This window comes from Nannobrachium achirus (assembly GCF_963921795.1).
Source record: "Nannobrachium achirus genome assembly, chromosome: 6".
Lineage (NCBI taxonomy): Eukaryota > Metazoa > Chordata > Actinopteri > Myctophiformes > Myctophidae > Nannobrachium > Nannobrachium achirus.
Window position 1 is genome coordinate 40,736,667 of NC_137815.1, and position 72,089 is coordinate 40,808,755.

The following is a 72,089-nucleotide window of genomic DNA, read 5'->3' on the forward strand; positions in this document are numbered from 1 at the left end:
ACTCATGGAAGTGTGTTACAATTACAAAATCATAAATGTCCAAAATACGACCATCATTTGCAGCCCTCACTTGCAGCCCTCTGACTTTTTGTATTTTGCTGAGTGGCCCCTGAGCCATCTTAAGTTGAGTAGCCTTGATCTACAAGATCACAACTCGCCACGTGCACAATATTGTGGGCTCGTAGATCTGCTATTTTGAGTACGCGAGACCGCCGTACGACGGAGCATAAATCAGGCATGATTCTAAAATTAGAGACTGATTAGCACCATCACACCACCAAGGAGAATAAAATACATCACAGAGAGCTGTGTCCCCAAGTGTTTTCTGCCATCAGGGTTTTTTATTGACACATAAATCTCTTTCAAAATCTGAGTTTGGAGAGAGAATAAAACATAATAGGACATAATTACAGTAATGTACAAAATAGCAAGAGTCTGAAATATTGAATCATTTAAGCGTATTGCGAGTAATAAGACACCAGATTTGCCCTAAAAGCCTTTTTCTCTTATGCCGTGGAATGGAAATGTGCACTCTCACATTGTGGGGAATGGGACACAGGACTGTCAAGAGGAAATAAAATAAACAAGGACGAGGTTTTGAAAATAATCTGAGAAATTGTACAACTACTGTAACTAGCTTTGGACTAAAATGTACACATTGACTCTGATACCAGAGTCAATCACACAAGTCAAATAAACAACAGTGTGGTTCTTTATTTAGGCAGAAAAATTATATTACTGTGGCAATCAAACATAAAAGAATGACCCTGGAAATGAACAGAAACAGAAACACACAATGGAATAAAAAAGAAAAGAAAAAGGAATCTCCAATTATGAAACCCTCAAAGGACTCTACATTAATCAATTATACATTCCTGACACCATCATCTTGGACGGTCTACCTCCCTGTGCTCTAAGGGACCTGCAATGATACGAAATATAAACATAAATAAATATAACTAATAAAACTCCCCAAATCCATGCTCACTTTTTACTCTCTGCTTTTTTCTTCTTCTTGTCTTTTGCCAAAACCACAGTCAATATAAAATTACCAAAGCCACAGAGAGCGAGAGAGAACAAGAGGGAGAGAGAGAGAGAGAGTAGTTTGGGGGAAATCCACATTTTTTAAACATATGCATTTCCAGTTTCTTCTTTTGTTCTGTTATTAAAAGCAGTGTTTGTACCAATCACCAGGGATGTCTCCACCCGCTGAGTCCCCCGGGCCTGCATACCTCCACACTTCTACTATCTCTCACGCAACCCATCGCTCAGCAGACTTCAACCCACCAACCACACCCTGACAAGTATCACATACAAATGCCCGGTTCAATCACTTCACGGTTTTTATTGCGGGAAAAATGAACAAACAGGCCCTTTGATTTCAAAGCAATTGTGTCGTTCAGAGTTTGGCTTCCAGTGTACATCACCTATCTGTTTAGGTTACACGCCATACGCAAAGTACTGCGAGTTGACAAAGACGGTATTTCACATATTTACAACATAAGAACATGTTTAAGTTAATCAGCACGGTTTACATTATTAAAAATGGATGACAAATCCATTGTTATACAACAAGGGAAATGGTCTGCACACTATTTGGTACAAGGGGATACTGCCACCATGTTGGCATAGGAACTCTTTCAGTTTAATCAAGTAAGTGATCAATTCCCTGAGGAACTTTCATATCACTCTCCACCATCCTCAGTTGACTCTGAAGGTCCTTATACACCGTTAAGGTGTTATTTTAATGTGATTGATCACATGAACCCTAGCGTCCTTATTCTGGGGTGAACGTTCTGTGAAAATAGCAGATCTACAAGCTCACAGCGCATTGTGTTGCGTGTAGATCTGCTATTTTTGACGAAGAGTTTGGTGTAGGGGGGGGAAAAAGGAGCGGACCAAGTATACAGCTAAGGGACCCCGGTCAACTAACTACATAGACAATATGATTTTTTGAACTGTTATTATTGTCATAAGTACATCCCAACTTTATTAAAGTGATGCAAATTTCATTCGGAACATGGTTGATATCTCACTGTGAATAAAGGCATCAATCTGTATGAATGTGGCATCAACTATGAACAGATTTGATGCAAAAGACTTGCCTTCGTCACAGCCCTGGTGTGGTGTGTAATAACCTCTGTAGATAAATGGCTTTTTTTGTACACACATAGATTCCTTCCTATATGTTTGCATGATTTATATCCATGCAAATTCTGCAGTGGGGATCTGTCTGTCTTTGTTGCATAGAACAAAATGCTCCCATCGCCCTTCATGTGTTCGTTTCCCTGCTGGTGTGTTTCACAGTGCAATGGTTCTGTTAACGTGATGGGGGAGCTCGAATGATCTTAAGAACACATCCATCCCCCCGTTCTCTTGAGATAATTACTGATTAATACATGCCAGACTGGTTGAAGTATTTATAGTCATATATTTCAAACCATTTTATGATTTGCTTATGTCCTGTCCAGTTTGATCAGTGAGAACTTCAAGGAGAGTCGAGAAGCATGGATTATTCCTATAAGTTTCAACACAGAGCCATCTCTCTTACGTACATGTGCAGAGGAAGGCATGCATATTTAGCCAGTGGACAAAACGTGACCTTTTTTTACTTGTCTTTGTCTTTGTTTTAACCACATTAAACCTGACATCTCTATTTTGGTCATGTACTTATATCATTTTTCAAAAGGTTTTCAAACATTTAAAAAACAAGTGAAGACATTTTAAAATGTTGAAAAATAGCTAAAATGGCCGATCTACACGCTCGCGATGCAATGTGTTGTGATCTTGCAGATTGGCTATTCAAACGAAGTATATAGGCCAGGGCTTAAGTGGTAAATGGTTGTTTGACGTGGCGGCCAACTAGGAATCATGACTGAAACCTCTCAATCTCAGTTGGCACAACAAATGAAGCTGGAAACTGGAACTCGCTTGACGAAAATCAGTAACAATGCGTAAATTAGGCTTTAGTCCATTGTCTCAATAATACTTGAACTTTCGACGGATCTAGAGGAACACCGTCCCCCCCGTCAGAGAATTGTGGAGGAGCTGCTGGTCCCGAAGACGTAGTCGAACTCGGTGAGGATGAGCTCCACGGCCTGGTTCTGGTAGACCATGTTGATAGCCATGTTCGCGTTGTCCCGCTCCGAACGCATCAGAGTTGGCCCAAACACGATGCCAATGTTCTGGGTGGTCATCCTGTTCGAATCCGAGCGTTCCATCACTCTACGGAGAGACAAGAAAGACGGGAGGAAGAATGAGAGAGAGACCGAAAGGGGGAGATGGGTAGAGCCAGAGAGAGAGATTTTGATTGAAATGAGAGAGAAATGACAAGGGAGACATAGATGCTTCCGCCTTCACATGAGAGCACACAGCATGACGTCCTTCTGTCAAGACCTCAACACAAAGAGCACAGTTTCACAGCAGGCTGACAGGCTTTTGAACTTCGGTTTTCTGAATCCGACTGACTTCATCTTTGTAAGTGCAGTCACGGAGCTGACCACTAATGGTGCACAGAGCTTTATGACCATGGTCACTATGTGACATCTTTATTATTCTTACCCATTTGCAGAATGCCATGACAGCTAAGAGGATCCCCCCACTCGCTGGGTGGAATAAGACATGGGTGGGTTGCAAATTGAGCATTCACAGAAAGTGTACGTGTGTATACGTCTTCCACCTACGGTACATCCGCCTGCTTGTGCACGTTTGTGTATGCATGTGTGAGTGTTTATGGACATTCTGCTGTGTTTGTATTTGTGTATCCTCATCCATATGCATGTGTGTACATTAGCGGTCAACATCCACCTACCTCTGTGTGTGTGTGTGTGTGTGTGTGTGTGTGTGTGTGTGTGTGTGTGTGTGTGTGTGTGTGTGTGTGCGTGCGTGCGTGCGTGCGTGCGTGCGTGCGTGCGTGTGCACGCGCACGTGTGTCTGATGGAGACTCAGGAATGGGTTAAAGCCACAGCATGAGGCATTCTTCTAAAAATGCCATTCCCACCAAGCCACAGAGTCAGCCAGCAATTGCTCAAAACTTCCACATTAAAAAGAGAGGAGGAAAAAAGAGAGAGAGAGGAAAGCAAAGAAAAAAGGAGTGAGGGAGAGGGAGAGAGAGAGAGGTTCCAGTGGTGGCGGCGGTGGTGTTGGTATGCCTTCCAGCAGACGAACCACAACGCTCCCATGGGGCTGAGAGGAGGAGGAGGAGGAGGAGAAGGGAGAGGAAGAAAAGAGAGAGGGGGGGGGGGTTAAACTAGGGGGAAGAAGAGAGGAACAGGAGGGAATGGGGGGGCAGGGGTGTACTGTAAGGAGAGGGGGGACAGTGAGGGAGAGACAGAGAGAGAGAGAACGAATGGGTTGATGGAGGAGGGAGATAATAAATGAGAAACAGAGTGAGGGGAGAAAGGAATGACAGACAGTGTTGGGAGAGAAAGAGAAAGATAGAGAAACGAGGGAGGGAGCGAGAGAGAAAAAGAGAAAGACACAAAGTTGACAAATTCATGGGGCCCACCACACCCTGGCACAAACATCACCCTCAGAACACGAAGCGTCCGTCCGTCCCTCCGTCCCCCCCCAGGCAGGGAGGGGAAACCATAAGCGGTGAAAACACACACATTTTATGTACTGAACTGGCTCGCAGAAAAGAGAGGAAAAAAAACTGCAAACTATTCATCTCCCTCAAACCTTTTCATCTTCAGAGGACCTAAAGTTAACAACAGCGTGGCGCTGGTACGGTACGGTCTCGGCACACGATGTGATTCATAAGTGTCTCGCGGTGGTCAGAAAAAAAATTGATGGAAAACGAGGGCACTCTGCCCCCTCTTGTGGTGTTTTTCTTTTTTAAACGTTAAGGCGGAAGAGGAAGGAATCGAATTTCTTTTGAGGGCATCTGGTTCGTTCCTTCATGCCGAGTGTGAGTACCTCAAAGGAAATTAGGGGAGGGTGATATTTCTGCACAGGGAAATGCGTCGGTTTTCACAGCACGACTGAACATGGCGCTGACACGCACATGCTGTGTGATATGATAAGGCAGACGACGAGGGAGGCAAAAAGGTGGCAGACATAAAGGCAACAAACCAGACAGGCAAATAGATCAACAGGAAGATGTTCAGAAGCATTCAGTCACAGGTTAACCACTTCGACCAGGGTTGGGCAACCTTTTAGGCCGGGCACATGATCACCTAACTGTTGTCTGAGGCTGGCGGGCTCACCTTTGCAGTGAATACCACCAAGTTTACATCTTATTATAGGCTGCTAATTAGAATAATACAGGATAGAATCATTTTATAATACACAGCAATAGCCACTATTATTGTTATTGGTTGTGTTCTGTTAGACTTTGCCACACTAACATTTCACTGCTTGTATATGTCTGAGTAGAGACAAATACACCTGGATTCTTGATTCTAATAAAACTTAAGTCAATCATTTAATATTGATAATAATTAATAATAAATGTATCTGGGTAGAAACCTTTTTCCTTTCTCACTTCATACAAAAATGTTTAATAATGGTTGTTTTTGATCAACTCATATGATCGCGTCAATAGCCCAATCTGATCACCTTGTAGATCAAAAAGTGGTGGTTGCCCACCGCTGACTTAAACACTATTATGTACTTAACTGACTTAGTTAAGATGTCCCCCATGGGTCTATAGTTGGCCCCCTTCTTTTCTACACCAAATCCCTTGACGGAATGTTCACCTATTATGACATGCCCAGTAGGGACACTGTCTGGGGTTAAAGCTGAGCTTGTGCTCTCACCGTCTGAGATGTTGGAAAATGAACTGCATGGTGTTGTGGTTGGGGGGAGGCATGTTCAGCACCAGACACTTCAGGCGGTCCACCTTGTCCTGGTAGTCGGACATCTCTGGAAAAAACAGAAGGACTTAGTTAGTTCAGTGGTCCTCAACCTTTTCAGGCCGCGACCCCCAAAAGAATCATATTTGAACTGGGGACCCCCCCACCCTGACGAGCAATAAGAGTTGAGGCATAACATTTTAACATGGTTCTATTGTGAAAATAGCAGATCTACATGCTCACAACGCCTCGCAACGCGAGGCGTTGTGAGCATGTAGATTGGCTATTTTTCACAATTTCAGCCTCTAATATTTGACAATTTGGCCAATGTTAAATTTGTCATTTTAGATATCTTAAAAAGCCCTTAAATTGTCACTTTAGAAATGTGCAGATACTGCACTTAAAAGTTATGTTGGTACGTTTATTGTTGAGTGAGAAAACAATGTTGCACATTAAATTAATCATCTGGGGACCCCATCATCCCGACCCCCAGGTTGAGAACCACTGCACTACATGATCTTCAGTGCCTCCGTCCCTGATCTGTTGGTGTGCTGTATATGAAGTAATTATTAATAACTGCCCTGGCCACTGCGACTCATTTGTGTGATGTCCAGTTTCCCCAAAAAGTTAGAATGAATATAACGTATGGGGCATCAAGCTAATGATAATCAAAAGCAAGGACAGTTAATGTGCCCCCATCCCCTGCTCCCACAAGCTTACAGTGCACGCACACACGTGCACACGCACGCGCGCGCACACACACACACACACACACACACACACACACACACACACACACACACACACACACACACACACACACCCGCATAAATATAAGCCCACAGTACACTTGCTTTATTTATTTATTTATTACGAATATTGAACATATATTAACCCTTTTTCTAATTTAATGGAAAGGTGGTGGGTGGATTCAAATGAAATAATTGATTACTAAACATCATTTTATTTGCTTACTTTGTAATCAAGAACATCTTTAATAAACATTAAACATTAAATGCCCTATTTTCTACTTTGTCGTTTGATGGTGTTGAGTGATAAAAATAGCTGAGTTTGTAGATCTGGTATTTTTAATTTCTTTTTATCCACAAGTTTCCGCGGGAGTTTACTGGAGACTATCGGGACCAAACTTCCGGGTTTAACAGCAGACATACAAGCTCACGTCGCGTCGCAGATGCAACCCGTTGTGAGCTTGTAAATCGGCGCCGGAAGCTCGGTGCAGACGTCTGCGCAATGAACTATGGGGCGTTGGAAACTCGTGGATATATGCCCAGAATAGGGACGCCAAGTTGAAATTAGGCCAAGTTAAGTACAATTTTATAAGGAAAGATAAAATGAAAAAAGGTAAAATAAGTAAATGATATAAAAATAAATAAGAAACCTAAGCCTAATGCACTGGTGTACTTTCCTCTCACATTTAGTTAGTTTGGACTGTCACACGGGTGGAGATAATCGCGCGTCGCCTTTTTGAGACAAAGGGGTTTTCAAGCCGGCTTAGAAATTTGGGATGCTTCCTTTATATGAGTCTCATGAATAGCGGGCTAAGTGAATGGAGGAGAGTGGAAGCGTTCGTTCACTCACTGACTGTCTCCACAATGTCTGTGAAGAAGCCGTAGGGTACCAGGGGCTCAGGAAGCTCACGGAAGAAGAGTTTTAGAGCACCGGTGATGACGTGAACATCCTCCCACTCACTCTGGTCCAAGTTCAGCTTCTCCTCTGGGAAAGGGAGGGAGAGGGAGAGAGAGAGAGAGAGAGAGAGAGGGAGAGAGAGGGAGAGTGGAATAGAGCGGGAGACAATGACAGATACAGATAGAGAGGAGAAAGAGAGAGAGAGAGAGATAGAGGGGGGGGGGGGGGGTTGATGAAGAAAAGGAAAACAGTGTAAACGGTGAGAAAGAAGCGGGGGTATGTAATAGCATCAGGGAGTGGAACATACAGGACGAGGAGCAAATCCCCATCAGCGCTAAGCTTTAGCTTAAAGGCTTGTTGCTGTACAAGAGAGATACAAGTTGTCAGTGAAACAGTCATAACAGCAGCTGCACACAACCTCGCACGCACATGCACAAACGCATGCACGCATGCACGCACGCACACACACACACACACACACACATATAAGCGGAGAAATTGGCAAAGAGAAAATCTCTTATTCACTCCTTTGCAGTGTTTCTCAAATCCACATTGGAGAGCAGTAACATGACATTTTACTGTTCCATGTCCCCCTTTGAGGGTCTGCGATGAATGTCACTTAATTCAAGATCTATGGTGCAAAACAAGCAGCACTGTACCATGGTGTTTTGAGAAGCCAGAAACCATAATGGGCCCAGAGAGTGTCTCTGGCACTGATGCAAAAACACATCTCTGTTTTGGCCACTAGGTGGCACCCATGGACCGTGAGAGAAACTCACTGTACACCCATCTATACATTATTACATCAGAAAACTTCAAGCAGACAGAGCGCTTAAGGGACACACGTACATTAAGCACATGGTAATACAATCAGCACACTGTTTCAGCACAACAGCGTTAGCGCGGTGTATATACGTGTGCAGTCAACAGTCACTGTGAATGTGAAAGCACACGCATTATGCGTTTTTTTTTTGTTTTTGTAAAGACGTGTGCGTCGGCACACTTATGCAACGCACGCATACATACAGTAACATTACAGAAGCACATTGAATATCAATTTTTTTTTTTAAAGCTGCGAGGCGGAAGGAAGGCTTGCCGCCGGCTCTTCTGGTCTCCATTTGAATCTACCTTGTACCAATTCCTCTGGGAACATGAAGCGGCCATCGGTAGTCACCGCTCGCTCTGCAAAAACCAACAGTCATTCAATGGGGTGCCTGCTTGTGAAATGATTTACAGTAAATGACACAACATCACATTGTGTCCTACATACTTCAGTGACTGGAGTCCCCCCATGTGTCTATAGTAGGCCGCCCTCCATTTTTCACTCTACACCAAATCCCTTAGCTGAAAACAGCCGATGTACAAGCTCACAACGAGTTGCGTTGCAATGAGTTGTGAGCTTGTAGATCGGCTATTTTCACCAAATGTTTGCCACAGAATAGGAATTCTAGGTTGCATGTATATAAGAAATAAATCTGTGTGTGTATCTGTGTGTGTGTGTGCGTGCGTGCGTGCGTGCGTGCGTGCGTGCGTGCGTGCGTGTGTGTGAGACTTTGCTCTGTCTCAGCTTTTATTGTTGGACGCCATATATGAAGAAGATGCTGATAGTGGGAGTCTTGCTGTAGTAACTGTATATTCGTGTGGATATAAATAAATAATTTAAGAGGCATGCATGTGTGTGTGAGTGAGTGCACTGTGAGTGTGAGTGTCTTTCATCCTCCTCCTCTCACCGTGGTCAACCATGAAGCGGAGTTTCTGAATGACAGCCAGGTTTCCAGACACCCTGTAGATGCCGTCGGTCTCCAGCCCTGAAACGAAACACACACGTACAGCCAGGTGAGCGTGTGAAAACGCAACACAACACACACACACAGACACATCCAGGTGTGTGCAGATACACTGTGGATTGAAATCTTGCTTAACATTGAAAGAAGTCGATATATTACAACATATCTTGATTAAAATCAGACACTGTAAAATCCTTGTTGCTTTAAATCTGAGACTGAATGAACGAATATATGAATGAATGAATGAATGAATGAATGAATGATTTGATGTAATTGTACATATTATTCTGAGAGTATACAAATACCCATAAGGTTCCATTTGGTTATATTTGGACACAAGCCTAAAGGATTTTTATTGTGCAGTTCTGTAATGAACCTCCCTGGTTATTGTCTCACGCTGGTCATTAAAGTGCCATTCCCATGCAATCAATAATTGAGCGTGCCTTGACATTTTTTGTTTTGTTGCAGCGGTGAGCGGTATCCAATCCTCCAAGACATAAGACATACATAAACACAACATGGCACACAAAAGCATAATGCTGTACAAAAAATAACCAACCGCCGGAATAAACGGCCCCACATTTCAACAGCTAGTCGTGGAAACAAACTTTGAAGGTTTAGTTCCCGTGTAATTGCTACAGGGGGAAAAAGGAATTACTACAAACTTCCCCTTCACGTTTGATGGCGTGACGCTGCATTCAGCCCCCATAAAGGCTTTGTTTATTGTGATAACAAAGCTATGTTCCTGCTTCACCTCCCACCACCCCCCCACACACGCACATGCACACAGGTTTGGTTGGCCAAGTATGGGCTTTACATTTAAGCCAATTCCATGGCCATTTCCTTCTGCTCAAGAAACAAAATTCCCATTCAATCTTCTTCCGCCATCACTTGGAATGCTGCTTTGCAACTGTCTCCAGGGTTCTGTCGCTGCCTTCATAACCTGCAAGTGTCTATATTTGTAACTGTGTGGATTCAAGTTACGGTACAAAACTAACAGAAGGATTGTGTTTTATTAAGCCCTCCAAGGTCAGTATAGTACCTTTTTTTTCCCCCCATGAATAAAATATTCATACACGCCTCAATTTTACCCCATTTGGGTCTATCTTAATATGGCACCTGCCATACGTACTCTGTGAGCGTGCACGTTCAAATCCCCTTTCCTGCGTGGAATATAGACATAGCGCGCTTTCTTAGCCGATTCCTGCCATGCCTCTAAACTACGTCGTTAACATCGTCGCTGCAGAACTGTCAAGGGACCGTCGCTTAAAATAGGATTCAGGCCTCTTCTCCAAACTGGCTTCGCTGTGGCTTTTTTTTTTTTTTTTTTTACAATTATAGTTGAGCGCCATCTGTATTCTTCAAAGTTCAGCAAAGTAAACGGTACCTCTCCTCTCCACGGCTTCTGTACACAGCCTGACGAAACGCGGCACCGTGTTCCTCTCTCTCTCGCACAGCATCTCCAGACGACAGCCAAAAACTTGATCTGCATGGGGACATCAACGACAAGACAGAGACGCACGCGCGCACACACGCACACACACACACACACACACACGCGCACACACGCACAAACGAACGAACACACACAGACACACAATCTGTTCAGAAGAAGTATTCCACAGATCATTATGGATTCCACAGGCACTTCCTGACAACACTGATAATAGCACATAATATGGAATCTACAAGCACGTTTAAGCGTTATCTAAGTTTACAGTTCAAAAGGCCTTTCTCTAAGAGAAAAAAAAAACCCTCGAGCCGATTTCAGCTGCCATCCTCTGCTCAGTTCCCAGCAGAGAACTAAAGCTCCCCCTTGATGATGCAATGGCATTCATGTACAGTATATACAGTGTGTCTCCGTGGTGCTACATCTGAGAGGCTCTACACTAGACTATGTATGCCACTGTGACATTGCTGCATGATCATTTTTATTCCCATTGCGCTGCAAAGCACGTTTGTGATGAACCCACTTGTGTAAAGCGCTTCATAAAAAAAACATGGATACAGTAAGTCAGTGTGCTCATCACTTTAACTTTTCCCTTATTTGACCACAGAAGCTGCTTAATTGCACATTTATATTTAGAGCGATGGCGTGGGAGGGAGGGGGGAAATGTTACCCACACATCAATACTTTTACACCAGGGGCCAGCACAGCACAGCAGTCTTGTAAGTACAGTACTGTCGACTGAGCAACTCCACCACCAGATCAGATAATGGTTGAGTGCCTAAATTGGGGTTGTTTAAAGGACACGGCTGGTGTTTTCATTTCACATTTAGTTCCATAGACGTATCAATGGCAGTGGTGTAAAGTAACAACAGTAGGTACATTTGCTCAAGTACTGTACTCAAGTACAACGTTGAGGTGTCTCTTTACCGGAGTGTTTCCAATTTCCAATTTTTTTTTACTCCACTACATCTTGGATCCAAATATTGTACTTTTACTCCACTACATTTATTTGGAACCTTTAGTTACAAGATACTTTGCAGATATAAATGATTATGTCATAAAACATAAATGAATGCACTTTAGCCCTATTTTATACCTAGGCTATGATGCGACGCGTCGTGAGCTTGTAGATCTGCTATTTTCAAAGTACATTTTGATGCCAATGCTTTTATACTTTTACTAAAGTAAATTCTGAATACTAGACTTCTACTTGTAATAGAGTATTTCTGCATTGTAGTATTTGATACTTTTACTAAATTAACAAATGTGATTACTTTTTCCACCACTGATCAATGGCAAAATGTGGATAAGTAGAAAAAGTAATATTGCCCTGGAGTAAAGCAGACGTAGTTCTGTGTTGTCAGATTAGAATCACTACCGCATTTTTGCTATTGCCCTCCTGGAACTGTACACTACACTATTTAGAAGCAGCGTTATCTTTAACGCACGATTACACCTTGGTAAAGGTTTGGGTTGTATAGTTACCTTGCCATGAGATCTCCAAATAGTGTGAATAGATAAAAAATGGATAATCCAAAATATACTCCCCATTGACTTACAGTCAACTAACATGAACGAAACGGATATGGGGCAAAATAAAAAACCTTTTTTATAAGAAGATCCAGTTGGTAATTTTCTAAGAATCACTGTATTTGTTATTTCACATGTAAGAAACGACAATAGTACCTTTAGGAATTATTTTGGTTTACAAGCCTGCACGCACGCACGCACGCACGCACGCACGCACGCACGCACGCACGCACGCGCACACACACACACACACACACACACACACACACACACACACACACACACACACACACACACACAGTCCAGAGTTTTCTAATATGTTTGTTACTTTGAAATATTAAAAATAAAAATATGAAAATATAGAAATATTAATTTCATAATGGAAGTCAATGGGGATGGGTCCTGGGATCAAACTGAAACCTTGCCCACATTTTAAGTACATAACAGATGACTGACATCACAGGCTGGCCATATGAAGTCCATGATCTATATTGGAGCCACGCCATTCCAATTTGGATTCCGAGATACACACGATTAGATTTTCTTTTCCTCATCTCTTCTCCAGAGACAGCTGATCTCTAGAGGCTCACAAAGCATCGCAATTATTTGGAATGTAGCCTATTTTTGCCAAATGTTTAGCTATTATGACATGCCTAGTATAGGGACGCTGGAGTTTCATGTCATTTTAATAAGGCACAGACATGTGACGCGTCCAATCTCACCTTTGATGAGGCCCTTCTCCTGCAGGGCCTGCAGGGGCGGTCTCTTCAGGATCAGCTTCTTCAGACGAGTCTTCACCCTCTTCCTCTCCGTGTTCTCCAGGTTGGACGCAGAGCGTGGCACTGTTAAAGGCGGAGAAGAAGGAGTAGTCAGAGCAGGAGGTGATGAGGGGAGGACAGGAGATGAGCAGGGAGGATGGTCACAATGAAGAGCAGGTGGACAGAGTGATGCTGAAGGTGATGAGGGCAGATGATCTGCCACGGAGGATGTGAGTGGATGTAAGTGGGCTCGATGGAGGTGAGAATAGAGGACAGGACAGAAGGGTGAAAAAGCCCTGAATGGATTAGGGGTGCAACAATAAAGTAATCAATGTCAAATATAAAAAAGTATACATTTAATGTAATAATATATTTCCCCAAAAAGCAGATCTACAGGCTCACAATGTATCGCGATTTGCGATGTAACACGTTAAGAGGTTGTAGATCAGCTATTTTTGAGCAAGACTTACATGGTTAATTAACAGTAATTGATTATTTAAAAAAAAATCATGTTGATTCGTTGATTAATATTTGTATTATAAAAAAAAGGGGCTTCTCGTTTGTTCGGTTAATTGTAAAGTACTGATAGAATAATTGATAGTTGCAGAGAGTGAGTGAGTGAGTGAGTGAGTGAGTGAGTGAGTGAGTGAGTGAGTGAGTGAGTGAGGTGGTGAAGATGGCCGGGGCAGCAGGGCTTACGTGCTGTCGTCCTGTATCTGTCATCCTCGTCCTCGTCCAACATCTCCACGCTGCCTGCTCTCCTCAGAGAATACAGGAGAACATTGTCTAGAGGGTTATCACGGTCCTGAAACACAGGTGAAAGTTTGCCTTATAAATGACTTACATCGCCTTGGTTATTATCTGATTATCTTGAGTGAATGTGTGACTTGTAGCGTGACAGGAAAGAGCGTGAGAAGAAATGAATGCTGGGAGTGAGAAATACATTGAAACTGTGGTCATGATATGTTGCTCAACGTGTGGGAGGGGAAAAGGTATTGTTTGTAACCACTAAACCATATACTTAGTTGAGTGGTGCCCCAGGGCTCTATATACTAGGTCTGTTAGCATTTCCCACTATACACCAAATGTCTTTGCAGAAATTGCAGATCTACAAGAGAATGGCTATTTTTGCCATTTTGAGTTTTTATCATATATTCTAAAGTGTTTTTATCCAGTCAGTGGTTGTACATATAGTTAGTGGTTATAACAACATAGCACAAAGATATCATTGTGTGCGTGAGTGCACAGATGCTTCCCATGTGTTTGTGTGAGACGGTCTCACCAGTTTGTCGATGACACTCTGAATGGTGTTATACCACTCTCTGATCATGGAGTCTGTCTCCGACTGTAGAAGGAACTCGTTGCCCGTCACCGTCCTCAGCTGAAACAATGCGCAGTGCAACGCAGTATTAAAACCTCCTCCCCTGAAGTACGGAGCGCGCTAGACGGCGCTCCCACATGCATCCCACACTGCCATCTTTCATAGTGTAGCACTGCTGTCACACCAGCGCTGCTGCGCTAAGCTCTGGAGACGATCACACAACTCCCCAGTGAGCTTTTTAACAATGTGTTTTTCCCCCTCCTCTCCTCTATTCACACTTCTCTGACTACACATTGTGTAAATCTCCTTTAAAGCAGTGTAACGAAGTGTGGAGTAGAAAGATCTGGGTAGCGACTAGCGAGACTTAAGTAAAAAAAGTTGGCTTGTGTAAAGTTTCACCCAACATGACACTGTAGGTCAGATATTCTGCCACGAGCGTGGGCTGAGTTTGCGTTTACGGTGCGGATGGGGTTTAAGTTGCAGAGCCGGACACACACAATCTGCAGCGGAGGTGTTAAAGAAAGTTTTTTTTTGCTCAATAATACTTCCTGTGATACTCGACTTCCTTTAAGCAGAATTCGAGCACGAAAACACATTCTTGCCCTAGGACGGTTGAATTTAAGTTCAAATGAAGATTCCTGAAGAATATTGTGCCGAATAAATCCTTAACCACTTAAACCCTAATTGACCACTCAACTTAATCTCTACTAGTCCCCCTCCATTCTTCCTTCCACTGTGAGCTTGTAGATCTGTTACTTTTGGCAAACAGAATAGAGAACGCAAGACTGCATATGGTTAAACGATATACCCATGTCATTTAAATATCTCAGTTCCTACACCGACTGTTTGTAGAAAGAAACAGCCACTGCCTCTTCTCCTCTCCTCTCCCTCGCTCCTTCCTTCCCTCCTTGAGTCCTCACCTCCTCTCCCTCACTCCTTCCCTCCTTGTGACTCCTTCCCTCCTCGTGCTCTTACCTCCTCTCCCACACACCTTCCCTCCTCCATCCTCGTTCCCCTCTTCTGCCTCTTCTCCCCTCGCTCACTCCTATCCCTCCTCGTGTCCATAACTCACCTTCAGGACCCAGCGACCATTTTTAAATTTACTGGATAGGATCGTGGAACACTGGGTGTTTGAAGAGTGCACTTTGTGTACTGTTTACCTCTGCCTCATTATAAAACATTAGTTTCTCATCTTAAAGACGAGGTGAAATGTGAGCATGAGCATATTGTGATTCTTTCATAGGTAAACAGGGGCTGGGGGTGTCTCAGCCAATCAGCGATGAGAGCTACCAACCTCCGTATACATCTGTCTTTTAACCCAGTTATGAGGTCTGATTTGGCAAGTATCAGTCAGTATTGGCAAAGATGTCACTTTGGTCCCTGTAAATCCCTACATGTTTTTTCCTATATATAAAAAATGGAAACAGCACCAAAGCAAGCATGGCTGCCCTTAAAATTCAATGAAACTTTGTTGACAGGTGCATGTCATGATATCATTGGTTACCTTTTACATTTTAGTTTGACAGAAAGTAATCAAGATTTGACTTTTGCTAACTGTTATTATGACATTTTGACCACCTAGATCCTGAATTGTTGGTGAAAATATAAGGTAGGCCTAATTGGTGTCATCCTAGAAGCCCAATTCACACTGTGTTGTATGACAGGTATTGTCTTGTAGGTCAGCAATTTTTGTGAGATGGAGCATATATTAGGCTTAAACCTGTAATTTGTAATTTGCGCCATCAAGCTATGAAGTGTAAATCAAGCTGTCAGCTAGTTTGAATTAGCTTCTGAGCCAGTGGTTGATGTTCTGTTTGTCACCTTGAAGACGTTCTTCTTGCTGGACAGTTCATTGGCCCACTGGATCCGGGCTCCCCTCAGGTCCACACTGCTCTCTGGACGACTGTTCCCTGGTTTCTGTGAAGAACAAACGCATACGGTTACATACAGTACTAATCCAGGGGTCATTGCCATGCTGGCTTGTGGTGGACATTTTTGTCTTTTTTTTTTACCACTGACATACAAAATGAGTGGGAAATATTACCAGAAACACAGAGTTAAGCAAATAAAGCATTTGTTAACCACAAGTACTAGTTGGACTCTTAAGCCCCTATCAGAGTCTGCGGTGAAGAGCCTACCACCGCAAATTTTAGGTGTAAAGCTATCCACCTAAAGTGAGAAAATAAGTGGAGGCCATCAGTCAGTTACGGTGAAGTCCTATTCACAGTGACTGACTGGTCTAAATCGACCAATCAGTGAACGGGGTGAAGAGCCTATCTGTCTGAAAGTAAAAACAGAGAGATGTGTCGGGACTCGCGGTGGAAAGCTCTTCACCGCAAGTAATAACGTAACGTTGTAGTTTTATGACTCAAAAAGACTACACCGCGGTGGATAGCTCTTCACCGCGGTACCGACTCTGATAGGGGCTTTAATGTGCCATAGACGTCGTAGCAAATAAGTGTTATACATACAGTATTCTGAAGAAGACCTGCAATTCAGCAATTGGGTCTCTTGATAATAATGGTGTTTAAAAAATTAAATCTAAAACCTTTCACAGACAAGACCAAGTCTTGCCATGGACACATTTGTCTGTGTACTAATCTCATCTGCCTCAATAAACTCTGACAGACCGTTCCCACCGAAAAATAAAATAATATCGACACTTGAAACGCTTCACTTTGATCGCGCTGGTCTGCGTTGGTGGGGGGGAATTGAACGTTTTCTGAGTTGAGATTTTCCATCTGGAGCGAAGATATCGAGGCGACGGATGACTTTGTTCACGTCACCCTGTTCGCCTCATTCTTGCTCTTCAATGTTGCGCCAAGTCTCGTCTTTGCATTGATTTTGTGTGTAATGGCGCAGTTCGAACAAATACCAGTATTTTATCTCTTGGTGGGAACGCATCTTGAGAGTGTAAAAGGGGAGTGGGAGTATTATTTGCTGAGGGGATGGGAAATTACATTTTACTCTCTTAATGTATGTGTATCTCTTAATGCACAATGGGGATATTTGTTGTTGATAGACTGAGGCCATATGGTCAGGTTTTGCAAAGTGGAACTGCAATTATCATAAGGAATGGAATGCATTTCATTTTTATTTCTCAACATTACAAAACAATAGTGCAAAGTACATGGCCTGTAGTACCAGTCCAACGCATGTTCCAGGTAAATGGGGGAAATTAATTGCTAATGGTTAAGTTTAGCTTGCAGCCAACAGAAAACAAATGAGGCTATCATGGCCCAAAAGGAAAGAAAATAGTTCTGTAAATGAGGTGAGAAAACCCTGGTCATGAAAATGCTTGCAGAAATATGCACATGCATTATTTTTCATCAGAAAAGCGGATATAATATGCATAACACTAGTTGGGGTGCTGGGTTCAGATAGGATCATAAAAAATAATAGGAAAAGTTATAGAACCCACCCACTCACTCACATGCTCCAATACATTTTGATGGCATTTCGAGCCTCTGCTCTATACTGAGTTTGACCTCATGAAGAGCCGAGGCTCAAAACAGCGTAAATGTCTCTTCATTTTCATTTTGTCAGATTTGTAAATCGGCACATTGGGCTGATTCTGGTTTTATATATCTCAATCATTGTGGAACTGGCCATTATGAGTGAGTCAGCGTGACCATTATGCATGGCTGTGAATATTTATAGATTCTGTACCGGTCATTGTATCTGCCATATTGTAATTCTATAGGAGCACCATGCATAAGCTGCAAAAAGGGACTCTCTTTGGCTTGGGTTAATTGCATCTCTGACATCCCTTTAGAAAGGCACGGACGTTGTAGTATTCTGTAACTTTTTTTAAGCAATTCGTTGAGACGATGAATAGACTGGACAATTAAAACATAGAATGGGCAAACCAAGGGTGGAACCCCCCAGACGGCCTCTCTACCCATTCAGCTACAGCTGCCCACCAGGGGCTTCACAAGGGGGGGAGGGGGGTGGGACTGAGTTACTAGGGCCCAAGGTGGAGGGGCCTTAACTATTTCATACTTTCGCTAATGAAAAATAGCAGATATACAAGCTCACAGCACGGCACTGAGTGCCGCGCTGCAAGCTTGTAGATCTGCTATTTTTGAAAAGTCGTGAAAATGTGTGCAAATCTTTGAATATATGTAATTTTAAGCGAACATTTGTAACTCAAATTTTGCTTCTGGGGGGTCCCTGGATCGAAATATTTTGAGATGGGGGTCTGCGGCCAAATACATATCATTTTGGGGGTCCTTGACCTTCACATGAAAAGGTTTGAGCACCACTGACATAGAAACAGGATTTGAAATATTCAAAGACTTGCACACATTTTCAAGGTTTTTCAAAAATAGCAGATCTGCAAGCTTGTATATCTGCTATTATTCAATAGTTAAAGCACAAAATAATGCGTTCCCAGTCTAAATGGGTTAAACCCCCTCCCTCTATGAAGAACATTCATGGGGGGGACCGCAGTGAATCCTTGTACCCAGGGCCCAGAATTTGGTGCGACACCCCTGCTGCCCACTAAAGATGGGTCCCATAAGGGTCCATACTTTGATATTGGCAGAGTATTGTCTTTTGACAGCATGTGGCATTGTGCAGCAGAAAGGCAACATGCCATGGATTGGACACAGGGGTGGAATATGTTGGGCAAGTGAACATTTGGTGAAAATAGGAAAAAAATAAGAAATCTACATGCTCACGTCGTGTTGCAACACTGGTTGCGACATGATGTGAGCATGTAGATTCCGGTTATTTTCTGAGAAGATATTAGGTGGAAAGGAAAAATGAAAAGGACAAAGTACAGACAGAGCCCTTGGGGACCATGGTCAACGACGTATAGGGTGTAAATATTACCATACTCTCTTTTTAAAACCGAAAAATTACATTCAGCATTTAGAATTATCAATTGGTTTTTTAACAACGGTTTCTGAATCAAGTTAGCTTGGCTCAAAGTCGTACAGGGAAGTGCAGAGAATCATAGAGAATGTGGTTGTGTGTTATAGTATAGCTCTTACCCAGCTGGAAGGAGTCTGTGATTTGGGATCTTTGAAGAAAACCAAGCTGTTCCCTACTAACACCACCCAGGATGGATTCCAGCTTTTCCTTCAATCCAACAAACAAAAGAACACCTTCAGGAATTCAGCCCAATAACACCAAACCCCATTAAAAACTGCAATTTACAACAAATATAAGAAATGTCATCATGAAACACTGACACTGGCAACACATCATTTCAATGATGTCTTACCTTAGTTTCCTGCCACCTTCAGCGATCTTGGTCTTATTCAAGAGTCCAGCCTTCTCCAGCTCCTGAGAGAGTGTGGTGGCAAGGTAGGTATGGTTAACACGGCACCAACTAAACTGTCACATTTTCATTGTTAGCACACTCCGGATGCCCACGATGCGCCCACGCGTCAAACTCGTCAATGTCTCCCAGTGCCGTCGGCGCGTTTGACGCGTCTGATAGGGTTTTGTATTGGACTGTAGCTTTCTGTATGGGGCAGCCGCGACTGAAGAGAAACACTACAATTCCCAGAATGCAACGGGAGATAACGTGGTCAGGAAGTCCGGTTTCCCTATACAGGCCAGTGTTATGAGATTCACAAAACTGGATTTATCTCGTAATCTAACACCAGATCACGTTCATGTTTAAAACAAGCCCTTCTCTACCGGCCGTTACAAAAGCACTGATAACCGCGATTGTAATTTTTCTGTTCTGAGTGAGAGAAAATACTATCGCACGGAAATTCCGGAAATACTCAAATTACATTTACTCAGATTACTTTTACTCCGAGCCTCCGAAATAAGGAAAAATCTATAAAATACCGTGGCACAATATACCACAATATATCACATTTTGTATCGTATTAATAAAAAAAGTGCATAACTGCATATTGAATGATACAGGTGTGTGAATGCAACTGCAAAGTTGCATTCACTGCATAGATACAACTGCATAGATACAATTCTTTTAAGATTTCATTTTGGGCTTTTAAGCTTTTATTGGTATAGGGCAGTAGACTGATAGGAAATGTGGAGAGAGATGGGGAGTGACACACAGTAAAGGTCGTCGGGATCGGGATTCGAACCCGCAACACGCTGTCAGGCTGGCATACACTTACTGCCGCGCTGCAAGCTTATACATTTGCTATTTTTGAAAAAATAATATAAACTCTTGAAAGTATCTGAACATTTTGAATATTTTGAAAACACTAATGTTCTCTTCTGGTGGTCGCTGGCACAAAACATGTTCAGATGGGGATCCACGGCCAAATACATCAATGTCATGGTTGGACCCCCAAATCAATGTTGGGGTCCTTGAACATTTGGGAACCACTGATGTATTGTAGGCTATACATTATCTCTCACTCTATTGACAGTAAAATGCAATGAAACAGCAGCAGGTAGAGGCAGAGTCTCACCGGTGTGCAGCCCTCACTGTCTGGGGAGCTGTGAGCAGGAGAAGGAGGCTCCACTATGATGTCCGTCACATAGGAGCAGTCCCTGCACTGCTGGACCAGCTGCATGTACAACACACTCATTTAGGATACATGCAACATGCAATACAAATGTTTGAAAAGGAATACAAATCTTTACAAAATAGAAGATCTATAAACTCACAATGCGTTGCATTGCGACGCATTGTGAGCTTGTAGAACGGCTATTTTCAAATAGCCAAAGTATATATAGAGCTGAACGCACAATCAGGCACATGAACAAACTGTCAAGAATGAGAAGGATCCAAGGCAAAAGGAATCGCTAGCCAAAGTAACTAGTAACTCAAATTTTCAAATACATTTTCAAATAATTGTAGTGTTGTAAAAAATACAATATTTGCCTCTGAGATGTAGTGGAGTGGAAGTAAAAGTATTGGAAATTGGAAATACTCAAGTAAAGTAAAAAATACCTAAAAAGTGTACTTAAGTACAGTACTTGAATAAATGTACTTGGTTACTTTCCACCATTGCGTGTGTGTGCATGTGTGCATGTGCGTGCGCGTGTGATATGTGCACACGTCAAGGGAAATAATGAAGAGTTCTAGGCTAGCTAACCATTGAAAACACTATTGCTGAGCAAAAGGAAATAGTTGAAAGACACTGTTGAGTGAAATAAACAGTTTATAGACACATGCTAAAAGTTGAAAGATACTGGCGACCAGCTGAAAGACATCGATGAGTGAAATGAGCTTTTGATAAGACACTGGCTAACAGTTGAAAGGTACTGTTGAGTGAAATAAACATTTGATAGATGCTGGCTAACAGTTGAAATATACAGTTGATACAAATAATCAAGGACATGTTTAACTACTAGATATACTGTAACAGACACTAGTTTTCTTCATAAAATGTGTTTTTTTAAATCTTTTTCATTTTCCCCCCAAAGTAGTTGTAATGCCAATTCAAATTCCCCCTTGTGTAAAGTGACAGTCACTGCTAAACACCTCCTGTTTGTCTTGGGGAGGGTGTGTAGACAACAAGAGTCGAGCGAACTTTGCCTGCCTTATTCTCACAATGGGTGGAAACAATAGCAAAGTACATAGGACCATCATCATCTGTGTGAGTGATTAAAGACAACTATGGTGATGGATCAATCCCATTGTGTTTGTTTGTGTTATTATAGAATAAAGTGACTAAATGTTCATGTACCCTTCTATTTCCTATAAGTTAGGTTTATCTTTGAAACAGTCGACACCAGCGCCCTCACTTCTCACAGCTAACACTGACAGACTCATGGGAGACAATGTGGGGTTCAGTGACTTGTCCAAGGACACTTCGGTGGGTGGGCAGGAGGAGCCGAGATTCGAACCGCAATATACAATGCAAACGGATCATTGGACGACCCGCTCTACCTCCTGAGAAATAACCACCCCATACACTATTTTTACACTATTTTTATGAATGAATAGCTTTATGAATAGTGATAAAAATGTATGCAGCTGCATATACTGTATTTGTTTATGCAATTATATAGTGTATATATACTGTACCTTGCCATTCCCAGGCAGGAACATGGATTGGGAGTGGCTGAGTTGCTGCCTGTTGCCACAGTGCTGGCCGTCGTTCAGTGTGTCAGAAGATACAGCACGCATCATGCTCTGTGCAAGCGTAAAACATCACAGTCAAACATTAGGGTCAGCTGTCAAAGGTTAGGGACAAACATTTACAGTGCACTAGATATAATGTGTGCACTATAGATTAGAGAGCTGATGCATCTTGTTTTATTTCTGGTTTAATATAAACCTGAATTATTTAATTGACTAGAATCCCCCAGGGGTGTACACTAGGCCCCTTTTCCCCCCTAAATCAAATAAATTCTGCAAAAACAGCAGATCTACAAGCTCACAAAGAGTTGCGTTGCAGTGTTGTGAGGATGCTAGGTTTCATGTGGTTATAAGATTAAATGTCCTTTATTATTTTTCAAGGATGAAACGAATGTTCATCAACACGGAAATATGTTCCACTACTGTATTGCCATGGTCTTCTGCTGCACTATGACTATGAGTCACAGATTCAGCATGAATTTCTGAAGTGTCTTTTTTCTTTCTCTCATTTCCTCTACAGCCAGCCTGTAGTAGTGGGTGACATGATTAACTATGGTTGTCCCTCACTACGCACCAGAACAGAATATGTAATTTTTTGCCATGCAACACTTGCAAAACTAGTCACGTGATAACATATATATTAGCCTCGAGCATGGCTATAGTAGCCCTGATTCCACCAACAGTTTGATTCTGGCTCTTGCTTCACTACAGTTTCACAAAATGAATATTGCATTGGAGCAGCAACAGTACTACTCTACTCGCTCTATAAAAGCGATGTACATTATGAAGGAATTGTGAAATCTAATAACATGAGGTGACGCCACTGTGTGGCACTGTCACGTCACTGAACTGGCATGCCATCATGCAATGCATGCATATCCTTCGACATGAGTGGACAGATACAGATTATTGTCACGTTCAGCTTGTTTTCATTTCATTCACATGAATATAAAGAATAGTGGAAAAGCAACAAAAATAGATATATTTCTAACCATAACATGCATTTAAAAAATAAGATTACATTGAGGAACGAAAACAGTCTTAAGAAAGACCAGAACAATATTCAACAGGTGTCTCAGGACCAAGCAGTCTCAACTCCAAATAAAACACCCATCCCAGTTATGTGTGTGCTCCCATAGGGGTCTACATTTAGTCCCTTCCCTTTTCTCTCTACTACACAAATCTCTTTCTCAAAAATAGCCGATCTACAAGCTCACAACCTGCTATTTTTGCTAAATGTTCTAAAAAGATGGACTGTTTTGCCATGCTTGATAGGCTGTTGACATACTGCAGTAGAAGCTGCTCTTCTGTTGTGAAGTTAAAATCATTGTGCTCCAATTCCCAGTAACGGTTGATTTGTAGAGAAACAGGTCGGCACAGGTGCACGTACTGCCTATGTACGTACATGCAAGCATGCAAACGCACATTATGCCATGCACAATATGCACGCAGAATTTCATCCGTCGTCCCTACGACACATTCACAGGACATGATATAGTGCGTTTCCAAATCCCTGTAACCTACTTTCAATAAATACCCCTCCTAATGTTTCATGCCAGGAGGATTAGCATTAAGTGCCAAATCTGCTCCTTCGTTAACCTTTTAAAACCGGCAAAGCAGCTGTGTCATTTTAGATTTTCAACGTTGGCTATTCAAAAATAGCAGACATACAAGCTCACAGCACGTCACTTCAATTTGGTTCAATTCGGTTCAGGGAGTCACACAATCTCGGCACAGTCGGCAGCACCGAGTAGACAAATTAATGATGGTATCCGCCCCCGAACCGCTGAATGACGTCATATAGTGGTTTAGACAGAGTCGGAACGAAATAAATTAATCTCTAAAAGTGGAGTATGCATCAGCCGTTAGGCTGTACTGATACATATTGAGTCGACAGACATGTGGACACTGGACAGACACACTCGGTCAAATGTTGGAGCAGTAGGCACCGCTCAAAAAACATTAAAACATCTTGAAAGTGTAACTACTGGTTTAGAAGGCATTTGTAGAATTGACATAAGCTCTTAATGGGTTCTAAGAGGAGGCTGTTAAAAGGGCTTTACAACAAACTACACCCGCACCCCACTGTCTGTGATGCAACATGTTGCAGTAACAACTGCCTGGACAAGCACCTTTACCTTGCACCATGAGTTGCTATTTCACCACCTCAACACTGGCATACACGCTGATCTCACAGTCTATGTGCTGTCCTTGCTTTAAAACATGTTACAGTAATGCAGAGCAGATCTAACATCGAGTTAGATAGTTAGACACTAATTAGGAAATTGCCCTCCAGCAAAAAAAAAAATGTTGCTCTTCCCTAAAGGTATGCAAGGATGGGCGAGGTAAAGCAATTATCTCTAGGATAATTTACATCATCAAACAAATAAACAATATCATATGAGGAAGAGAGGAGACAGACAGTTACAATAAAGTATAGGCAGGCCAAGTCCACTGTGAGTGTAATTATCATTAACCAGAGAGCACAGTGTGACCAAATGGACCCGTAAGGGTCCTATTGGTTCTACTTGTATACTCTCAGAGATGACTTAATGCTGAAGCTATCACAGTTCAGAAGAATCTGTTATCCAGAGCGACAACAACTGCAACTGTAGAAAAAGCTTTTCCTTGTTCTGCAGTGCACCACAAACAAACGGACATCAAGAAGTGATACTGAAGGTCATACAGAGTGCTCACCTCAGAGAAGTGTTTTTGTATTTTCTTCAACCACCTGAACCCTAGCATCCCTCCTATTCTGGGCATGTCATAACTCATAATAGGCAAACATTCGAATGCGCGAGAATAGGTGAACACAACTCGTCGCGACCCACCGCGTTGTGAGCTTGTAGATCGGCAAAAATGTTAGCCTATTATCACCCAAATGACTGTAGGATTGGAGTGGTTACAGTATGTGTAGATACTGTAAAAACTGTGTGGCATACTGTAGAGAGAGGGATTCTCAGTTTCTCACCTGGTTCGTCTGCCACCCACTGTCAACATTCCTTGAATGGCTTCCAATGAGGAAATCAGGAGACAGCTGCAAAGGGTCAGAGACAGAGAGGGACATAGAGAGACAGAGATAGACAGACAGAGAGACAGGCAGACAGAGAGAGACCCACAGAAAGACAAAGACACAAAGAATGTGAGAACGAGACATACAATGGCAGGAGAGGAAACAATTTCCTCATCACTAGATTCTAATCCCCTTCATGTCTCTATTAAATCCACAGAATGTTGAAAGACTTGCGTATCACCGTGACAATGCACCTCTTCTCGTGGCAACTGCCGTTCTATGCGAGTAGAAAGCAACTTAACAGAGATTTTCTTTTTTAGATTATTATTGTTATCATCACCAATCGGAGCAGTCTGGATGGTGACTGTGAAATGCAAATATCAAAACAGGATGCAGAGAAGTGTGCTGAGTAAAGATCAACCACAGGGACTGGGCCAACACCCACAGTAACATCCGAAAAAGCCCTATCTGCCCGGCCATACACCCACCCCGATAAACATGCACCCAGACTACTCTACATTCTGCCAGCTCAGATGGGTTTATTCTGGGGAGGAAAATGTTGGTTAATGTACCTCCCCCACACAGTACATGGGGACCACTGACAAACACAGGCCATCTCATCTATTGATGCTGAATGAAAATGTAACAGTTCCCACTGAATGCTATAGTTTCTCATTGCTCAGTAAATGTGAAACATGGATGATGTCATCATGTGCATGTCATTTCTGGCTAATTAATTGCTCGTTCAGATGCATCCAATACGTTATGTTTGAGTGATCGAACAGTCAAGTCAGCTCATAGTGAGAATCACTATGAAAATTGATAATACTATATGACAGTGACAAGCCCATGTAAAAACGTGCCAGCAGTCAGTTCAAGCATACTGGTAATATTCTTAAAAAATGTGAAGACATCAGACATTCCCAACAAAGTAGAAACTTACAGCAGTGGGGCCCATCATCGTTTATTCACCAGCGTTGTAAAATCCAAGCCAAAAAAACTGACTGAACGTGGTTGATATTCTGCTGGGTAAAAGTCCTCTGTAGCTTTGAGTCATCTGAAAGTCTGTGTGTTCCTTCCATCTCTCTGTAAGCTCTCTGCGTGCACAGCTAACGTACTTCCCCATTCTAGAGGGAAGTTGGCTCTATCAGCACCTACCATCATTGTCACAAAACCAGGAAGTTGTGACCAGCCAAATTATGAAATTAACTTGCATGCATTCTATTGCGATTATAGTCAAACTACTTTACTGTAGACTTTTGGTTTAAGGGTGCATACAGCTGCATCCTTGTTTGCAAATGGCGAGGAATTAATAATTGTGAAATTGGCATCCGTATTTTGGGTATATCATCATTATAGGAGATAATTTGATAATTGTCGAAAATTGTAAAAGAAAAAAATTAAACTAGCAAAAATATGTGACGTGTTGTGAGCTTGTAATTTGGCTATTATTGCTATTAATTGGCTCAACAAAGTATATGGGGCATCACGCTCAGAAGGTATAATGCTGGCCACCTTGGAATTGTGGTTTCTTGCTCCGCCCCCCGGCTCCTCCTGGGTGCATGTCGATGTGTCCTTGAGCAAGACACCTAACCCCAGATCCACCACAGAACTTTGCATGGTTTCCTCTGCCGTCTGTGTTTGAATGTGTGAGTAAATTGGTGAATGTGATGTCAAACACTTTGGAGAAAGGCGCTATATACTAAATGCATCATTTTATATCAAGAGGCTCAAGTGGTAAATGTACATGCTGATATCTATTAAATGTAAGATATAGGCCTAAGTTAAAGGGCAACTTCATTGCTTTTAAACCTGAATGCTATCGTTCTCTGTGTTATGTCATATCATGTCCTTATAATAGCTCAAAATAGAAAGGTTGGGGTAGTCCGGGGTGGCACAGAAGTAAGTCACTCGGCCACCATCACGGATAACAGTGCTCAATTCCCAGCCTATGGCGGGAATTGACACAGTGGACAGTGTTTGTGGATGGGATGCTAGTGAGGGATCTCATATCCTTGTCCTTGTCACTGTACTAGCGACCCCTGTTGGTTGATTTGGGCATCTGTTCAGCGAAGAGGGGATCTGTGTCAGAGAGTGAGTGAACCTACCCCATGCACAATACGTTCTCCCTATGAAACTTTTCACTGTAAGGTGAAAAAATGCAGCTGGTGACTCCATGTGTATTGGAGCAGGCACATGGTACAGTAGTCTCCAGTTCTCCTCCCTACCCTGGCCAGCACTGGGGGGATTGGCAGTGACATGGGTCCAGTACACATGGGGAATTGGCAATGACAGAATTTGCAACAAGTTCTGCAGTAAAAACTGAGACACATTACATAAATGTGAGTATGTGACCCATGTGTGTGTGACACATGTAATGCTACAGTATCATTGATTGATTGGCATGAATGAGTTGTATTGGGAAATAGCTGCACACAAAGTACAGATATATGATCAGCCTCGGTCGGGTCTGTTGCAAGACTGAAATACCCAGTGACTCCGGGAAACAACACAGATGATGTGTATGAAGTGTGTGCATCAGCAGATATTTTGTTAACTATATTGGCATAATAATGTGTGGCTGTCACAAAAGACACACCACCTCGTGTCTCACAGCAGACCAGTGTGCCTCGGCACAACGTTTGGGAACCATTGGTCTACAAGAATGTGTTTGTTATATCTGGTCATACAATGAGGAATCTGAGCCTTTCATACTGCCCCAAAGAGCTCCTGTTCATCTGCATTAGATCAAGAGGTAATACATCTTATTATTTTTTATCTTATTTTCTTATTTTATTTTTTGTTCTCTGTATAGTAGTTTATTTTGTTGTTGTGTAGGTGATGGGTTTTTGCACTTAAAAAAAAAGAAGAAAAAAAAAAGTCAAGATGTCCATACAGGGCCATGACATGTAACAGAAAAATATGAATAATGACAGTGAATTTGTTGGAAGATATGTTACATGTTGAATGACTTTAATAAAGTATAAAAAAAAGAGGTAATACAGCACCTTATTCAGTGATCTGAGAAGGGGTGCCGTGGGTCAGTAAATTACAGGGCGACCAGAAGGATCTAATCCCCTTTTTATTTTTGCCCCAGCTCAGTCTCACTCCCGCCTCTAATCTGGAACTATGTTCCAGATTATATGGTGCTCAGGGCAATCTCTGAACCCTGTCTGATGGGCCTGGTGTGTGTGTGTGTGTGTGTGTGTGTGTGTGTGTGTGTGTGTGTGTGTGTGTGTGTGTGTGCGTGCGTGCGTGCGTGCGTGCGTGCGTGCGTGCGTGCGTGCGTGCGTGGTGGGGGGGGGGGGGGTCCCCAGTTAAAATATAATTATTTTGGGGGTCGCGGCCTGAAAAGTTTGAGGACCACTGCTGTATACTGCCATAGTGCCATAGTCTATACATACCCTGTGCATGGTGCCGTTGTGGCTCCCAGAGAGTGGTAGTGATAGATGGCTGGTTTCCCTGGGCAGTGTTTGTGGTTGCAATTCACTGGCCTAGAGGAGAGACAGGAAAACACAGACCATCAAAACCTTCAACCTGGCGTCTCTATTTTTAGGCAGGGAATTATAGGAGGAAAAAAAACATGTCAGGATCAGTGTCGCAAGATTTAGCAAGAGAAACAATGTCTGAATTTTCTTAAATTGAGACCATTCATACTCCCTGGAGCAATAACCCCAACCACTGAATGACCTCATGACCTTTCCTCTAGTAGTGCTAGACTGGATACCAGTCAGTTGGGTGGATTACTGGATTAATTTATAATCCCATACATAAGATGTCTGATTCATCACTAGCATGTATTAAATACCACAACTAGGCACACTGTATTTCCATGGGTTAATTTCAGTATAATGCTAAAGGCCAAACCAGTGGGCCAGGGTGAGACCAACTACATTCAAACCCAAGTATGAATCTCCACCTGCACTAATATGTATACCAGGGGTCAGCAAACTTTTTGAAATGAAGTGCCATGTTTTTATTTTCTAGATAGTCAGTGTGCCATGTCAACATACATTTTAATGACACACCATAAATTCTGACATATTTTGATTGTCAGGACATTGTTATAACCATCATTAGACTCAGAGCAATAACCATAGGGAAGTAACCCACCTATCTCCCCGACTCCCTCCCCAGTCAAAGTTCAGAGTTTTAATCAATGCAAAATGATGTGCAGGATCTAATTTAGGTGACTTTTTTTTAATTGACCATGTTTAAAACAATATTTTATTTTCAAAATATAAATCCTCTCTCTCACAATTCTGTCAGTGTGCCAGTGGTCACCCTCCCCTGTGCCAATGTGCCAAGGTTGCCTACCCCTGATGATGATTGCGGACCGGTGATGCACACTGATTGTGCTGTGAGCTTGTAGATCGGCTATTTTCAGTGTACGACACCGGCTTGCAACCAAGTACAAATCAAACCTAACCCAGTCCACAACTCAATTACATAAGCAAGGCAAGATATAGGTGCATAGTTTAGCCATGCGGCTGTATTTCAGCTTTTTATCAATTATTTTCATATTTTTCCAATCTTTTCTCCCACTTTAGCCATTCACTGTAGTTGTACTTGTTGCTGCTGACCTCTACTGGTTAGATGTGACAGCTCTGATTCACTTAACTTGTTTCAGAAACCTTCTGGTGAAAACATTTGCAGACAGAGTGACATATAGCCCGGTCGCGCATTGTCTCGTCTTTGCATTGACTTTGTGTGTAATCGCGCCGCTTGAACTATCCAGATTTGAACGCACCTTTATAGGACCAATACTGATCCATGTTTTAACCCACTGCCTATCTCTGACTCTTTGTATGCTTGAAGAAGAATGGAATAAAAGAATAGCAATAATAGTACAGACTCAGTGGTGGTGGTGGTGGTGGTGGACAGCAGGTTCTTGAAGTAATAAGGTCTTTATTGTCCAGTGTGGATACAGAATCATGCTGTGGTATTAAGTTGAAGTAGTAACTCTATCAGCATACAGGTTGGAACAAACTATTACTTGGAGAGCAGATGCACTGTTCTGTCCAGACAGAGGCCCTCCCTGAGTTAGGCCAGGCCAGGGCTGTGAGTTGGAGCTAGGGTTAGGGTTGTGTGTTAGAGCTGGAGCTAGGGTTAGGGTTGTTTGTTGGAGCTAGGGTTAGGGTTGTGAGTTGGAGTTGGAGCTGGAGCTAGGGTTAGGGTTGTGAGTTGGAGCTAGGGTTAGGGTTGGGTGTTAGAGCTAACCCTAACCGAGAATATATCGAAACCAATATTTAGAAACAATAACAGACGTACCGGTAATCTTGCTCATGTAGGTAGGTTAATCAAATAATCGAGAAGCAGTTTTTTGTATCTCTTATATATCAACAAATCTATGTAAAAACATATTTTATAATAAATTCAGTAAATCAATTAGTCTGAGTAACCACTTAACCCTGTATTTATACTTCGTTGTAAAATGGTGCTGTAAAGAAAACCGTATAAATAGCTGACATACAAGCTCAATAGAGTTTATACTGTAAATATGCTACTTTCACTATTTACGTATAAATAAATCTGTTCATTAATCTTAATCGAAGCAAAAGTTTGACATGATGCTATTGATTTGAAGTCATAACCCTACCCTGAGAATCCCTCGATGCAAAACAGGTGTGTAGTCAGTCCAACACACACAATTCCAATGTGTTGTGTGTGTTTGCTTCAGTCTGGGAAGTGGGAACTCAAAGTACATACAGTAAGACACCGAGAATAATGTGGGATGGGAAAGGGGAGAAATGGCAGCAAAGCAAAGAAAAATCTTAACTGCTCTGGCTTGTTATACTTGTCTATCAGGAATAAAGATATTTAAAGTGCCTCTGGGGGCACCACCTCCATTCTTGTGTAGAAACAGGAATTCGGTTTGGTTCCTCCCCTACCTTAGTCCACTTCCTTCGCGACCTGGCGTTTACCAAAAAACCTAATAACAACGGTGTGGGCCAGTGGTGGGCTTTGCTGTGTTCACTTAGAGGTGCCGAAAGTCGGGGGGACGAAGATTTACTATTCTGTCCATAACGGCACATAACTCAGTAACGGCGCTGAGTCGGCTCATGCAACCGTCGCAACGCGCCAGACAGCGACTCGCTCGCTACTGCTCGCTCGGCGGTGTCTCAAGTGGCTCATGGTCGCCTAAGACGGCATGCCTCCGTTGTCATCACAAAAAACAAGCGTTCCTTTCCCTTGCAGCCCCCCACGCGGCGCCCCCACCGTTGTGTTCAGGTTCGTTGGCAAAAACGTGCACGCCTTCCTTCCGGGTGCTTCTGTGTTTATTCTAGCTAACAACCACACTACATCTTTAGGGCAGTGGTGCTGACAGATTCTGACATATTCTGTTAGCAGAATCTGTCTTGAGAGATTGATTAGTTTGCTTAAATCAGCCATCACCCTGCCCACAGTAAACCCTCTCTGCTGACAACTCCTCCTACTATTCTACCAGCATCATCATCAGTGTTGAAAAAGACAACACCAGAGCCCTCCTCTCTAGTCAACCACCTGCTCCAGCCATACATCCTCCCTACACCTGCAGCCTCATCTAGTGGCTTCGCCATGCATCCATCAACACGGTTGGGATGCGGAACTGGAGGAACGGGATCCAACATTGAGGAACCGGAATCGGTTCCATCACAGTTCGAACCGGTTCTGAAACAGGTTTATCACACTGTCAGAGCTGGTACAGTACAGTATGTGCCAGGACTTCACTTGTGCTATACAATTACAATAACGGTGGATCTCAAACTGTTTAATTTCAAGGACCATCATAACTCTCAGAGTTACAGCCTGTAAGGGTCCATTTGGAACCCCATCATTATAGAGAACCATTAAGGAGGGAATTGTTAAAATCCTAAAGGTCCAGGTGTCAGTACCCAGCATTGGTCATGGTTATCTCTCTCTCTCTCTCTCTCTCCCTCTTTTCCCCTCTCCTTCTCTATCTCTCACTTTGTTTCACAGGATGGCGATCTATTCTGTGGAAAGCTATGGACCAGCAGAGCCGAGTTACAGAAGGCTATTACAGACCACCATCATAAGGAGCTGGGACAGCCTACACGGAAATGGTGATAATTAAATTATCGCCAGTGATCACAAAGTACAGCATTTAAGGAATAATAAACACGATTGACTCAATCAGACTAGAATCAACTTTTAACGAATGACTCATTAGAAAGTACTTTACTAATCACGTCTTCACAATCTATTAACTTTTTATAAGTAATGTAAACAGTAACTCATTAACCACTTAATTAATTACTATGCAATTAGTTGACCGGAGTCCCCAGGGGCTCTATACTTGGCACCATTCTTTTTTCTCTCTACAACACAAATGTCTTTGCCAAAAATAGCTGATCTATAAGCTCACAACGTATCACATGGAACGCATTGTGAGCTTATAGATTTGCCATTTTTGCTAAATGTTCTTCTATTATAACATGCCCAGAAAAGGGAGTAGGGACACTAGGGTTCATGACTGGATAACAGTTTCTCAAAGACTGATCTGCAATTTTTAAGGCCTACTGGCCTACTGTAGTTATTCTAAAATGTTACCCACTGCTGTAAAATACTTTGGACTAAACTATCTCTCTACCCTAAGCAAGCTTACAGTCTTTCTAAATGAAGATAGCCTCCACATAATCTTAAGAAAATACTTGCTTGGGTCTAGCTCCCTCTTGAGATGGAAAAATGCCTCTTCTGCTTTATTCAGGAGTACCGGGCTTGGAAAAACTATTGCATGCAGGGGTTTCCCAAACCTTTTCAGCTTGGGACCCTAAGGAGAAATTTGCTGTCTCCCTTAGACAGCAAAATAAACCCAACCCAAACGAAAAGGGGGGTGGGTTGTATTTGAACATTTCTGAAAAGTTTTTGGGAAGATATTTGGGTAGCACTTTATAATGAAGTACCTCAATAAAGGCTAATTAACAGCTAATAAGGCACTTATTAACAATGAATTAACAGCTAATAAGGCACATTAAGTCCTAATAGTGCATTTATAAACCCTTTACTATGCACTTATTATGAGATCAATTAACACTAACAAATCCTTAATAAAATCTTTATTATAACAGTATAAACAATTAATTAAGCCTTTATTGACACTTTATTAGGCAATTTAAAGCCACCTATTCTAAAGTGGGAACACAACGGGTACACCCGCCACTCTGACATGTCGGAAAGGAGACATGTCAGAGTGGCGGGTATACCCGATGTGTTCCCACTTTAGAATAGGTGGCTTTAAATTGCCTAATAAAGTGTTAATAAAGGCTTAATTAATGACTTGTTGTTGTTTATACTGTTATAATAAAAATTTAATTAGTTGTTAATTCATTATAATTAACTCGTTAATTACGGTTTAATAATGTTTGAATAAGAGTTAATTAATTGTTAATGTGCCTTATTAGCTGTTAATTAATTGTCAATAAGTGCCTTATTAGCTGTTAATTAGCCTTTATTGAGGTACTTCATTATAAAGTGCTACCATGTATTTTTGCCCATAAAAAAGCAACCCAAAATGAGTCAATTTAAGGACTTTTTAATACATCTACAATGACAAATTATATATTGGTCAAATTGTCAAATATTAGAGGCTGAAATTGTGAAAATAGCCGATCTACATGCTCACAACGCCTCGCAACTATTTTCACAGTAGAACCATGTTATACAAAATGTAATTCCTCAACTCTTAGTGCTCGTCAGGGTGGGGGGTCCCCAGTTAAAATGTGATTATTTTGGGGGTCGCGGCCTGAAAAGGTTGAGAACCACTGTATTATTGCATTCCAGTTCTTGTACTGCACCTTGCTGGATGCCCGTGCTCGGGCAGCACGGCGTGGGGGTTTCCAGGACCTTTCCTTGGTGAAGCTGTTGACATAGTAGCATCTCCCCGTGGCCAGATCAGAGTACTGCTCCCATAGGTCCATCACCTGGCACGGCTTCTGTCCTGGGGCCGGGCTGGGGGGCTCCGGTTGGGACAGTCTCTTCACTGACTGCTGGACGTCAGTGTACAGAGGAGAGTCCTGCCAGGACAGCTGGGAGACGACTCCCAACGACTCTATCGGGACCTTTATTCACAGAGAAGAGGCAGGAAGACCAACAGGCGAGATGGGGAGGAGGAATGGAGAAGTGAGCAGCATAAGACAAGGAAGAGAATGAAAAAAGATGTGCACAGGAGTAGAAGGGCATTGGGGTTGGACTGTTTGTAATATATACAGTGCAGCAGAAGTACAACAACACAGTTCACCAAAGTTCAGTGCCATGCACTCTCTATGGAACTGAACTCCCAGTCCCAACCCACATCAAAAAAGCCCCCATCCTCTCCTCTTTTAAAACCGCCTTCAAAGTTTTTTTACCTCTGCATTTAACTGTTGTTAGGTACCTTCCCGAGGAAGACATGCCATGTGCCATTTTTCAAATCGGCCTCATGATGTCGCTATAGCAGGCCAATTCGCATTTTTACCTATAACTTCACCGCTCTGTGTGTGTGTGTGTGTGTGTGTGTGTGTGTGTGTGTGTGTGTGTGTGTGTGTGTGTGTGTGTGTGTGTGTGTGTGTGTGATATTTACAGCACTCATTGTATGTTGTGTAGTATACTATACAGTATCTGTATGTTCTTGAAATAAGCCATGGTGCAAGTGCACATGTTGAGCCAAGTGTGGAGTATTAATAATACATGCATGTGTGTGCATGTGTGTGCGTGTGCGTGTGTCTGTGTGTGTGTGTGTGTGTGTGCATGTGTGTGTGTGCGCGTACGTACATGCGTTCGTGTGTGTGCGTGCCGGGTCATGTATGCACATAACATGTTGCGGTCACACAACTGGTGCAGTCAACAGCAGAGGATGACGTTTTAACCAACGTAATCAGAGAAAACCCGTGAAATCATCTAGCAGTGGAACACAATGAGAGAACCCATCCAGACCCCACCACCTCCCACTACATGGCTGGATTAAAGTCACACAGCTTATAGAGAGCTACATGCTCAAGCGGATTGAGGGGCCTAAATCAGCAGCTATGGAGTGGGTGGGGGGGGGGGGGGGGGGGTGGCACGTGAGATGAGATGAGATAAACTGAAGGGATAAATATTTATTGTATAATAATGTAACATCATCTTTCCATGAAACATAGCTGAGATATAACTGACTGACTGCATGCCATGGCGGAGTTGATCTCACTTATGTAAGTCACAGACAGTCAATCAGATAATGACGTCTGTGTGTGGGTGTGCGAACATGCGTACACGGGCGTTTGTGTGTGTGTTTGTGCACATGCATGTGTGTGCACGTGTGCAATTAGCAAGTCTAAGTGAGGGGATGTGGTCATAGAGTCACACATACAGTCGCACACTGTTATTACATAATGTCAAGTCTCAGTTCAAACAATACCAATAGGTTGTAGGATACATCAATGCCTGTGTGTGTGTGTGTGTGTGTGTGTGTGTGTGTGTGTGTGTGTGTGTGTGTGTGTGTGTGTGTGTGTGTGTGTGTGTGTGTGTGTGTGTGTGCGCGTGTGTGTGTGCGTGTGTACGTGTATACTTACACACGTACCGTATGTGTGTGTGTGTGTGTGTGTGTGTGTGTGTGTGTGTGTGTGTGTGTGTGTGTGTGTGCGCGTGCGTGCGAGCTTGTGTGTGTTGAGACTGCGGCTAACTAAAACAGATTAAGATCTCTTGAGGAAGTAAAGCTACCAAAAAACAGCATGAACACAAGGGGGAAATTCTTTCTGTGGCGTGTTAGTTTGCTTTGCTGCTGCCTGCTGGTTATGTGGTACATTATTATGAATTATGAAGGGCTTTTCTCTGTACACAAACAACTGGAACTCATGCCACAAGTCAGTCAAGCTCCTGACATTTCCTGGCGACACAACCCTCCTTGGTATAATCGACACACAGGTTTTCCTATAGATAGGAATACCGTATATAGGGTCTATAGACCCTATAGCTTCCTCGTTTATTTCTGATAATGATGAGGCACCTTAGCATGTTAATTCATAAGATAAGGCTACTATATACGACAATTATGAATTATCTACTTATTATTATTTTACTACAATCTAGCGTCTGCACATAAACTAGAGATTACTTCAGACTAAATGTTGGAAAATCGATAATAACAGTGTGAAAGGCAGCCGCAAACAGAGGGTGTTTTAAAAAGCGATCAAAAAGAACTAAGAGTGGCGGCCGACCTGCAGTTTATATGATATAAATATAAATATTATAATTACGTCCGTTGACATCAACATCCCTAAAACATTCTGTCACTCGTGGGACTAAGAGCTAATGGGGCACGGCCTCTGACACTTTTATGGTGGCATCTGAAAGCATGTGACAATGACAGTTACAAACTGGAACAGATCATAATGGTCCACTGAAAAGGTCATCAGTTCCCACAGCCTATACCGAACTTGGCAAAACAGCCTTTGGTTTTAGTGCTCCTTTTAGTTGGAACGAGTTACAAGGCATTTTAAAATTAGAATCCTTGATTTCTTTGGGACGATTCAAAAATCTGTTTTGTATAACATAACTTGTTTTGCTGCTGTTCTTACTTTTACTATTATTGTTGTTGCTTGTTCTTATTGTAATCTCTGCATTCTTGAAAATGAGGGCCTGCCCTCAATGTATTCCCGAGAAATAAATAAAGGTTGAATGAATGAAAATGCACCCTGCTGTCTCTTCAGAACCTGTACCAGTCCAGGACTGAGAAAGTCCACTACCCTTCACTGACAAGTCAATTTAATAAATGTCTCTTAATACTGATTTTCAGTGCAATGTACCCATCATACTGCAACAACTTCCTTGTATGAGCCAAAAAAAAAGAGTAATTCTGTTTCAGAAAGAGTACAATTTTAAATGGATTTGAATTCATAGAGGCTTTTTCCTTGAAATGGAGTTCAAGGAAAATCATTAGTGTGTGGGTGTGTGTTGTTGTGTAAGTGGGTATGCATGTGAATATTTTAGTACTTCATGGAAAATGGGGGCCTTGTGACCTGGATGTGGCTGTAATAATCCTGCTTACTACTGTAGGCTTAGAGACACAAGGATTGGAGACATAGAGAAAGGGAGAGCAACAGAGAGACGGAGAGAGAGAGAGCGAGAGAGAGAGAGAGAGAGAGAGAGAGAGAGAGAGAGAGAGAGAGAGAGAGAGAGAGAGAGAGAGAGAGAGAGTCGCGGCACTGCTGTCTTGCATCATAATATGGCTTCAGTGCATAAAGTGGATTGTAGATGACCAACCGGTCATCTATAACACCAGTCGTCTATGACGTACAGTATATGATGTATGAAGAACTCTATGACGGTGTTCACTTCCGTTATGAAATTGTTTTTTTACAACAAGGGTTCATATTTTAGATTTTAATTAAAGAAAATAAAAGATGAGTGTTAAAATGTTTTAATTTACTCCTTTCTATCATTTTAGAGATTTGAATGATTTTGATTTCAGTGGCTGGGGGCATGCATACAAGTGGCTAAATATGTCTTTTTACACACAATTCCCAAGATACACTGCAAACTTTCAGGGCAGATGTGACTTTTGGGGGCTAGTAGTGTTACTGTAAATAGTAATAAAGAAATCGCAGGCTTATTGTGTCTAAAAAGACATATTCAGCCACTTGTACGCATGCCCCCAACCACTGAAATCAAAATCGATAAACGTGCAAAAACAACTAACATTTTCTTTTCTCTAATAAAAATCTAAAATATGAACCCTTGTTCATTGTGGAAACTATTTCCCCCCAAAATACAACATACATGAAAAAATAAGTGGAGGTGGCCTACTGAAAGCATGCATACAAAGTTTGGCTCTGATCAGTTCAGTGGTTTGAGAGATTTGGTACGGACAGACACACAGGCCCTCTCAGGAGGATCTGTGTAGATGGCTAGCCTTTTGCAGAGCCAAGCCGTAAAAACATTATAACATCTTCTAAGGTGACATAGTTACACTTATGTCATCGCAGTGATAAAAAATGTGTTGCACCTCAAAGAAGGATTATCAACATAATATGAACTGACTTACACCTTACATAAACCTATCATCACAGTACCACTCAGTAGTCTGGTTTCCACTACAGAGCAAAAGAAAAACTCTCTGCTGTCTGTTCCTTTTTATTGGCGCCAGAAATGATTGGATGGTTAGATTACAGTTTAAATAAATCAAATTATAAATACTAAATCAAATACAGTGTATCTTTAATAAAACAGTTTGAGCCCTCGTTCCTGTTAAAGCTAATCCTAGACTTATTTGAACGAATACAATTATTATTTTTGTGTTATTTTACATAATCTATATGGCAGAATGTGTCAGTACAATGTAACTAGCACATCTACAGTGGAAGTGGTCTCCCTACTCTTTCGTTGACACATTTTGACACTGCATTAGGATTGGGGTAGCACCACAGTATGACACCTACTCGTTAGCAATGTCAGAATAGTTATCTAAAGTAGATTGGACACTGGATGACATCTTTATTGTAGTTTAGACATCAGTGCAATTACCTCTCTCTGAGACAACGGACATAAAACCTAAGCCCTGTTCTAACCCTGCTTCGGAAAGCACACTTCTGCGTACATCTGCGTCTTTGACTCATTACCTGCAGATGGTTTATCCTGCGGGAAGTGTCCGCCATGTCCCACTGGCTGCTCGATTTCTTGGACATCCTGGGACAGGTACGCCCGCTGAACCCGTCGTTCACCTCATCGTACGGGTTCTCTGGCATGGTCTCGTCGGGCAGGTTACTGGAGCTTCGACTTCGGATTATGGTGGGGACCACCTGCTGTGTCTTTGGAGCCGCGGGGGATGCGGTGGATCTGGACACCAAGAGGTGGCCAGAGGGGGATGTGGCAGATTTGGGAAGAGAAGAGAAGGTGGACCCAGAAAGGGGTAGGGTGGGGAAGTGACCCCCATCCATGCCGGTGTTGCTGTAGTACATCCCTCGCAAGGCACTGCTGGAGGTGAGGTTTTCCATGGAGCGGCAGAAGGACCTGTTCACTGTGGGAAAGGCAGAGTTTGGCATTTTACAAAGCAACACAAAACACTGGCGACAGTTTAAATTAAAACCTTTCAACCTTGTCCTATATTGGGCATGTACGCAAAACGTTTTTAAAAATAGCTAAAATAGTACATAGTAGTAGATGGGCTATTTTAGCTATTCGGCATATTACACATTTGATAGCGCTTAACCCCTATATTATGTTGACTGGGGTCAACCCCCCAGAGGTCTATACTTGGTTCCCTCCTTTTCCCCCTCTTTCCAAAAAGATCTGGTCATATAGTATTTGACTATTTTTGCAGAAAATTCACCAATTTTGACATACCCAGGGAGGCTTGGATTTAAGTTGATAAATAGTCATTTAGACCGTCTGATATAGAGAAATACAGTAACAACAGATACCACAAACACACTGCAATCGCACACTTTACGAACACACTCTCTCAAGCTCATATTACCATGGTTGCGTTCCTTGTATTTGCGCTCTGTGGGGCTGGGAGTGAGCGACACCCTTGGTGGTATCCTGAGGTTGGCGTTCAGGGAGGTGGACATGACCAGGCGCTGTGGTGAGTGCATTGGCTTGATGAGCACCTGGGTGACGTACGTGGCAGGGACATAGATTGGCTTGGTTTTACTCGCTGCACCTATCCTCCGCACCTGTGAGAGGGAATGGTTTTGCTATTAGTTGCAAGGGTGATAGATACATTGCTTGAGGTCTCGATTCAGATTGTAAAATGGAGTGTAAAATATATTTTGGCCAAAATGTATTATTGAAATATTTTGTGAACAAACATAAATATTTTAGTATTGTCCAGAAGTCACTTACTAGTCTGGTGGTCTCTCCGGCAGGTGCAAGGTACACTCTGTACGAGTGTGATTTGGACCCGCTAAAGACACCACAACACCAGTGGTAAGTTCTGGTACAATCTTTTGTCCTTTTCGCCAACCAAGAGTGAACACAAACAAACAAACACTCAACAGTATGGGACGGCAGATTTTTCAAATTTGTGTCCACTTTTTGTATACTTCATATACAAAGTGTGTAGGTTTTTGAAACCAATACGTTTAGTATTTGAAATACATGTATTAAGCTACTCTGAAAAAATAATAAAAAAAAACTTCTTTGCACCTGCCACCAGTCGGTGTTGGTCTTCTTCAGGAGGATGAAGCGCTCTCCCTCCCGTATGCAGACCTGCTTCCCGTCTGCCCCGCGGTAGCTGTAGTCATACTGGGCCTCCAGCACCACCGTACCACTGGGCACCCCGCACACAGTGGGGGGCCCCCTGGTGGTCACCGGAGTGGCTGCACCGGGGTGCTGTTGGCCCAAGGAGCGACGCCCGTTGCCAGACGACAGCATGGCTGCCCAGTCTGGCCCGGCTGTTCAGCAACCCTCACTGGGAGTGGCTGGATGATGGTTGTTGTTGCTGCTGCTGGTGGTGCTGGTCTCACTGGTCTGTTTGGCAAGAGGCACCTGCGACAGAGGCCTGACCAGTGCCATGCTCTGGAAAAACAGCACAATAGAGGGGGAGGGGAGGAAATGTTTTTGGACAGGTCACTATAAATGAAGAGGTGAATGTGTATTGAGAAAGATTAGAGGGAGGAAGAGAGAGATGGGGGAGGGAAAGAGACTGTAAAGTGAGATAGAGAGACTGATGGGGATACTGGTTGTATAGGGCTGCAAGTAGAACTGATACACCCCTAAATAGTTGTACTGTACTGTATATTAAAGGCTATGGTTATATTGAGATTTAGAATAGAACAGAACAGAATAGAATAGAATAGAATAGAATAGAATAGAATAGAACAGAACAACACTGGCATGTAAACCAAGTATAAATCAGGCCTTACTTTGCAGCAAACAACTAAATGCAAACAGTTGAGTTGTGACCCTGATTGAGGAAGTGGTTGTTTTTTGTCTCATTCAAAGGTAGCAAAACCCATCCTATTATGTAAAGAATGGAGTCAAACAAAGCCAGAACTGTGTTCTGGGGAAACAAATTAGGCTAATTACCCTTAATAGCCCAGGACATAATTAATCTCATTGTTCCCACAAACAATCCTCCATGGCCATTTCGTGTGCAAGCTGTTCATTCTGACTTTTTTATGTTCATGAAAGAAACCAAAAATAAAGCTCGCTTTGATTCAGGCACATAAGGGGCACACAAAAGGCTTCACTGCCTGTGAAAATACCATGATTAAACAAAGAGTTTAAAAAACAAGAATTGACACAGTCAATATAAAATCTGGTGGAATGGTGTGGTGAACTACAATTATTTAAAACTGAATTTAGTAGTAGACCTGTGGTAATATATTGTGCTATAGTGCTTGCAGCCATGTCAGAAATAGTGGCCAGTGGTCTTTTCTACCTCCTCCCCTCCTTATATGCTCATCCTGTCATTTTCTCCTTTTTGTAGTTTTTATTTTTCACTAAAATAGTGTATTACAAAAGAAAAAGTTTTTACAGTGTAAAAAAAAAGTCTATTACAAAAGAAAGTGCGGAGCATCTGCTGTACACAGCTAATAGTCCAGTCATTATATGAAAAAACCTAAAACAAATTGCAATAGTACTTACTATACACTACACTGTAGTGTTTAGATGAATTCTAGCTTGATCTAACCAAGATCACTACATAATCACATACATGCACAGATATGCACTTTCAATCTATACTATAATTTTCCGAATGTCTGAGTGAGTGTCTGTCACAGCGTTTCTCCTCAATGGCTGGAGCAATTGATCTGAAATCGCATCACCATTAGCATATGAACACACCTGACATAACTGTGAAGCCCATTTGTCACTTTCACAAATCATATGCTGTATATTAGCATTTTTATGGTGTATCTATCTATTCTGCATCTAGCATGAGGCATATCTATTCTGCATCTAGCTTGAGGCAACATGTTTAACCAGCTCTCTCTGTGTGTGTGTGTGTGTGTGTGTGTGTGTGTGTGTGTGTGTGTGTGTGTGTGTGTGTGTGTGTGTGTGTGTGTGTGTGTGTGTGTGTGTGTGTGTGTGTTGTCCAAAAATCATGCAGGTCGGTACACAGTATCTCTGTAGCCATTAAACGGGTATTTCTTACATTGATGCTCCTACATATTATCATGCCAGCACCAGTTAAAGTTACTTTCCATCCCTCATGTGCACACATCCCATAACTAGGGATGGAGCCCGAAAACCGGGTCCATTACAAACCCGGTTCTGAATTTATCGAGACCCGGGTATCAATAAGCTTTTGGCTTGTCGAGCCTGTTATCGGGTCATGACGTCACGTCATGGGCCGCTATAAGGGGCCGGGACGGGAGGTTGCGTCATTGATTGCTGTGTTGTTTGCGAGGTGCCGTTGAACAATGGTTATGGTGGAACGCGTGAAACGCTCAAGAGTTTGGTTACATTTTACTGTAAAAGACAAGGGGAGAGCCAAATGCAATATATGCAGCACGGTTGTTTCATGCTCAGGAGGGAACACTTCTACTATGCAGAGGCACTTGTCCTCAGTGCATCACATTAGACCCAAGTGCAATACCTTTGCATGTCTGCGACGAAAAACACCGCCGGTGCCGTCGGCTGTTGCAGAAGCGGGACAACCGTTCTCTTCCACCCAAGGTATGTGGTGCTTGAAAATATTAATAGTTCCATTGATAATAATCCGTTTGGGTTACTCAAATCCCTGCCATAGAGTTATATTTCACTCCATACGAATGAATCTGTGGCGTCGCCAGCGTGATGTTGCCAGCGTGACGTATTCAATGTGCGACTCAGTCTACCGAAAAGAGCAGATCTACAAGCTCACAGCGCTGTGTGAGCAGACTCGTTGTGAGCTTGTAAATTGGGTATATTTTGGTGCGTGACACTGTCGAACTATGACTTATACGTTACACTTTTAAAGAGACGGTACACAACATATTTAGTTTCTTCAAATATATCCCAAAAGTAAAAAGGTTACTTTATTTGTCTGTAAGAAAAGTACTGCATTTGAATGGCCTAGTCAAATGTGGTGCAATGGACATTTTGTTGTTGCTTAAAACAAGGAAGAAATAATGGAAAATAAATAAATAAATAAATATGCATTTTCTGTTTATAAAAGAGTGAATAGTACTGTAAAATTATACTATAGCCTATACTACATTTATATTTACGATTATGATTATAAATCATAACTATATAGCCATTTAACATTAACACTTATTGCATTTATAAATGGCTATTTTATAAGATTAAAATATGTCAAACTTTTGTCATCTTCGTTTATTTTTAGATGGTGATCAGCCCAAGCTTTCCCCAGCAAGCAAGACCACAGCTTCTCCTCCATCTCCACCCCCTGGCCCTCAAATGGCACCAAGCCCCTATAATCAGATTCTGGCCTCCAGAAAGATGGCACCAAACAAAGCAGATGAATGCCACAGGGCTGTCACTAAGTTTGTGGTGAAGGGGCTGCATGCCTTTGCCACAGTTGAGTCACCCTGGTTTAGAGAGATGACTAATGCCCTCAATCCACGTTATACCCCTCCCTGCAGGACTGTTCTGTCCAACACCCTAATCCCTGCATGGTATGAAGTAGAACGACAGAATGTCCTAACCGAGCTCGAAAATGTGGCAAAGGTAGCCATTACAAGTGACGGCTGGACGAGCATAGCACAGGACCACTACATCACTGTGACCACACACTATATCAACCAAGGCAAACTTCACCAAAAGGTTCTCCGGACCAAAGCCGTCTACCAGGCACAGACTGGCGATACAGTGGCAGTGGAGATTGGGGATGTGATGGAGGAGTTTGGAATTGCACACAAGGTGTTTGCAATTACAGTGGACAATGCATCCAACATGTCTGTTGCTGTGAAAAAGCTGGACCTCCTCAAAATTGGTTGCTTTGCCCACACCCTCAACTTGGCAGCACACAAGGTATACTGCATTCCCACAGTGACCCGGTGGGCAGCAAAACTGAGATCAGTCATTGTGTGGATGAAGAGATCTACTATGGCCAAAACTGTACTGAAAGAAAAGCAGGTGCTCCTCAAACTTCCTCAACACACCATGATTCTGGACGTCAAAACCAGGTGGAACTCTCTGTTCCTGATGGTTGAAAGATTCCTCGAACAGTATCCAGCTCTTCAAGCTGCACAGCCTAAGAAGAGCGCCTTGGAGGAGCTGTTTGCAGAGGAGGAGCAAGAGCTGCTCACAATCCAGCCAAACAAGGTGACCACGGCTCAGAGTGTTCGCCAAGAGATCATTCTTTATAGAAACCTACCTGCAGTCTCTATGGCAGAAGACCCTGTCCTGTGGTGGTGGGGAAGGAGAGGCACCCTGCCACTACTAGCTGAACTGTCCAACAGCTACCTCTGTGTTCAAGCCTCCTCAACTCCCTCAGAGAGGGTCTTCTCCACTGCTGGGGATACCATCAGCCTGGAGCGATCCAGGCTGATGCCTGACAAGGCAGACATGCTAATCTTTCTTCAGAAAAACACTTAGCACTGTGCTTTTATTAGTAGCACTGTGCTTTTATTAAAAGACTATTTTACAAAAAAAAACATTTATTTTCTTTAACTTTGAGTTTGAAGGAGCAATTTGTTGTACATTTATTGCATGTTGCATGTTGTGGTTAAATGGTGCATGTTGTTGAATATGTTTTATTTTTTATTTTCTTGTTTGATTTTTAAAATGAATGCCCAGAAATGTAATGTATGTAGACCTTTACTGAAGCACAAAGCTCAAGTCACTCACTAGTGGCCAATAAAAGAAAAGCTTCAGAATTTATTGTTGTCTCAAGTCTTTCCCCAAAATATTAGAAAAAGCTCAATAGTAGGCTCGATAAAAGCCCGGCTCGATAAGCATGATCGATAAGGTGCTCATTATCAATAAAAATTAACGAGCTCCATCCCTACCCATAACCCACACACTGCACATCATTTCGGAGCTCATATCTTTGAACAGGTAAGGGCTAGTACAGTATAATCCACAACAGTCCTATGGATAAATGAGCAAATAAAACATGCAGACCACCATCATCACCAGCAAGTGAATGAGACAACATAGTCTACTCTGACTTGAGCCAAAACAGTAACAATCAAACACTACCTTAAAAATAGCAGCTTAAATATGTGGAGATGTTGTGCAGAATATACAATCACTAATCAATAGCAGCAGTGCTCAAGCAAATGTGCAATAAGAGTCAAGCATGTGTACATAGAAATGGAATAGGAAATAGAAAGGAAAAAAGAAGCAGTAGGGCTATTATGAATGGGTGAAGAATGAACATGATTACATACAAAAATGAGTGCATGCAATCAGAACTTTGTTTAGTTAGCTAAAGTATTGAAAACAATTAAGCGTTCTGTCTGATAATACATCTACTGTACAAACAGGCTAGATCTATAGGCTATATGAGATTGGCATTACAGGAAATTCTTGTTTCAACAGCAATTCAGAGTTTTTAACTACATCTATGATCCTGTGAACATTTTGAGAACTAGGACTGAATTTCTGAAACAATAATATTGTGATGCCTACATATTGTTATACATGTCCTTTAAGCCCCAATGAGCACCAGGCAAGATGCATAACACTTAACCACTTTAACTCTGGTGTCCTGGTTTGGGGGATTTGAGGGGAGCATCATTGCTATAATGGAAGTAAATCTAGACTTTTTGACTTGCTAGCTTTTAGATTATTTTTGCATGACATAATCATATGACTAATTTCCATACTTTAGATAACTAGACACATTGTTGCAACACACCAAACCATTCTTCATATTGATTTGGGAGCCCACACATGACATTCATAAAGTGCTATCATGTGTCACTAGTTTGTGCTTGAAAAGTTACCTATGCTTTAATAATGATGTTGGATAAGAAAGAAGAAAGCCAGGAAGAAGATGTTCTGTTGCTTGCTCACCCACATGGTGCACCTGATCCCCAAGTTATCATACATCACTTTCTTCCTTGAGGGTAACGTTACTATCTCAAATGTAGCGCTGTGTATGTTTTGTTGTTTTTCTCTCTCTCCCTGTCTGCTCAACGTGTGTCTGTGCCGAAAAAGCTGATCTACAAGCCCATATCGGATCACTGATTTGACACGTTATGAGCTTGTAGATCAGCTGCAAAACCTGTAATATGATTGGGTGGAACCCCTCGAGCCAATCAGATTTCAGCTAAATTTTGGACTATTCCAAGGTAACGGGGGTATCACCAGTCTCCCCCCGTGTCAAACACTCAAGCTCATTAAATGGACTGACCCATCATCCCAGTTCATTCTCAGGTCAGACAGCCAGGCACCGGGCAGCGCGCATCCTTTGATATTGGCTGCGTGACACCCGACAAGTAGAAGCATACACACTTGCACAGGCAGTGCGCACTCGCAGCTGAGAGCTGTAGCAGCTAATTAGATCGTGTGTCTCACTCGGCCGTCCTAATTCATACCTAGGCTTTTTGAAAATAGCCGATCTACAAGCTCACAACGTGTCGCATCTGTACTTTTGCTACTTTAAGTACATTTTGATGACAATACTTTCATACTTTTACTCAAGTACATTTAGAATTCTGGACTTTTACTTATAACTGAGTACATCTACAGTGCAGTATTGATACTCTTACGATACTTTTACTTAAGTAAAACATTTGAGTACTTTTTCCAACACTGCTAATTTCCCCCATAGCCTGGAGTCCTGCCCCCATTGTCTGGGAGGGCGCTCCTGGGGTACTGTCCTGCGATTGGCCCTTAGCTCTACCATGTGACATGAATAGCCTATCCAGAAGAGGTAATCAATGGTCGTCTAAGAAAATGACCTGATTACAGATCTGGTTTCCACCAGATAAAAAGGTTTTACCTTTATGATGGTAGAGATCCGGCCATTACCGTGTTTGCAAACACGAGAGCATCATTCTGTTCTTTCAATGTTGATCTAGACCAGGGGTCGGCAACATTTTTTAAATGAAGCGGAATGTTTTTTATTCTAGATAGTCAGTGTGCCATGTCAACATTTTAATGACACCCCATCAAAAATTCCAACGTATTTTGATTGTGAGGACATTTTTTGAATGATCATTAGACTCAAGCAATAACACACCTATCTCCCTGATTCCCTCAACAGTCAAAGGTCAGAGTATTAATGAAAGTGGAATTATGTGCACTGCAGGATGCAATTTGCTGCAAATTAGGTGACTTAATTTAATTGACCACATTTAAAACAACATTTCATTTCAAAATAAAAATCCTCTCTCTCACACTTCTGCCAGTGTGCCACTGATCACCCTCCCCTGTTGGCACCCATGCCTAAGGTTGCCTACCACTATAGATTCTAGAGAGACGTGTCATGTAGAAAAGGAAACCTTATTTGGACGATGCTGCATGACAAAGATGTCACAATGCGGAACGACATCACACTTTTAGCTGGAAGTGTATCAAAGTTAGGGTTTGCATTTGCAATAGTGAATCCATACCCACGACTATTTTGTCACCAAGCACACCTAACTATTGAAGAGCTGCTTAAGCGGGGAGTCTAGCATCTGGCCCCAGTGATGACCCCCTTTTCACGCTCAGTTGAGTACTATGTTTAAGTGGATAAATGGTGAGTTGAGCTTTAAGAATGCACGCTTACGTCGCTTCGAGATCTTAGGAAAGCTGGTCCCATGCTTTCCTAAGATCTCGAAGCGACGTAAGCTGCCATCCCGTCATCTGTTGAACCTACAGTATCAACGACAGACCTGTTGATGCTCCAGAGCATCAGCAACTCAAGTTGGAAAGTCATCCTTCTTAAAGCTCTAAGTGTGATGTTGTTGCATTGTGACATCATATTGTGTTGTCATGCAGCATCTTCCAAATAAGGCTGTTTCCTTTTCTACATGTCAGTATAGTGTAGGCTGGACAAAGAGTAAAACCAGAAGTATAGAAAGTACAGGCAAGGATACATGTCGCCTTGTACTTTATGTGCTTCCGGTTAGACACTTAACTTTCCTCATTAGTTCTTTTCCAGCCTTTACTGTCCTTGTGATCATGAAGTTAGACAAACTGGGAACGAGGTTAGTACTCGTGGGAAGATGACAGGTGGAAGGTCCTTGTACATATTTGCAAAAGCTAAAGCATCATTCTTACAGATTTATGTGCATGTGAATAATTCATGTCTTTGGGGGAGGATGTACTGTAAGGAGTGTAATATACCCAGAATAGCATCCGTGTCCATCTCTCTAGCTGAGTCAGCATCCCTCAAGCTAAGCCCCTGCTTGTCCCCGGCAAAAGAGCATTTAACTTCCAGCCAGGCAGACCCAAGACAAAAAAAAGCCTCAATGCACACACTTGCACACAGACATCTCACATAGTACACATACAGATCCAACAACTCCCATAGGTGTCCTATTGGATTGACCTCTGGGAACTGTAAAGGCGTACCATTCACCCCATACCCAGTGGATGGGGGTATTGTCATCCTGTAAGAAACAGCTCCAATCAGGCTGCAATTGTTTCATCACAGGATAAAGGTGATCACTCAGAATAACTTTGTATTGATTTAAGTGGCTCTTTCCTCTATAGTCTAAGGCGGCATTCACACAGGCACGTTTTTTTGCGATTAAAACGAATCCTCTAACGGATTGTCGGAAAATACACAACGTTTGGGCATGTGTGAAGACACATCCGTATTCTTTTTCGAATCAAAGAAACGAATGCAAATCCACAAAAAAACGGTGGTTTCGATTCGCTACAGCAAACGCTTCACTGTTGGTGTGAATCCATCGGTCTCAAATACAGGCAATATATAGAGCCATGTGCGGGTTAAATCCATAGTTATTTATAAAAGGTTAGATTTCTGACCATTCTGGCCGCCTCCTCCCCTCATTGATTTCATTTCTGATCACCGCTCCCTCGATCGCACATAGTGTATTATTTGTGAGGAGTTGCTCACAGTTAGATGAAAGGAAAGTGCCACTGGAGTCACTTGTATATCATATAATATAATATAGGCCGATGTGTGGGTCTCTCGCCCTCGCTCGCGCGCGCGCTCACTCTCTCTCTCTTGCTCTCTGTGCAATCATGTCCAAATGGAGACGCTTTACGCGCGCCGCGGAGCGCAGAGAAGGAGCCAGCGGAGGGCAAGACGAGGGGCAGAGAGACGTTGACGTTGTCCTCTTCGTAGATATTCATATCTTGCTAAAGTAGGCCTATTTTCTGTCTGGTTTATTGCTGGTAGATTTTGCGAGTCCCTCCCGCCGCCGCATGGTTTTATTTTTTGATCGCCTGTTTACGACCGTCGACCGCAGATAAATATTTGCGGGGGTCCTGCGGTTACATTGTGAGTTGAACTCAGGGGCGCTGGAAGTGGGGTGCTGAGGGAGCTGCAGCTCCCCTGGTGGTGGGGAAAAAAAAAAAATCTTTTTTAAATAAGCCTATATATACACACACACAGAGCTATATTAAAATGATAATGTATTTGACTTTGGGGAATAAAATATGTTGAAAAAAGGTATTTGATTATCACATGGTGACCTAATCACATGGTCACCTTGCCACTTCCGGTCAGAAGGGAAGTCAAATTTAAATCCCGCTTTGATGGCACACCAAAGTCTATTTATTTGAGAACTAGAAACCGTCTATAGGCTCATTGTTGCAAACTAACACCGTTGTATATGGGGAATAAAAAACAGTAGAAAACTGTTACAAAAATAATACCCGATTTTGTAGTGTGTGCGTGAGTGACTGTGTGTGTGCATGCGTGCTGTGTGTTGCACTGTGTGCTAAAATAACTAGTAACTATACAGCTCCTTGTTACACCGTTGTGCGGGGAATAAGCACCCGAAACCGTAATAAAAATAACCCAAAACCGGATAAAAAACGTGAATTTTTCGGCGTGCGGCCTTTGGCCGCACGCATGAACTCCTCCAGGCTCAGCTCCCCTTGGGATTTGGGAGTTCCAGCGCCCCTGGTTGAACTTGAAGAATTATTAAACACAGGGAGATGGAGGAGGCATTATTATGCAGCTTGGATACATACATGTCCCGTGACAGACGTGGACTCAGCGATTCCTTGTTTCGGATGACAATGTGTGTGAGCGCAAACGTATCAATTAAATATGCAAGAATGTGGCAACTTCACCCTTCCCATTCGCACAACTAAACCGAATTATATTATGAGAATGTGGCCTAAGGGGACAAGTGGACCAGCCAAATGCTCCCCCCAGCATAGCCATCCATCGGTCCCACTCACTGTCTTGGTCATTCAGGCCCTTACAGTTCTCTTAGTGCATGCCAAATGTGCACTCACCCACTCTTACACATCTCTGTAGTCATAGAATGTCTATGACGTTTGCACCACTGAAAGGTGCAAAAATGAAAGCTGCATTTATCTTTCTAATAATATGGGACTTATGCAGTGCAGCCCTACTACCTCCCAACAGACTGTTCTTGCTGACACAGTCTGACTCTGATCACATCCTGCACTGACATCTGTCACCTGAGGAATAGATAGAACAGAATTTCAGTCACCTGAGGAATAGAACACAGAGGAGCACTTCTGTTTCTTTAAATGTGCGATCATCACGGTCAATGAATGTGCACTTTTGATCACAATGTCCAACCCTTCTGATGTCTTTCCCATTATTGACATGCAGACTTTATTCACTGTTTCGATAGAAGCACTAGCCCGTTCAGCTGTCTTTGTGACTGAAGCTACTGCCATCCGTGCCATGAACCCTCTTTTATAGCGACATTACTATAGTGTACATCATTTGCTCTTGCCATTTTGATCACAAATTGAGGTCAACTGGGCATGCTCAGCTTTGTTATACATGTCACAGAGCATTATAGTATGTTAACTGCTTAGTATCATGCATTCCATCTGTATGGAAGCATCTGTGTTCAATATGTTTATCCACTCATTCATTCAGGGTTTTCTTTAAATTGTTAACTATCGTAGAGACAATAGAGTTGTAGATAGGATTAAAGAGAAAGCGACATATGAGAGGGAGAGACAGAGACAGAGTGAGAGATAGAAGACAAGGATAGAAGAAAGAAAGATGGAATGCCAACACAGTAGAATCCAATCCACAGTTAAAGGTAAGGCAACAGATATGGGACAACTTTTGATATTACCAGTCCATATCTAGGCAACAACAGAAAAGTTCTCCTTAAGTGTTGAAAAAGCAGCATGCCGTGGTATGACAAATCACAAAATCACAGAAATGTAACTAATGATATAAACAAATATCTTTGCATTCATTTTAAAGGGAGCTTGGGTGAGTACACCCGGGTGGATTTCTCCCACTCCTGACTCACTCCAGATCATAAAATGATGTTTTGTGTATGTTGGGGGGTGGGGAGGATTTACCTATTTAAGCACAGATACATACTGTACATACAAACATTTATTGTTTACATTTCGTTAAGGCCAGAGTATAACACACTGTACTGTTTTTGCCAGACCCATGAAATGGGTAGGCCTACATAAGCAAATGTCGGTCTGTCCGGGTTTTCTATATAAAGGGTATATATGATGATGACATGATGATGACATGCCTACAAAAGGCATGATGTCATAAATGATGATGACAGACAGGGGGTCTGGCACAACCAGGTTGACCTGGTCTAGTTTTTACTAGATTTGAATTTCCAGCGTTTATATTTCTGTTAAGATGTACAATGCTAACTGGACGAAGCTGTGAGATATAATTTCATTTCTGTCGAGTGGAAAACTCATGTCCAAAATTGTTACTTTTCAGGATTCACAATCAAAAATAGCAAAAGAATAGCAGCTCTACAACTCAAAACTAAAGATAAATAAATAAATACAAATTCTACAAAAAGTTTTATGGGGATAAAGGTTTCTTCCCAACAGCGACGATATGTATGTGTGAAGGAAGCGGAGGGGGTGGGAGGATGGGCCGGGCTGTTCTGAACCCTGATAATCCCACTGTGCTTTATTAAAGCACAGGAATGAATCTGTGACCCCATGCCTGCAGAGAATTAAAGTAAAACCCTTGGTTCCAGCATATGGGCGGGTGCACGGCTGCGTGGCGCACACAGGCAGGCGGTTCACTGCAGGAAAGGCAGGGCTATTTCCATGTGACTTAATCCAAATATTGTCCAGTGTAGCCGCCTAGCCGGATGAATGCCACAGCACATACCAGGCTGTGGCATTTATACATAACAGTAGATAGATAGACATCTGGCCAGGATGCTCCGTTCACGTTGCAGATGTGTGTGCGTGTATACCAGGAGATGTTCTCTGCCTATCAGGTGACTGTAATAGTGGTGGTATGAACTGTAGTAGTCATATATTTACGCTGGCATAGAAACGGCTACAGAAATCGCAGCGGTTTTGACACTTGACCTGCCAAATGGTGATTTATTTTTTGGAAAGGCTGTGCTTTTAAAACAGCTTGACGTTGAGTGTTTTAGCACTCCAAACACATTCACCTTATTTACCGTATGTGTAACCTAGCAACATTAGAGCAACGATGCAACTGTCATGGGTGTTCAGATAGGTCACGAAGGACAGAGGTAATAGAAAAAGACACGTTCAATAGTTGAATAAGCAAACAGGAAACCAAGTATGTACATCAAAGAGGAACCGCAGTTTGAGTAACATCCTCTCTATCTTGGTGATTTTCTTTTTCCAGCCCAGTGCAGCACTTTTCAGCAAGAATGGCATTTTCTTCAGAAAGCCTACAGTATGTTAGCTAGTTATAATTAGTGTGGTTGCCTGAAGGGCTATTGTATTGTTCTCAGTCCGGGTTTATAGAGTAACATTTAGCCAATGAGGAACCAGCATTCTTGTGACGTCACCTTTATGCAGCTTCCTCATAGGCTAAAAGCAGTTTTTTCTGCTTCTTCATTGGCTAAGTGTTACGTATGACGTATGGGTGATGTACGTACCGGTATGCCTGCAACATCAAAAACAGTTCTCATTGGCTAAATGTTACGTACTGTATGACGTTTGGTGACAGGTGCCCACAACATCAAAAGCAGTTTTTGCTGCTTCCTCACTGGCTAAATGTTACTCAATAAACTCCAGATGATTGGTCGAGCTTCACATACCATTTTAGCTGTTTCCTCTTTGCTCAAAGTTGCTCTGTAAAGTAACCCCATCATTGACTTGAATGGGAAAAACGTCAACCACACTTGCAATTTCCCAGAATTGCATGTTTCGGCACAGATTCTGTCTAACTGCATCTCTCTCTCTGACACATTGTGAAAGATAGTCAAACATGACACCACATCACGACGCAATGTGGTGTCGTACGGATATGGTCTACATGAGGTTACTGGTACAGTGGAATTGACTTAATAGAAGTTACAATAGTGTGTGTGTGTGTGTGTGTGTGTGTGTGTGTGTGTGTGTGTGTGTGTGTGTGTGTGTGTGTGTGTGCAGCCGTGGCTCCAGAGAATTGTAACTGGGGGGGCTATGGGGGAGCTGGCTTTTTTAGAGCTAATTAATTTAGGCAACAAACAATAATGAATAATACTAATATGACAAACAGGATTCTCTGGCTTAGGGTATGATAACTGAACAGACCAGATCATTGATAGTTTTCAGCTCCAAATCTGAGTACTGTAGGTGTTCGGATAGGGTTTTTGTGAGGCTGAAGATGCTTTCCAGCTTAAAAAGTACAGTTTTATAGTATAGTTTACATAGAAGTCAGTCAATTGTCTTTCACATATTCATATATATATATTTAATTCATTTGTTCCTTAAATATTTTTCATCACAATTGGGTGTGTGGGGTGGGGGGGCTTAGGGGGTGCTAAAGCCCCCTCTAGCCCCCCCCCCTGGAGCCGCCCATGTGTGTGTGTGTGTGTGTGTGTGTGTGTGTGTGTGTGTGTGTGTGCGTGCGTGTGCATGTGCGTACAGTATGTGCGCGTGCGTGCGTGTGTGTGTGTGTGTGTGTGTGTTGTCCTTCAATATGCTCTCTACAACAATTAATGTACAGTAAGTGAGTAAGTACAACAATTCATATCTGTTATATCCATTTCAAATTGTAAAACATTTCACAACCATAAATGGCAAAACCTTTGTTGTTGCTGTACTGATTTCAGAAGGGTATGTTTGTTTTCATGCAGCAACACCATCCATTATCGGGCATGTCTGCGATTGATTGCCCATCTAGCTTGGGGGGATGGTTATGGCCTACTGGCCTACTGTGATTGGCTAGTTCCAGTCAATAGCCTGGTGGGATGCATAACCCACGCAAGCTCGTCGCCTGGCAGAGATAAATAAGGGGTCGTGACTCGTGACTCCTGAGGTGCCACCATTGCCTCAGCTGACCACGTTACTGTGCTGTGAGTACCAATTATATCCTGGGATGAACCTGAGGACGTCATTGTGTAGGGTTGGCTGTTTTCAACTGCAGCCATGCAACAGTGAAGCTGTAATCCTGCTCACTGACCGTGACCAATGTCCTGTATTGTCACTTCTGTTTTTAAATGTTAAGCATTTTACATATTATGAGGGATGTTGTTGCTAACAACACTTCTTTGGTAATGGGCAACAACATCAGCCCTACAACAGCAAATATCTACAATCTCACGCTCACGCGTTGTGAGCTTGTAGATTGGTTGTTTTTCGCAATTTATAAATATAAAACAGGGCTGACGTGTTTAATCAGACTAATTTAGTTGATGTAAAAGAAATCAATTTAATATTTTTGCATCAATTGGTATGATGTAAAAAAAAACATGTTCTCAATTATTAACTACGATAATTGACAGAATAATCGCTAAGAAAATAATCAATAGTTGCAGCCCTAAACCTGGCTAAACTATTTGCAAAGACACTAATACTAGCTCACACAACGCATTACACCTGTTATTAATTTCCCATATCATCACTGTCAGGCAGAAACCTCTCTATTTTCACATACACTAATGCCCTACTTCGTCATACCACAGTGTCACAGGGTGACAATTATAATAATTAACAATAATTCACTGCTCATTACCTTAACAAAGATGTGAATAAAGAAGCTGTTCCCGGTTACTGGAGCACTCAACCTGAAGGAAGAGAGACACGGGGCAACAAGGTCAACATGCAGTAAAATCAATCAAACTAAATATGATCTAGTACGGTGCAAAAATAGGAAGGTTGCGACATGTTTCAATTCAGGTCAGTTGACGCTGGCTCACAAGGGAGCTGGCATCACACATGCACAGCACACACATGCACGTGTGTGTGCGTGCACACACACACACACAGACCTAAAACAGGGGCCCATATGGCGTCAAAGACAGAGACACTCTGTCAGGGCTGTGGAAAAGGCTGTGGCAGGCTGTGCCAGGGGCCGAGGGCACGGGGCATAGGGTCTGGCATCAACAACACACAGCGGGAGAAAGGGAACATATGGAGGGAGGGGGGACTGAGAGAGAGAGAGAGAGGGAGAGAGAGAGAGAGAGAGAGAGAGAGAGAGAGAGAGAGAGAGAGAGAGAGAGAGAGAGAGAGAGAGAGAGAGAGAGAGACGAGCATGGTGGGGATAGAATGGGCTTTTTGTGAGAGTGCGTGAAACAATGTTTGTGTGGGAGAGAGAGAGAGACAGCGATACAGAGAGAGGGAGGGAAAAGGAACAGAGAGAGAAAGTGTCAACAGAGGAAGAGGAAGAAAGAGACTAGCACGGTGGTCCTTTGTGAGTTAATGAGTATCTGTGTCACTTACGATTCACACAAGGTTTCCAGCTTCTGCAGTCAGCCCCACGCAGAGAAACCGCTCAATGGTGAGCATCGACCTAAAGGTAAAACAATCAAGCAATCAATCATCCAATTAATTGAAAAAAAAAAAAAAAAAAAACACAATATAATGTATGTGATGGATAAAACCATGTAGAGCGGTTAATGCCTGGTTAGAGCAGTGTCAAAGTGATCATGTAAGCTAGCAAACATCCCCTCTCTCTCTCTCTCTCTAACACACACGCACGCACGCACGCACGCACGCACGCACGCACGCACGCACGCACGCACGCACGCACGCACGCACGCACGCACGCACGCACGCACGCACGCACACACACACACACACACACGCACAATCTCAATCCTACAGTATGCAGCCGACTGATCCTGGCTCCACTGCCTGACCCCTACAAACCTGACCTCTGCCCCCCCGTGGCTTACCGGACAAGGATGAGGGGATATAAGCGGAGAAGCACAATCACTCACATTTCACCTATTAAATCTGTGGAGAATCCGCCCGGGCCTGCCTTGGTGTGGTGATGCCACACTTTAAAACCAAACCTAAATCCTGCTGTTCTTGCTGATAGATCCAAGAGATATACAGGACCTGGGATGGTGCAGAGTAGAAAGGCCAGTGTAATACAACGTAATACACAGTAAAAGAATAGAGGATGTTCCCTTTTTCACAGCATATAAGCCTGGTTCCTTAAGGCGTAACCACTTCATTCCTCCAGAGGGGTCTATACTGTACTTACAGTCCCCTCATTCTTTCCCTTTACACCAAATCTCTTTGCTGAAAATAGGCAATTCAAGTTGACAAGTTCACAGTGCATCGCAACGCAGCGCGTTGCTATATTTGCAGAGTGTTCGCCTACATGACATGCCCAGAATAGGGACACTAGGGTTCAAGCCAGGGGGTCACGACTCAAAATGAGTCGCAACCCTGATAGATCACAGTGGACCACACACCTTCACTCCTAAATCTATAGACTTTCTCATTCAAATCTGGACGTGAAAAGGTTTACGTCGATAGCTTGGTTCTTTCTTTTTTCTTTTTTTTTTATTGAGTTTTCACATAAAGGTTTGACATAGATGTAATCAAAGATATATAGCTTGGTTATTTCAAACTCTAGCTGCACACAGCATGCTGGGGGTATGGAATGATGGGTGTTGGATTGGTGGAACATGGGATGTCATATCGTATCATATATTAATTCCATACGTTTGAAGTTGAAAGGGAACTCCTTTAATAATCATGGCTACACGGTCTTCAAAGAGAGACGAGACATGAGGAAGAAGAGTGTATGAGTTGAATGAGAAAGTTCAAAGGCTTTTGAACACTCCCACCGCTGTGAACACACGGCAAACAACACACACACACAGACACACACACGCACACGCACACGCACGCACGCACGCACACACGCACGCACGCACGCGCACACACACACACACACACACACACACACACACACACACACACAATGAAATACACACTTTTACATATTGTTTCAGATGAATGAAAAGGTCAAATGAGACTGGAGTGTAGAGCCCTCCATCAGTGCTATTGACCACTGATTCAGTGGTGTAAAGTACAGTTACTTAAGTAATGGACTTAAGTACAGTTTTGAGGTATGTGTACTTTACTGGAGTATATCCAATTTCCTACTTCTACTCCACTACATCTCAACGCGTTGTGAGCTTGTAGATCTGCTATTTTCAAACATTTTGTACTTTTACTTTTGGTACTTTAAGTACATTTTGATACTTTCTTTTTTGATATTTTGAATTCTGGACTTTTACTTGTAACAGAATATTTCTACATTGCAGTATTGATACTATTGATACCGTTGGCATACTGTAGCCACAATCCTAATCATGAATTAAACATGTTGAATAAAAAAAACCCACCAAAAACCTAGAAATGAAAAAGCACTTGCAGAGACCTCCTTTCATCTCACACTGCAAGTGAATGCAGGTTCAAAATCAGGTCATCATGGGAACCTTTCTTAAGGCCTCTCCGAAACCGAACTTTTCGTCAGAAAGGTACGGTTCGACTACAAAATGAAATCACTTGTGACTTCTGAAACCGAATTAAGAGTTCGGAAATCTGCACGTCGCAAAGTCGGAACTCTCAGAAGAAAAGTTTGGTTTCGGAGAGACAAATGGACAGGCCTTTACTGTCACGCTTTGTGCGCCTTGCAGTTCATGATGGCCAGTGTTTGTCATCAATACAATGACTCAGACCATGCTTTATCTCTTCTGCTGAACTGCTTGTGTCAAAAAGGGAGTTGTATGACCTTGTCGCTCATCAAAAATAACCAAAAATACAAACAAAAAACACAAATCTCTCCTTTGAGATGTGTGCCTACTTAATAACACTTATACTGAGAACGACATCCTGTCAAATTGCGTTTCTCTCTCACTACACTATACAGTATATATGACTTGCGGTCCTGGAAATCTTAGTTATTACTTATACTTTTTGTATATATACTGATTATTGTATCTATTATTATTACTTTTTCAATTAATTGAATAATTGAGAAGCATGTTTTTTCATATATAAAAAAATAGATATCAACAAATCAATTGACCACTTAAACATCCTTAATGATTAATATACACTAGACCTTACCCGTTCGAAGATATGTGCTACAAAATATGTGCAGAGTGTGGGTTGTGGGGAAAGTTACTGTAACTGGTGCGTGCGTGAGAATATGTGGGAGCATCATAATGTAAGGAGCAGCTCATGGAGGAGTGTATATTTATGATGGATACAAATAATTTAACAGCAAATTTAGGTGAATAGAAGTATGGGGATGAATGCGCTTGCTCCACATAGTTTTTTCATACCCGTTGGAAGATGAGACACACATCAAACGCACCTGGTGAAAGCGAGAGAGAAGAGAGAGAGAGAAAGAGAAAGAGAGAGAGAGAGAGAGAGAGAGAGAGGGAGAGAGAGAGAGAGAGAGAGAGAGAGAGAGAGAGAGAGAGAGAATGCACATTCCTAACTGTGAGAGAGAGGGGTGTGTGTGTGGGGCTACAGATCCCATGGCCTGGAGGAACGGACAGTAACCCTGACAACAGGCTAAGAAAACGCTAATAAACAGCTTTAATTTGGGAGAAATGAAATTCGGGCTCCGTCACCGTTGGTATAATGCTAATGGCCAATACCATGTGAACTTTGGGATCAGTTGCTGAAGCGAGTGAATAGATAAACGTAGATAAGCGTGAGCGTTAGAGCGTGAGTGAGTGCGTGAGTGAGTGAGTGAGTGAGTTTGCTGGTTTAATAGATAGATTGTCTAGTAGATAGATTGTCTAGTGGCTAGTCTACAGCCTGGCAGAATGTGTATCCTATAGTCAGACTGCTGTAATTTGCTAGTTCTGATCTTTAGCTTGGTACGGCAACGATGATTTGAGGCATTTTGTTGCCACTCCTGCAAACTAATCTTTAGTTAATCGATCAGACAGATCTGTCTTGATCACATGACTATAGAGATGCTGTGTACCGATTTGTGTGATGTTTGGACAAAATCTGTAGGAGTAATATAAAAATGTGTTTTGCAAACATTGGCTCCTGGTGGCGCTATAACAGGCCGATGTGAAACATTTGGGGCTGAGGTTCCGCTCTGGCATCCAGGGACTGTGCGTGGACACTTTCACGTCACATAACTAAAAGGTAAAATAAACAGGGCCACAACAACCCCCCATGACATGATGAAAACAAGACGGAATTATGCATTTTTTTTTATCCATGGACAAAGTCATAAATGAAAAAAGAAAAAAAAATGATGTCTTGTTCTCCATGTGAGACACCAGCCTCCAGCCAAAACATGCCTTTCATCCTCCCAAAGGATTATGCATTATTGATGACTACACCAGAGAGAGACAGAAATACATACTCAGACATTTGGCTCTATGTGCTTATGTGTGTTTGTATGTGTGTGTGCGTGTGTGAGTGTGTGCGTGGGTGTGTGTAAGTGTATATGTATATGTGTGTGCATTTGTAAACAGGTGGGTAGACATCCCTCCTCTTTGGAAAGAGTGAAAGTGATTAGCTTTCACTGAGCCAATCATATAGCTGGCTGATGAAAGCCAAGCAGCCATTTGCTCATCCCCGCCAGCCAACATCATGACAACAGCCCCTGTGACCAATGACATCCTCCGGACTTTTATTCAATTCATCCCGTTATTCATAACAAGATTTCATGTGTGTTAAACACCATCATTTGGAAGCTGACCTTGTGTGACGCAATACTTGAAAAATACCCTGTAGTGTAGCCTGTATCGACACAAAACTACAGTAACTAGCATAGAAATCCAGATAGATGACATATTGCCTTTCTTTCATTTCAAATCTTTTTTATTGAATTTTCAAAAGGAAATAGCCCAGAGGTGGGTAGACAGTCTCAAATAGACGTATGACATATTGCCTTTCTAATTTCCTTCCTTGAACATAAATATCATCACACTACGGTTTATGCTTTGCCCACAAGTTAAACGTATCATTCGTTTCAGAAAAACAAAATCTGTCAAGTGAAAAGTGTTAATTAGGCATCTGGCAAAACCGGCTAAATGAACCATTTTAATTCTACTTTATATATTTTTTTTTAAGATTTGTTTTGGGGCTTTTTGCCTTTATTGGATAGGACAGTAGACTGACAGGAAATGGGGGAGAGACAGGGAGTGACATGCGGCAAAGGTCAACCGGATCGGAAATTGAACCGGCGACGCAGACAGGCATTGATGCTGAAATGGCAATGCCTATATGGTATGCCCCTGGTCCACTAGGCCACCACCAGGCGCCCCAATTCTACTTTATATTAAAACTAGTTTTTCATGCATTGTCTTGTTATTTATGCATTTTTAGGAGAATATGAGGGAAAACCGCAAAGACCTTCCCAGTTAAGAAATAGCCTACTTGTTTTGCTTGTAATGTGAAATTCAAATGGTTCTTTGACCTATAGAATAGTCAAGGAATCGGGTAAAAATGGAAGGTTTGACTTCCGTGGTAAATTTTACTCAAAGAATTTAGCTACTAATACCATGCTAATACCAAAAGTATGTAACTGGATCAAGGCAGGCAGTATGGTCTATTTCAGTGGTTCTCAACCTTTTCAGGCCGCAACCCCCAAAATAATCATATTTTAACTGGGGACCCCCTTACCCTGAGAGTTGAGGCATTGCATTTTGTATAACACGGTTCTATTGTGAAAATAGCAGATCTACATGCTCGCAACGCCTCGCAACGTGAGGGCGTTGTGCACATGAAGATCGTCTATTTTCACAATTTCTGCCTCTAATATTTGACAATTTGGCCAATGTTTAATTTGTCACTTTAGAAATGTGCAGATGCCGTCTATACACTTAAACTTTATGTTGGTTTGTTTACTGTTGAGGGAAAAAACAATGTTCCACATTAGGTTAATAATCTGGAGACCCCCCAAAATAATTTGGGGACCACCCAGGGGTTCCCGACCCATGCACTGGTTGAGAACCACGTACTGGTCTATTTCACAAGTCTTCAGTAAATTATCTAATTTTAACTTGAATATTATGTTCAAGGCATAATGTGACACCTGCTGCAGTAACTAAGTTAGCATGACTCAGTTGTCCTAATCATGAATATTAGATGAAATGCCACTGCATGTTTGAGTGGCTCTTACCAACCACAGGCTTTACACAGCTCATCCCAAAGAACCATTATGATTATTAAAATGCCACGGAAAAACAAAATAAATACATACAAATAAATAAATAAATAAAACCTTGACAAAGTGCCAACTTGATGTGTTGGTTGGTTGTCAGGAAGGTTGGATATGGCCAGCCTAGGGCTGCTCATGGCCTGTAAGCAATGGTGTAAAGTAACTAAGTACATTTACTTAAGTACTGTACTTTGTACTTTACTCGAGTATTTCCAATTTCCAATACTTTTAGTTCTACTACACTACATCTCAAATCCGAATATTGTACTTTGACTCCGCTACAATTATTTGAAAACTTACGTTACTATAGTTACTTTGCAGAGATCAATTATAATATTATAAAACATACACCAACCACTTTTAGCCCTATTTTATACATAGGCTATTGAAAATAGCAGATCTACAAGCTCACAACGCGTCGCATCGCGATGCGTTGTGAGCTTGTAGATCTGCTATTTTCAAACATTTAGTGCTTTTACTTTTGGTACTTTAAGTACATTTTGATGGAAATACTTTTACTCAAGTACATTTTGAATTCTGGACATTTACTTTTAAGGGTGCCCTCAGACCAAAATACCTATGAGAGTGGAATCTGCGTTCCGCCAATGCATTTCAATAAGAAGGGAGCGTTTTTTGCAGAAATCCTCTGCTGGCATGAAACCGCTTCACTCTCATTGAAATGCATTGGCAGAACGCAGATTCCACTCTCATAGGTACTTTGGTGTGAGGGCACCCTAACGGAGTACATCTACAATGCAGTATTGATACTTTTGTGAGTACTTTTTCCACCACTGGTTGTCAGGAAGGTTGGATATAGCCAGCCTAGTGCTGCTCATGGCCTGTAAGGGAGCTCAGCATGGAGTACATTGATGTTCTCTGATGAAGAGCTCTGAGCCCCATTGATCCAGTGGGGATGAGAGTGGGCTGTCAGAAGCTATCAGGCGAGTCAAAGACCCACTTTCAGCCCTGCATGTGTGCAGTCAAAGTGTGTGTGATACTGCTGGGGTGGAGCAAAGAGCAGCATGCACCAACAAACCTCCCAAGACAATATACTACTGATGGAGCACACACATCCATGCACGCACGCACGCATGCATTCACAGAGCGCACGCACGCACGCACGCACGCGCACACACACACTCTCTCTCTCTCTCTCTCTCTCTCACTCTCTCTCTCACACACACACACACACACACACACACACACACACACACACACACACACACACACACACACACACACACACACACACACACACACACACACACACACACACACACACACGTCAGTCACTCTCACACACACACACACACACACCTACACACACACACACACACACACACACACACACACACACACACACACACACACACACACACACACATGCACATGCACAAAGCATTTGATACATGATTTGCCAAGAACTGGTGAAGAAGTGCTATTTCACACTCCATAGTTTCTTGATCAAAAACAGAACAGGATCAGAGCAGTATTGCAACGATGGACACATGGAACAACCCTGCTAGTTAGTGGAGACAAAACTAAAGCCCAGGCTTAGGTTTGTTTGATTGATTCTCTCCCTTTAAGGATCAAGCAACTACTACAGGTCATGCCACTGCGTCATGTCGATATCATTCAACTACGTCACTCACCACCCGTGATGGGCAGACAGACTGCACACAAACTAACCTATAACTGCATACACATCAACCAATAACAAAGCTTAAGCCTGGAGCAGACAGCATGAGGACCTGGAATTCCATGTTAAGCACAATACATGCATGATGCATCCAAAGTTTTTGTATTGACCTTTAGACCTCGCTGCAGGAAGACTTTGTATTACATATTAAACTGTACTGTAACAAAATGATACCCGGAGGCCCTGGAAGATGGATGGATGGATGGAATAAAGTCAGACAAGTACTATAGTCTGGTCACCACATGACTGCATGACACTAAAACCATTAGACTACAACATTCCTTTTGCTTCCTAAGAATGCCACTGCTTCAAACGTGTCCATTCTGTCCAAACAAACACATTCTACACATTTTTATACATGTGCACACATGCACTCACAGTCACACACACACATGCTCACACACGCGTAAGCTTACGCACGCACGCACACACGCACGCACAGCCCAAATATCCCATGGGACATTTGGGCACAAACTCGTAGACAAATGGCCAGTCTGACTCTGAACAGCCTAATCCTTCTCATACACAGCATACAAATCCAGTAGTGGAGTACTCCAATCTCTCAATCTTGACACTAAACCCAAAACAGTGGTCTATACATGACACACTGCTAAGCCAACGTGTAACCACGCTGCTAATACTGTACATGGTACAAGGCCCTTTTAATCAGCAAGGTTGCAACCATCACAAGAGAATAATCTGTCATGGCAGCATAGTCAGTTGTGGGCGAGTGCAGTGATGCAGAATTATTAAACAATACAATTCTCTCTCACTGAATTCATTCAGTCAGTGAAAGCAAATCCTAATAAATTGACTCAACACCACTAACAAAAATAGGTTTTCACTCCCAAACTGTTGTACTTTGACAGTGTACAACTGGAACCAAATGAACCCGTCACTGACAGTTACAGACTTGTATGGGTCAATTTAGACCCCCATAAAGGAACCTACAGTGTCCCTGGAATCAACTTTGAGAACCACTGAGTTAAAGCATGGATATGAGAAGTAAACAGAAAAACAGATAACCACCGTTACGACAGTTGTTACCCATACCCTCACGTCCCTATTCTGGATGTCATAATAGGTGGGTTAACAGGAACTAAGACTGACCCTCTCCTGGTCCCTCATGTTCTGGTGACTTTGGTCACCACTGCAAATTAACAAAACGTGCAAACACAATTTTTATTCGGGCAGTCTATTTCGAAGTTCCCAGGAATATTCCTTTTCAGATAACCGTAAAGCCATCATCAGACATCAGGGGTAAACAGGTGAACAGGACAGGACACGCTGTTACACTAACACAATACCCATTGCAAATCAGGATTGTCTGAGTCCTTATACTGTAAGAACAATGCCAGTCTGCAAAGAACAGAAACCATCAAAGAAACAATTCTTCCACAGCACACAGGATAAAGAAACAGGGAGGTGATATCTCCAGCTTTGCATGGACTTAAGAAAGATTATGAAACTGTAAAAAATGCAGCACGTCAAACTATTTCCATCGCTCCCATGCATGTGCTGTTTAGCACATACAGTTCAGTAGTTCACACACTGCCTATAACTCAGTCAAAGCATGCACAATAATGCAAATGTGTACAACTCCCTGTCAGGCATAAGGTTTTGCTTTTAGGCAGTTGAAAATTAACAGTTCCTATGTCACACTACAACATTTGCCATTGAAGCAGAGATGAGGGAAACTTTGGTGATGAATTTCAGAGCAATCACATCCGTCTATTGGTTTCTCTAAGCGCTAAACTATCGAAGCCACAATGACATACAATAGGTTAGCAGAAGTTGTCAATGGGTGTCTGAACAAGTAGAAAGTTAGTTTCTTACAGGAAGTTGCTGAGGTGAGAACATCTTTGATGTTTTGAGAGCAGTGTTGTTGTTTTTTGTAGGCTATTGTTTCCACATCCTTTTGTGTTCTTATTTTCTGTTTTACATGATCTTAATACATTGTGTAATAATGTGTGTTGTTAAATGTTGCATCAATGGTGACTTTTGGTGAGGTATTACTTTCTGTATTTTCTCTGGGAACCACCATACACATTTTATCACAACAAAACTGGCTGTATCTGAGAGGAAATTAAATTAACCATTTTCAATTCTCCACCTTCCCTCAGACAAATAAAGTTCCATAAATGGATGTTTGATGCCAGTTGCAAAACAGGTCATTTTAAAACAGCAGAACATAACCCCAACTTGTCAATGTGGGAGGCACGTTAATGTCAAATCTAATGATTTTTACATCCAACGTCACTCAACGTTACAGAACTCACTCATGTCATGGACCTATAAAGTATGACAGGAGGAGTCAGGAGGACAGGTCACTAAACATATTCAAATTAAAACAACTTAGTCGATGACTATGACATGGTGACACACTACTCTGTAAAATATAATCTAAAATCAAAATCGTATAACTTGAAGAAAAGAAATAATTCAACAGCAATCTCTTACCTTACCTTTAAACGTGTAGCGCGCGGAGCGTGTCATCAGACAGAAGACAAGCGATGATGACAGCTCAGTTCCAAGCGCCCGGAGTGTCGTCGAGTCTGGATCCCATTGCCTGGAAGTATGGCGGCGCTGTGATTGGCCAGTTGCTTATCACCATGGCCACCTAATAGACGTATTTCTTGCTGACCTGTAATGTTTAACAGCAGAGACAAGTAGATATCATATGCTCTGCCGTGGATCTGCTGCGACAGAGAAACTTGACCATATATATTTGATGAATACATAAAAAAAAAAAAAAAAAAATCGAATAGACGTCTTCATCATCAATCAAATTTGCTGTGCTTTCAATCTGATCTGGTATAAACTTAATTGGAGGTATTCCATGCATCTACATAGGCTATACATTTTTTGCCTATAATTTAATAAAAAGTAACAAAACAATTGAATTAAGAGATATGCTGTTATATGAGATACTTAAAGTGTGGTTCCTGTGGAAATAAGCCTCGGCTTTCTAGGATCTCCTTTTAGTTGACCTTGTACCAGTGATTTGTACCGTCATGAAACTGTATTTTTTTTCTATTGCAAACTTCTAATAAATTCTTCAATCAATCAATCAATCAATCAATCAATCAGAGAGAGAGAGAGAGAGAGAGAGAGAGAGATAGAGAGAGAGAGAGAGAGAGAGAGAGAGAGAGAGAGAGAGAGAGAGAGAGAGAGAGAGAGAGATTTTGCCTTATTATGAAGTAAAAGAAACATAATTCATTACAAGATTATTATACTATTATTAGGTGTCTGATGCAGTGATGGGTGATATGGTGATTGTGATACCTACTTTATGGATATTACTGACCAGATTAGGTCCCGGGTGCACTCAATTTGTTGCAGAATGAAGCCAGAAAGATAAAGCTGATCCCGCCCCGGAGCGGCACGGCGTGATGTCTAACAAGGGTACCGCCATATTTTTTCCGGAGACGCTCGAGGTCATGGCGATTGTAGTCTGTTATATTGACAGCCACCGTTGCATCGAACGGCACGCACGCCGTCACGAAACTACAAACATGGCCGTTCGTAAACGATTGACCAATGCTTGCGTCAGCCTTGGTCAGCGCACGGAAACAGAAACACAACACAGCACGCCGGTGCAAACTTACACACGAGTGGTGGTGGTTCTGGTCACTGTTTTGTCCCTTTTAAAGCATATATACTGACTCCCACGTTTAAGTCACCTGTCATTCTCTCACACCGGGTTCAATTATAGCGGAACAGATGAAACTGTTCGTTTGTGAGGGCAATCCGCATTGCCTGAAGCCGTTAGCAGCGCTGCAACTGACAGGAGTTAAATGTGAGGTTCAGCATGTCAACCCCGAAGGTAAGAACGTGGCTGGGTTTGGCATAGGTGGGTGGGTGTCGCTTGCCGAAAACAACCGATCCAAGCTTGTAGGTTGGTGGTTGTTATCGGAAAGCGACAATGTCAAGTTGTCAATGTTAACTAGTTTGCTTGACATAAATGAATGACAGACAGGTTATGAGCTGACAGCTGCTCTTGAGAAGTGACCAGAAAAGCCTCTATCCATCTCCCAACCCATCATCGTGGCTGCACTCTTTGTTTTGTTCAAAAGGATTTGTTTTCAGCAACATTATGAAGGCTTTTGTTTATGGTCTGCAGCCAGGGTGCAAGCATACTGTACATGTCATGTCTTCCTGTGTAAATAGTAAATACTAGCACAAAGGTAATGTATATGGAAAAGGACAGAATTCACAGTTGTTTACATGGCCCACTGTGTTAGAGTAACCCCTCTCCCCCTGCACCCCGCCCCCTATTAAAGGCATGGTATTGATATTGTTTTTTTTTCTTCATGAGTGTTAAATAGCACTATTCTCAGATTTCTCACTAGTACTCAGTAGTTCAGTAACAGGAGTCTCCCTGTCTCTCCAGCTCTTTAGTAAACAGAAAATCCATTTTCAGGTCGGGATGCCAATTTTATCCGATCAGATAGAGAGAGAACTCCCACAGATTAAACTAGTAAGACGCCTCAGGGCGACATGCGACCCATATATGGAGACCCCGGCCTGGTACACATACATGGTGATCCATGTACTGTATATGGTACATCCCTTTTATGCCCATACATGGAGATCCCTGTCTGAACCAGCCACACAGATATGGGCTGTCTTCCTCCATATATGGGCATTACCATATGAAGTCCTGTTAGATATGGGCTTGATATAGATGACATCAGGGATCTCCATATATGGGCATAAAAGGGATTCTAGTAGAGTGGTTCCCATGGCATCACAACATACAATCACTTTTATGCCCATACATGGAGATCCCTATCTGAACCAGCCACACAGATATGGGCCATGTCTTGGCCATCTGGCCAGTGATGTATATCTATGACATCAGGGATCTTAATATATGGGCATAAAAGGGATTCTGGGGAATACCCATATATGGACTTTTACATACGTGATGTCACCTGTGATGTCACAGTGATGTGTCAGGGGAACCACAGACAGTGTGTGACCTTCAGAGATACAAGGATAGGTGGACAAGATGTGCTGGTTTTCATAGTAAATTTGTGCAATTGGAAGTCCTGACGGATCAAGTCAAGCTGATGAATGGGTACTCTCTCCTGATTGGCTGAAATTGGCATTTGGCAACCCACCTGAAAATGCATTTCTTTTTATTAAAGAGCTGTAGAGTTGGGGAGATGCCTGTTACTGAACAAACACTCCATAGCAATGAGTAGTATCACAAAATAGTGCTTTAACCCTTTATCAAAAATGTTGTTGATTTAACCAAAAAATGTCACTAGCTACTACACTAACCAATAACCATATCATTCATTGATGTGGAATCTGCTATCCACTTGTGTTTCAGCGATTTGTAAAACAATGTCTTACTGTAGTTGGAACTTGGTTATAGTGCTTGGTGTGGTGGACAGCACATTACTCTCTATACAGATTAAACTCTCCCAGTCCCAACTATTTAGTGACGTCTTTTTCCCATCATCTATAGTATCATGGGCCTGGTGGAAGGTCAACTGCTAGTGCGAAGGTTAAGTAATTTGTCCCCAGCAACATGATTATGTCCCAGTGCTCTAAGACTGCTTTGGGCTTCATCTGGTTAAGTCTGATTGTGTCTTAACACGTGGAAGAGTCGCCAGGCCCAGCTGTGTCTCTCCTTAAAGAGCTGGATCACATATAGACAGCTAAACACTACGATCACCATCTGGCCTGCTGTGAACACACTGCATCAATAGGGACGACTAACCACACACACACACACACACACACACACACACACACACACACACACACACACACACACACACACACACACACACACACACAATCAATTACACATGACTAGTTATACATAAGCTTATACAAACACATCAATAGATTTTTGATTATTAGGATCCTCTCATACGTTCATCTTCTTTGAATTCTGACTTTTGCAGATTAAGAGGAACTCAGGGCCTTGATCTTTATGTGACCTTTGTGTTATTTATAGACCGTCTGCCAACATATTGAACCTGAAAATGTCATCTTGTCTGTGAAAAGGGGAATCGGACTGTTTACAAATCTTCCTGATTATGAAATATTTTATCCTTTTGTTTAGACTGCTGAACTGTCTTCTCCATGTAACCACAGGAACCCTAGGGTCCATATTCTGCCAATGTCATAATATGCGTAAATTAGATTGGGACTGTGAGTAGATCGGCTATTTTCACTGACGAGAAAGTACAGTGTATAGTAGAATAGACCACTGGGGGATTCCGGTAAACAGGGTTTAAAGGGGCTAGGTTGTTAAGTAATTGTGTAAATGTTCAAAATGTTTTCAGAATGTTTTAAAAAATCTTCACCAGTAATGATTAGACAATAAGAAAAATACTTTTTAAATGGTTAACAAAAGATACCAACCCCAGCTCCAGCAACGTGCCTGTATTTTGCAGTTTAGTCAGAGTTTAGTCAGTTATATGAAGTCTTGTAACGGTATCATTGTTTCTTCTTTTCTTCCAGAGCGAGTGGTGCCCTTCCTCAGCCGCCCAGCCTTGCCAGCCATGCTTCTGCCCAGTGGACTGCATCTTTTCAGTGCAAACGCAATCTGCCAGTCAGTACCCTGTAGTGATTCCTCCTACTGTATAGTATTTCTTGCATTGCAGATGCCAGTTTTGCTGCTCAGGCTGTGCAATATGTTGACATTATATCCACATGTTACAGTATATGAGACTAGATATTGTCTGGAATTTTGGATATTGTTTCCTCCGGAATATATTGAGAGGTGTGGACTCTGATTTTCAATGATCTAGAGATTACAACTTGCAACAACAACAAACAAATTCATGAAAATGAAATCCATAACGCCCAGCCCTACTTCAAAGTGTAGGCTGCTGGGGAAAGGTGCTGATTGAGGCTTGAACAGTTCAAACCAGTAGCCTAAAGTAGCTGTTTTCATCTTTGATGCCTCATAAGGCTACATGTTGTTATTGATTCCTTAGAAAGATCCAATAAGGCTAGAGGAGAAAGGTGATTATTTCAGCTTGGTCATAGACTTGTTTGATTAGATCTATTAATGATATTATAGAATATGTACCTTTCACAACTGTACCTTCACAACAAAACTCACTTAACCAGTTTCCCAGTGTCCCTTGGCACTGGTACAGCATACTCTACTTACTGTATGTCCCAGAATGATGCAAAGTTTTTCCTACATAGGGGAATTTTGGTGTCCCCAAAGACTGTTTAGCCAACCCAGCATCAGGGTTCTCTCTCTAATAGTACACCACTCTACATACGATACCAGCACAGGAAAAGAAAGAAAGGCTAGAGTGAAACTATACAAATTCTTCTTATTATCCTATATTCTTATCCCTTTTTATTATTTTATTGCAGCACCACATTACAGTAGGTCTCAAATGAATTCACCAGTAAATGCCTCAGGCTCAGGTCTGTACATTAAAACCAAGTCATGCTGAACAGGTTTTGTCTGATTCTGACTAATGAAAATCATCATCCTTTTATTTTCCATCACATAGGGAGATAATCTATTTCTGATCCCAATATAACACTGCAGGTACCTGTTTGAAGTGAGTGGACAGCTGTCCAGTGACCTGTGCCATCAATGGCTTGAATGGGAAGCCACAGAGCTTCAGGTAAGATTTTGTTCTTTTGAAGAAAACAGTAACATTTGCATTGCTAGCAATTCATAGAAAGGAATGCCTGTTTTATAGTAAATCAACAGACTTTCTCTTGGACATTGTTCTTTGTCATTGCCTGATCTGAAGCATCTTAAAAGGGATTAAGAGAGCTTAAAGGAGTAGTTTACCCCCAAAATGACTTTTTTTTCCCAAAACCCAAAAATATTATTGAACTCAACTCTCCATGGCATGAGTAATCAATAGAAAAAAAGTCATTTCGGGGGTGAACTACTCCTTTAATCCCTTTTAACCACTAAAAGGATGCTTTCCACATACGTACGTCATGTTTCAGCCCTCTTTGCAATACAGGGAATATTGAAAATACTCAGATCTACAAGCTGACAAATTCTCTAGTGTTGTAGCTTGTTAACTCTTATACTGCTTTGAACGTTCCTGTTCGCCCCAATCCTCCAGGGACGTCTGTGCCAATACGCCCGTTCGTTCGTTTGATGTTTTTTATGGATTATGATAAAAGTCGTCCTTGCGCAACTTTTGAATGCATAATTGGTCGTCTGTGTCATTTTGAGGACAGCCGGAAACCTTTCATAAAAAAAAAAGTAAACAGACTGTCCTGGCTCCGCCTGCCCAGAGCGACTAGCTGCCAGGGGCGTCAATTGGGTATGGCAGGGGTATGCAGCTGCCATACCTTGACAGGGGGAAATAATAAAAATGTACTTTTCATCGTGCCTGTTGCTAAGGTATGGCAACATGACTGGTGTCTTCACCAGACACCAGTCATGTTGCCATACCTTAGCTTGTTCTGAACTGACGCCACTGCTAGCTGCTAGCAGCATTGAGGGACTATATTGTTTTATGCATCGGGCTGTTAGTAGAGAAAGAGAGAGAGAAACGTTGGTAAAAGCGATCATTTTGTCGGAAATCAGTTGTTTTATAGTATTAGTAGTATAGTAATTGTAGTAGGTAGTAGTATTTAGCAGTACTAGAATATTGAGATGTATTAGGCCAACTCAGCCTCAACTTGCTGGTATCATTCCGCCGAAGTGCGACCCAACCCCCCCTGACCGATAGAAATAAACTTTGTTAGAATTAGGATTACACAACCTACCCGTGTTG

At 42.2% G+C, this 72,089-nt stretch overlaps 2 protein-coding genes across 2 annotated transcripts in view; one reads left to right on the plus strand and one right to left on the minus strand.

Annotated features, from left to right (window-relative positions):
• Positions 1 to 3,029: 3,029 nt before the first annotated feature.
• Positions 3,030 to 40,654, minus strand: arhgap9 (Rho GTPase activating protein 9; the record flags this gene model as incomplete). The annotated part of the gene is made up of 20 exons (XM_080728226.1): positions 3,030 to 3,225; positions 5,760 to 5,865; positions 7,395 to 7,529; positions 8,571 to 8,624; positions 9,173 to 9,250; positions 10,617 to 10,715; positions 12,932 to 13,051; positions 13,667 to 13,772; positions 14,250 to 14,348; positions 16,110 to 16,205; positions 19,286 to 19,373; positions 19,519 to 19,580; positions 20,693 to 20,791; positions 22,258 to 22,365; positions 25,283 to 25,348; positions 28,729 to 28,818; positions 34,120 to 34,383; positions 38,899 to 39,296; positions 39,756 to 39,954; positions 40,427 to 40,654. 20 exons carry the CDS (start codon positions 40,652 to 40,654, stop codon positions 3,030 to 3,032), a joined length of 2,691 nt encoding a protein of 896 aa, XP_080584352.1.
• Positions 40,655 to 66,948: 26,294 nt separating this feature from the next.
• The window catches only part of mars1 (methionyl-tRNA synthetase 1), a 36,250-nt gene continuing 31,109 nt past the window's right edge, over positions 66,949 to 72,089 (plus strand). Inside the window, exons 1-3 of the mRNA XM_080728599.1 lie at positions 66,949 to 67,177; positions 69,838 to 69,928; positions 70,892 to 70,970. Coding sequence (XP_080584725.1) covers positions 67,075 to 67,177; positions 69,838 to 69,928; positions 70,892 to 70,970 — 273 coding nt within the window. The 5' untranslated portion in view covers positions 66,949 to 67,074. The remainder of the gene's footprint in view (positions 67,178 to 69,837; positions 69,929 to 70,891; positions 70,971 to 72,089) is intronic.